This window comes from Chenopodium album, chromosome 9, assembly GCF_948465745.1.
Source record: "Chenopodium album chromosome 9, dcCheAlbu1.1, whole genome shotgun sequence".
In the NCBI taxonomy this organism is placed as follows: domain Eukaryota; kingdom Viridiplantae; phylum Streptophyta; class Magnoliopsida; order Caryophyllales; family Amaranthaceae; genus Chenopodium; species Chenopodium album.
The window spans coordinates 2,412,906-2,484,994 of NC_137842.1; the positions used below are offsets into that span (position 1 = coordinate 2,412,906).

The 72,089-nt window shown below is 38.0% G+C and overlaps 3 protein-coding genes and 2 long non-coding RNA genes across 5 annotated transcripts in view; 4 read left to right on the plus strand and 1 right to left on the minus strand.

The window, feature by feature from the left end:
* The window catches only part of LOC145559370 (uncharacterized), a 19,396-nt gene extending 4,491 nt beyond the window's left edge, over nt 1–14,905 (plus strand). The window contains exons 2-5 of the mRNA XM_081620795.1: nt 814–1,397; nt 3,119–3,725; nt 7,973–8,451; nt 14,080–14,905. Coding sequence (XP_081476921.1) covers nt 814–1,397; nt 3,119–3,725; nt 7,973–8,451; nt 14,080–14,619 — 2,210 coding nt within the window. The 3' untranslated portion in view covers nt 14,620–14,905. The remainder of the gene's footprint in view (nt 1–813; nt 1,398–3,118; nt 3,726–7,972; nt 8,452–14,079) is intronic.
* Nucleotides 14,906–21,404: 6,499 nt separating this feature from the next.
* LOC145559277 (uncharacterized) lies at nt 21,405–22,097 on the plus strand. Its single transcript, XM_081620707.1, has one exon. It carries the CDS (start codon nt 21,405–21,407, stop codon nt 22,095–22,097), a length of 693 nt encoding a protein of 230 aa, XP_081476833.1.
* A 12,769-nt stretch (nt 22,098–34,866) lies between these two features.
* Nucleotides 34,867–35,619, plus strand: LOC145559373 (uncharacterized). Its single transcript, XR_014092702.1, has 2 exons — nt 34,867–35,079; nt 35,383–35,619. It is a non-coding gene; the product is annotated as an uncharacterized LOC145559373 (long non-coding RNA).
* Nucleotides 35,620–35,927: 308 nt separating this feature from the next.
* On the plus strand, nt 35,928–39,105 carry LOC145559372 (uncharacterized). The gene is made up of 2 exons (XR_014092701.1): nt 35,928–36,122; nt 38,917–39,105. It is a non-coding gene; the product is annotated as an uncharacterized LOC145559372 (long non-coding RNA).
* Nucleotides 39,106–46,077: 6,972 nt separating this feature from the next.
* On the minus strand, nt 46,078–46,653 carry LOC145559278 (uncharacterized). Its single transcript, XM_081620708.1, has one exon. The coding sequence runs from the start codon at nt 46,651–46,653 to the stop codon at nt 46,078–46,080; it is 576 nt and encodes a 191-aa protein (XP_081476834.1).
* Between the last annotated feature and the right edge of the window lie 25,436 nt (nt 46,654–72,089).

The window sequence follows — 72,089 nt, forward strand, 5'->3', positions numbered from 1 at the left end:
GACATGCCACCAGCAGTCCAGCACCATTCACCATAACCGGTTAACCACCACATCACCACCTATCCCCACCGCCACCTCTAAACCAAACTGACCCTACACGGCCACACCCACACCCACAACCCACACCCCCTCTCACTTGATCGCACCTTAACAGCCCCAAAGTTAGGATTATTCTAGAATAATCTAAATTTGGGATTATTAAAAGAAAATGGAGCAAAGTTTTACAAAATTTCCTTTTTAATATTGGAAAATTTGGTCGAAGAATTAAACTTATACAGAGTAATGATTTATCTTAATTGATGTTTTCATGGATTTACCTTTAACGTCAAAAGATTGGTTTCTTGAAGATTAGAGACAAATCTCACAGTTTTTATATCTTTACCTTCATCTTTTTTTTTTTCTCCCTTTTTTCTTATTTTCGACGAAGTATTATGGAGGCAGATTCAATTTTTTTATAAATTTGATGCAAAGTTATTGTTAATAAACTAAAATCAGATGTTAATGGAGATTGGAGAATCGTCAATGGCAAGGGGCAAAGTTTCAGTTTTTTGGTTTTAGAAACTGTAAAACAGTTTGTTTTAATCATAACCAAGAAGACTTTATTTTTATTTTTTATTTTTTTCCATATCTTGGTCAAATTTGAAGTCAATTAGATGAATGGGCAAGATTGATCATTGAAAATATAGGGTCAAGAGTAAAACTAATACAATAGCCACAATTTTATTGTAGCCATTGAATAGTTTTCAATTTTAATTGTAATTGCCATTCTTTACTTTTACTGAAAAAAAATATGGTCCTTCGTATTTATTATAGGTACTGAAATGTTGACCATAAAGATGATAAACACGCTTAACAGCCAAAGGGGAGCACTGTCCAGTACGAATAGTCATTTTGTACATGAGGATGAAGACATCTCGCCCTCGTTGGTCAGGTCATTGTTAGAGAAAAACAGTGAGGTATGTTGTTTGTGTGATGCAGATGGGATGACCCCTCTACTTAGAGCAGCAGTCAGCTCTAATTTACCTGTTGTTGATGCCATAATTCACTATTGTCCTGAATCAATAGAGGTATGCGATCCCAAGGGCAAAAACATGTTGCATTACATAAAGTTTCCGACTTTCTTAGAGGCAAGAAATTTTTTGGAAAAGCCAGAAATTCCTGCGCTGCTGATCAATCAACAAGATCATGACGGGAACACACCTATGCATATAGCTGTGATGAACCATGATTTTGGAACGGTGAAAGCCATGGTTGAATATAATGCTAACTTTTCCCTAAAAAATAAGGAGGGTGATTCTGTACAGACCCTTCTTGATCTATTTGCCACCAACAACAAGCTGGATGTTTTAGCTGAAACTCAAATTCAGTCTAAATCAAACAAGCTCTGTGACTTAATGGTATGCAAAACTTATACCTCTTCCGTTCTTTTTTATTTGATTAATTTTTTTAAAAAAAAAAAAATTGTAAACGGCTATCTTTAAATTAGCACTTTTGCGAACAAATACCTTTTATTTTAAAATTTATGAATAACTACCTTAAATTGAGTATTTGTTTAGGTATATTACCAATTGACGGATTTCGTCGAAATTTCTATATGTGGGACCCATATTCAACGATTTCAAAAAAAAAAAAAAAAAAAAAAAAAAAAAAAAAAAAACTCTAATTACACATATCTATTAACTATTACTAAAACAAAACATTATTGCTGACATCATCAATTCTTAAATTAGCCTACGTGTCATTATAACATTAAAAATTTTCCCTCCATTTTCTCTATGAGTGATGTCATCATTTATTTTATTTTTTTAATCTCTACACTATACATTTTTCTAACCTAAAAAATCACCTCTTTTTTTACACAAATTATAAAACTTTATTTTATGCATAATAATAAAAATTAATTAAATCGTGCAACGCACGAGTCTAATCTAGTTAAACCATTAAAAACCATTTAAACACCTAAATGCTATAACTAGCTAATTAATTTAAAATTTATATTAATGTTTTATTCAAGAATTTGTGATCCCAAATATGAAGTTTATAATTACCCCCAATGTATATATATGAAACCATAAATTCTCTCACCAAAAATTGATTTTTTTCCTAAATTTGGAATCTAAAAATCCAACCTTTGTGAGGTCTGACAAAAAAAATCCAATCTTTAATTAATCTCACAAAAATCCAACCTTTGCACCCCACCTTCTTCCACAGATCCATTACCTGTTGATGACCGATTTTTGTAAGTTATGTGCCACATGTCAGTCATTAATTGGTCAATTATTTTTTTAATTATTAAACGAAAAAAATTAAAAGAAAAAAAAACAGAAAAAAAAAAACCAACACCAGCCACCCACCCACCCACCTCCCCCACCCCCACCCCCCGGAAACTTCCCCCACCCCCAACCAACACCAGCCACCTCCTCCAGCCCTCGTACCACCCCAGCCACCTTCCCCACTCCCCGTAAACTTCCCCCCACCCCCAACCAGCCCCACCATTGGGGTCGTCGGATTCCGACGATCTCCCCCCACCTCTTGCCGCAACCTCCCTAACACCCAAAACCCCCTACAATCTAAACCCTAACCACCACACCAAACACCCTATTCGACCCTCCCAAACCAGCCCGACCCCTCGCCGAACCTCCCCGACCCGTTTCCACCCCTCCCCACCCAAAACCCGACCCAAATTAGCCCCCTTCCACCCAAATCCGACAACCCCCGGTTTTGTGGATCGAGTTTCGTGGGTGGATGGGGTTCTGGGGTGGTCGAGGTTTAGCCGTTTAGGGTGGTTGGTGTTAGGGGTGGGTTCTGGGGTGGTCGGCCGTTTAGGGTGGTGTGAGGCGGAGTAATAGAGTATGAAATATTTTCCTAAGTCTCAACTATCAGCTTAAGCTTTTGGTCCACTAACAAATCCTAATAAAAGGAAAAATGTTGTTAAAAAAAAACCCGTTATTCCTTGGCAAAATTTAGTTGCACTACATAAAAATTAATTAATTTTGTTGTAATCGCTAAACATAATGCCAGTTATTAGATCATATATAGATGGATCTTAGAAACTAATGTGGTTGTTGATTAATAATTACCAAACTAAAGTGTAAAATGTACAATATTGTTGTTGCAGGCGAAGGAAAACGAGAAAGAGGTAATAAAAGATGATGAGCTTATGAGTAATGATTTCTATAAAGCAGTTGGTAATGGGGAGTGGGATAACTTAAGACGAATAATGGTAAATGATGAAAAACAATTTCTTTCTCGACTACACGAAGGAAGCAACATCATCCATTTAGCAATTCAGGGTCTCAAACAATATGTGCATGATGAAAAATATATTGAAGCTAAAGAAGGGGCGATACCAGAAGAAGAGTTCATAGTGGATGCATTGAAAAAGTACCCAGTCCTATTTTGTCAAACAAACCACCTTGGCAAAACACCTCTTCATCTTAAGATGTTTCACCGGATAGGGGTACTCCGTCACGGGAAGTTCCGTGGGACGACGCAATTTTATAATAATATAAAAGAACAATTGATGAATAAAAAAGAGCTAAGAGAACTACCACTACCTCTGTGGAAGCTAAAAGACATACATGGCAACACCACCCTTCACTATGCAGCTAAATATGCCAACCTTGAATTTGCGAAGCACTTGATTGAGATAGATGCAAACTTAGCGGGAGAGGTCAATCATTCCAAACAAACTCCTTTGCACTTGCTATGTCAGCAACGCTACAGTAAGTTTAATACTCCTTACATATATATAATCCGATTTTAAATGTTATTTTGAGTTTTTTTTTGCTGAAATTAAAGCTTCCAATTAAATAATTAAGAGCTGAATTAGAGTGGCTAAGAATATGATTATTAGGTTTAAATTTTAAATTGATAGGTAGCTTAGGTTATTGGGGAGTTAAGCAAAAATTGAAACATTAAAATGTTGATGAGTTAATATTTAATTACCTAAATGACTAAATCTATATCTATACTATATATTAAAAGACGTTCATAAATGTGTGTATGTGTCACGTGTTTCCTCTCTTACACCCGTAACCTCATCGAATGGAAACCAAATGCATTACCATCTTAGCTAGAATTAATTCATACTTTATTAATCCAAATTTATATATAAATACATACATGTATTAGAATGTAGAATAAAAATTTTAAATTTTAAATTGATAGGTCGCCGCGCAGTGTAGGATCGTGGAGGATATGGACAGTGGGTCCGGTGGGGGAGGGATTGACATGATGCCATGGGAGGAGGAAGGGGAGGGGTGGTGGTTAATTTTTTATATATATATTAATTAAATCTAATTATTTAGTAATTTGGTGGGTTAGAGGTTAATTAGAAGTAATGAGAAAACATTAGAGTCTGATTAAGTTAAATAGAGGGTAATAAGTTTCCTCTCGCAAAAAAAAAATGAACGTGGTGGTTTTTTTTAACCAAAAAGCTTTTAAAAGGATTTTTCGCAAAATGGTGCTTTTAAAAGGTTTTTTATTTTTATTTTTTTTTACGAATTTCCTTTCTTGTAACACGAGTATGAGAATATTTTTATTCAAGTGTTTTTTTTTTTAAAAAAAAAAATTTAGTAGTAAGTTGGTACATTGATTGATTTATCAACTAACTTTGTGTTGATGTATTGTTTCTGGTTTCTGGTTTCTGGTTTCTGGTTTTGGTTTTGTTTTTTTTTTTTTTTCATTTATTTTTTTTTTTTTTTTATTTTTTTTTGTGTATTTTTTATTTTTTTTATATCTTATTGAATATCTAATAAGATATTTCTTTTATGATAAAATATGTTTTTATTATGTTAATAAAACATTATAGTCAAAGTTAATATATATGAATCGTGAAAAAAGTCCAAGGTGTTAGTTATTTTGAGACGAAGGGAGTATAAGTATGTAGACTGTTGACTATAATTCAGCCAAAACTTGCTCAAACTCAAAATTCTCTAATATATTAAAAAAAAACAACTTAATTATATTTATATATCTTTTACTTGTACATTTTTGTAAATATTACAAATTATTTTTTCTAATATAAAACTTTGGCATGGTTTACCTTTTTCTATAGAAAGAATGGAAACTTCTTATATAAAAGTAAGTTGCAATCAAATGAAAATATCTTATATAAAATTAAGTGGATGTATTAAAACTTACAAATAAGTAACTATTTTTAATGATAAATTTTGTCTCGTTTAATTTATTTAATTAAACTCGAAATATAAGTCACCCCTCAAGATTAAGATCTTAAGTCCCTCACATCATCACACTTCAACTTCGACGAATTTCCGGAAGAGTTGCTAATGGCGGCTACAATGATATCCCAACTTCTAGGCAACAATGACAACAAAATCAAGGCCCTCACCTCATCATCAAACTTGATCTTAACCGAAGCTAGTTGAGAGATTGTCGAATTGTATTCATTTATACGCTCGAGATCGAGAGGAACCGCTATCATCCATCTCAATTTCAAACAAACGACGTATCAAGAACACCTTGTTCATAGTCGATGGCTTCCCATACATATTAGACAACGCTTTACTAATTAGTAATTGCGACCGTCAACGGTCGTAAGGGTGTGGTCGTTAAGATTTTTTGCGACCGTTTTTATTATTTTCAACGACTGTTTAGAAAACGGTCGCAAAAATTAAAAATTGCGACGCGTTATGTCAGCGGTCTCAATTTTTGGAATTAGCGACCGCCATAAGCCGTTGCTAAAATTTAAAAAAAAAAACAAAAAAAAAGAAAAATCGCACTACTGTTTTTCGCATCCAGCCTCACCAACCACCGAAACCACCTTTACCCACCACCACCAACCCAAACCCCACCTTTACCCACCTCTTTTGCCCACCCTAACCACGAAAACCCACCGCCGCTCACCTGAAACCACCTAACCCACCACCACCGCCAACCCAAACCACCTTGACCCATCACAACTCCTCACCCTAACCAATAAACCAACTACCGCTCATCTGAAACCACCTCAACCCAACGCCGCTCACCTAAAACCACCTCAACCCAACGCCGCTCAGTCGAAACCACCTCAACACCACTCACCCGAAACCACGTCAACCCAACGCCGCCCACAAAAATTATAAAAAATTAAGAAAATTACCCACAAAATCAGAAATAAAATTATACAAATTACAGAAATTTACCCAAAAATCAGAAATAAAACAATTATATAGATCTTTCAAAAATTATAAACTAAAATTACAATAAACAACACAAATCAGAAATAAAACAATAATATAGATCTTTTAAAATTAAAAACTAAAATTACAATTAAACAATTATACATAATCAGAAATAAGAAACAATAATAAATCTAGATCAACAATATAACCTAAATTAATTATCAGATCTAGAAAACCTTGACTTCTCTTAGGCTTGTTCTTGTGACGGTGGAGGTCTTGTTACAGTGTGTGGTCGTGACGGTGGCAAGCAGCGTGGAGGAGAAGGAAATCGCCGGCGAAGCTTCCGATTTGAGCCAAATCTTGAATGAGCAGCGATTTCCGGCTTCTTATTCTTCAATTATCAAGTGCCTTGCTTCATTTTCGGAAGTGAAAGAGTAGAATTAGGAGGTGAGAGTGAAAGAGGAGGGGCGTGAGAAGGATAGAGTGGAGATAAGGAAAATGGAGAAAGAGGGTCAGCTGAGAAGAGAGAGAGAGAGAGAGAGAGAGAAGGGGAGGGGGAGCGGTTGTTAACCCAAAAAAAATTAGGGTTAGTTTGGTGGGAATCTTAAGCCCATTACATACCCTATTTTAAAAATTAATAAATAAATAATTACGACCGCTGAAACGGTCGCAAATTGCTATAATCTGCGACCGCCTTATAAACGGTTGCAAATATTATAATCTGCGACCGCCTTATAAACGGTCGCAAATATTATAATCTGCGACCGCCTTAAGAACGGTCGCAAATATTATAATCTGCGACCGCCTTAAGAACGGTCGCAAATATTATAATCTGCGCCCGCCTTAAGAACGGTCGCAAATGGTTGCAAATTGCGACCGTTTCTATAACGGTCGTAATGTTCGCAATTTGTGACCGTTTTTGGCGGTCGTAATAGAATTGTTTTTATTTAGAATTATTTTTAACATGTATATTATTTTAAAGAAATTTTTAAATACCTTTGCGACTGTTAAATAGCCTAAAAACGGTCGCAAATATTATAATTTGCGACCGTTTTAATGACGGTCGCAATTTGACCGAATTTTAGTAGTGAAATAGTCTTCTATTTGGATCTTCCAAAACTCATCCTTCCCATCGAGCTTCTCAATTTTCAACTTGTCTTCCTCCATTGTAAATCAAACACACAAAGTTCACAAAAGGTTTTGAACAACAAAGAATGCAACTTGACACCCCAGATTCAAACTTAAAGACCCAAACATTGTAACTCAATCACAAATTCATGTTTCACACAAACCCTAAATCATGTTTCATAAGTCTGTATATGTAGCTTCTATATACACCATATGGCCAAGGGTACTTATTCAAAGGTTACTTATTCAATGATTACTTATTCAGGGGTTAATTGGTCGGTCATGGGTTACTTTCTCATAAAAAACGCGCTAATTGACCGAACAACCTCATAATAAGTAACCATTCACCAACTGAGTAACCTCTAAATAAATAACCCCGGCCACACGATGTAGACAGCCCACAAAAAATACATTGTTTAAGTTTTGATTTATTTCAATAGTATAATATAATTTTCTTTTTCTTTTATAATTACAAATTTTCATCTTATTAACAATTAGATATAAATTTTTATAATTAAACATGTTGTTAAATTAATGAAGAACAGTGAAAATACCATATATATCACAGGATAACCTAGTAGCCTCTAAAACATAGAACATGATGCCACGCACTTGCCCCAATTCCCCACTTAGGATTTAATGTTATTTGCATGCAACAATCAACAACTATAACAACATTAATTACATTTTTATTAATAGTATTTAAAAATTGCATGCAGTTTTTGACAAATTTGACAAACAAATGGAGATGGCAAAGTGGTTTATTGAAAAAGATGCATCAACATTGTATTCGCGAGATGTTGAGGGTTTCACTCCTTTGTTAAGAGCAGCTCAACAAAAAGAGTCTCAAGACATAGCAATAGAAATAGTAAAGCAGCATCCACAATCACTAAGACAGATTGATCCTCATGCTCGCAATTTTTTTCATCACTTAGCCTTAAATAGAAAAATAAAAAAGAAGACAAAAAAGGAGTTGTGCGAAACAGTACCTCAAAAGGAGATGGATGTTCTTATTACACAGAAAGATGACCAAAGTAACACTCCTTTTGATTTGGCTATCGAGAACGATTACTTTTGGAACGCTGAATGTTTAATTGAATGTTGTGGCGATATCCAAGGGGAAGGCCTGAACGCTTGGCTTCATCAACACAAGAGAAGTACTGTTAGAAAAATTAAATATGACCCAATTACTCACAAGGTAAGTACCAAATTTATTTTATTTTTTTGATATCAAGGTAAGTACCAAATTCATTATGTAAATATGTAGTAATTTTGTTTTGTTTTGTTTTTGTTTTTTTTTTTTTTGAAGAAGAAATTACGTTTTTTTTTTTTTTTGAAGGATTATTAATATTATAAAAATAACAAAAACCTATAAAGTCAATTAATTTGCAAAGAAATTACATCCCTTCATATTATTTATGGATCCCCACAATCCTAAAAATAAACTACTCGTGCATAATTAAATCTAAAATAGCAAAGCATATAAAGAAGACATGACAATAATAATAATAATAATAATAATAATAATAATAATAATAATAATAATAATAATAATAATAATAATAATAATAATAATAATAATAATAATAATAATAATAATATAAAAAGATAAAAAAAATAAAAAAATAAAAAATAAAAAAACTAAAAGTGAAATAATAACATATAACTCATATAAAGATTAACGAATTTAATTCATGAAAACTAAAGGAATCTGACTAATGAAAAACTAAAGCCAATCTAAACTGTAAAGAAAGGAAAGAAAAGCTGCGTAAAAAACTAAAAACTAACCGAAAAGTTAACCATGAATTGGGTTTATATAGCAAACAAAACCCAATCCTACTCAAATACCTAGGGGTTCATTTGACATCACTTTAGTTTTCTGTTTTTTGGTTTTTTATTTTTTAAAAGTATATTATATATATCACATAATGAATCAAAAATTATTTAGACTTATTAAAATCATGATAATTTTGAAAACTGACAATAGAAAAGTGAAAATACCTTTTTCTTGTTTCCTATTTTTGGTTTTTAGTTTTCAAAAAAAAAAAAAAACTGAAAACCAAAATGGTGCCAAACTAACTAATCATAATCAGCAACCCAAATACCAAGTAAGAGTCTCACGCCCAGATCAGCAATGGGTCGCCCAATCGCGCCCTTTACCTCTCGCCCAGTAGCTCCACAAGTTGGATCTTTTCACTTGCAAGTGGGCTGATTCAAACCTTGAGCCCAATCTCTTCTTATGGACTTAACTTGATTATTACTTGGTCCGTGATACTAGTTTGTAAAACTTGGATTTCGTCATCAATTGAGCCCTTAATCACCGAACCAAATTTAATTTAACTCGACCTTGGACTTCAAATATATGGTCATAAATATACGATCAAACTTCAATATCTTCGTAGTGGCTCAATAAGCTTGGGAATTATCATAAATCTGCAAATTCCTACAAAATAATATCAACTCTACAAAAGCACTAGAAATCATATATTAGTAATAAAAATAGCTCCGCATAGCTCAAATAAGCACAAAGATGACCGTGGGACGAGGAATAAAAAAATATATAAAATAGATTCATCAACGCGCCCCATACTCCCGCTTCCGCTGATCTGCGACCAACACAACACGACCAGGAACAAAGTCAGACAACCCAGACAAGGAGAAGACCCCATCAAGTCAATACATACATCAAGGCCTCTATCCCAAGAATAAAGTAACACATCAGCAGGTCGAAGAGTCCCATCATTCCTTCCAGTCAACCCAACGTTTACCTTCTTTCTTGCGGAAATCTCAGACCGGAAGCAAATAGCAACAAAGGGTATCACAAACAACGTTATATATGCCGATGTCTAATATCCACCATTCCAGTACAAGACACTACATGATCCTCATAAATGTCCCCATCAAAAACCCTTGAGCAAGTAGCAGAACACGGTGTTGAAGTGGAGAACAAAGGAACACTCAAGCGGTAGCAAAGAACACAACAATAAGTCTTACCATTCATAGTCTGACCCAAACCTAATACCGAGACCGCTCGTAACCATGCCAAAGTGTGATCCCCCTGTTGGGACTTCCATAAGGCCACCAAACGCGGAGATAAGGAGAAAGTGGATTCTACAAATGCAATGACCTTCGTGGAATATATATCTCTCAATTTCTTCATGAGTTTGGAGGCAGCGATCTCACTAGGTTTACTCATAAGGTTAGTCTTCACAGCCCTATTAAAAAGACTAAGAGCACCACTGAAGGTCGGTCCTAGACCAACAATACCAGAATTGAGAATAAGCGTAACCTGACCACCAGAAGACGGCAAACGCGACACAAGGAAAGCATAGTGTCGGACATCACCCGTTGAATAGACATTCATTCCAATCACCAAAGCCAGGCCCCGAAGCAATTACAATACGCTCAAAAGAAGCCCATAGGGCCACATGGGCCTCTTAAAAAAGACGAGGGGGACAAGTGCTCATAGCAAAGTAGAGTTTTGAAACCCCAATACACGCACGAAGAAGTAACAACTCACATTGGGGATCATCGAGATTAGCAACATCATCCTTTAGCACAATGGTCTTCGACACTCTATGCGAAACAAGCTCACCACACAAAAATGAATCCGCACTGACAAGACCACCGAGAAATTTAATACCATATATGCATAGGACGAGCAATATCTTGAGGAAAGACACCCACGAGGCGGCTACAAGGGTCCTTAGAGGGCTAGAAAACTTCCGTTTTCTCAACATTGACATGGAGGCCGAGACGAGGACCCTCCGCTAAAATCAACTCTACAACATTTCCTTCCACCAAAGTGTCATAACCAATAATAGTGATGTCATCCAAATACCAAGCCTGCAAACTTAAATCAATAGAATCTCTAATTCGGCACAGCAATGGATGAAGAACCAAAGCTACAAGCAAAGGGCCAAGAGGATCTCCCTGTTGCACTCCTTGACATGACCATAATAATATTATTATTATTATTAAAGAAATTTGTCAGGATGGACCTTTTAAAATTTCCACTCTATGGTAAAGGTCCTTGTATATAAAGTGGCAAAGAAGGTCATTTTCTCTTACTTGGGTTGCGAGAAGGGTTCTTTTACCAGATTCAGATAATTGACTTTTTTCCAAAAAAAAAAAAAAAAAAAAAAAAATGTGTCATGCACATGACCTTATAAAAACCTTGTTTTAATTTCTTTTTCCCTTTTTCACCCTTTTTCTTTCATCTGGAACCCTAATTTCTTCTTCCTCCCTCCTCTATACTAACCCTAATACCCAAGAAGCATAAAAAAAAATCGATTATTATAGTCCCTCTAATTAAAATTGAAGGCATTCGAATCAAACCTTGTGAGAACCTCTTTGTTAATTATATGAATTTAATTGTTATTGTTGATTTATTGCATTTAAATTTTGGATTTTTAATAGGAAAATTGTCTTAAAACAATACCAACTCTTAACGGTGTGTGTAAAATAATACGAACTCAATTTGCTATTAGCGGTAATACATTCTATACTATATGTGCAAAATACTTTGCCTGAAAAAAGTATTTCAAGGAATATTTCATCTATATTTATTATTACTTTATTTAAATATTTTTTTTAATTAATTTTCTATCTTTCTTTCAAAATACATATCATTTAACAATTTCCTTTACAATCCAAATTAATAATGCCCCACCCCCTCTTTTTTTTTTCTTTTCAAAATACCTGTGATAATCTATATATTATACTAAAAGACAAGCGCCTCAATGTGAGGATGACAAATGTCACTCTCTCATTGGCTTATCTTATGTATAAAATATATCTATATAATTATTGTTTACATATTCAAGCATAGTTATTTTTGTTAAACTTCAAACAATAAAAGTAAGTTTCTATACATGCATAAGATTTTCATGATTTCCTAACATAAATATTGATTTAATTTTTTTTTTATAATAAATATATATTTTCCAATACTACAAATAATCCATAAAATCTTTCCAATATTTATTTATAGTTAAGTTAAAGAATAGTAACTAATTTGAAGCAATATGATTAAAGTGGCATAATTCAGGAAACAAATATTTCGTATTTTGAAAGGCTAATATAGTTTTTTTTTTTTTATGAAAATTAAATAAAATCGATAATATTTAGTTTGACGTCAATTATGGAATCAATACAAACATTAAAAAAAAAATCAGATGTACAATAAAATATTGTGCACCTATTATAAAAGCTACCCTGTAATGAATGAAAGTTATTTATGCTTTATTGATAAAAGTTATTTAGTGATTGTACGGTAAAAAGATATTGACTTCGATCTTGAAACCTAATAGTCTAATAAATTCTAAATAGAAAAATTAAAACAAAAGGAAATGAAAATAGTAAATGGGTTTAAATATTGAAATAAACATAACCTTTTAAATCAATTTAGCGAATTCAAGAGACAATTTTAAGGCATTTAAAATTAAATGGGGGAAAATATATGTAAAAAGAACAATTTTAGATATATAAATGTCCATGCACTATTATAAGAGTTTTGTTAACCTTTTTATAATTAATGTAGGGATAAATCTTAGTAATATATATTCCGTATATTTTATTTATATAAAATTATCAGTATCCATACCTATATACGAAGTATTTGTGTCGTTACTATATTTAATCAGCTGTTGGTTATATATATGACTATTATATAATATATAGTTTTTGGCACAATGCTTAACTTAGGAAAATATATGTTCTGGTAGGTCAAATATAGGGTTATTATTGTGTCTAAGATTTGATGAGTGCGACGGGTAAATAAAACATGTATATATTAGATTGATTGTAGCTACTGATGCGGATGATATGATAAGAAAATTTTAGTTTTTTCTCAACGGCAGATATAAATAAATTAGTCCACTTCTTATATAGCTATGTGGAGTATTATTCAATTATTTTTCAATTAATAAAATAACATAATAAAAAATTAAAAGAAATTCAAATAACATAAAATACTATTCAAATAACGTTCCTTTAATTATATTTTTTTATTAACCATTAGTACAAGTCCTTTAATAGTAAATGAATTACCTTTGTTTTTATTTTTATTTTTCCTACGGGTTTAATAATTTGATTTATAAACCGTGCATCGCACGGGGACTATGCTAGTTTCTACTAAGACACAATAATAAATGGAGTATTTATTTAAATGCATTATTATGTTGATATGATTAGTTTAAGAAATTGTTTCAAAAATTCAAAATTTCCCCACATTCACCAACCAAAATAATGATGGGAAATTTTTGGAATTTATATTGTGTCGTAGTAGAAATTTGTACAAGTATTTTTTGTAAAAAAAAAATTAAATACATATTGACAATTCAAAAAAAAAAAAAAAAAAAAAGGATCGGCAATTGTTGAAATCATGTGTTTTGAGAAGAAAACAAAAATATTTAATGCCAAAAAAAATAATAATATTGCATATAGACGGAATATACGTCGCGATACTTTTCTGGTGACCAACTTACGATTTTCTACATATAATACAAAAGGTATAGCAAATAGTTGAGTTTGTACTACTTTGTATTATTTTGCATATACCATTGATAGTTATATACTTTGTATCTTAGCCAACTAGTTCGTATATAATTATTATTATTTAATTTGCACTATCTTAAAAATATTGTGTATGTTCTACTATACTTTTAAGTTATTTGTTTAAAAAAGTTATCAGCTTATACTTTTGGTTGAGATGGTTCACTAACACTTTTATTAATTTAATTAATTAATATATTTTTTTCAAATCGTTTCTGAGAAATTTAAATCACGTATCTTAATAGTTTTGTTTTTCAATATACATTTTCAGTTTCAAAATTTCCTTAGATCACGAAGCAGAATTCTAATGGATGTCCAGTATTTTGCAAGTAGAAGTAAGTATGGAGTACGCAGAGAGGATATAAAGGAGTACATGAACCCAATGGGAGTGGTGGCGGCGTTGTTAGCAACTGTAACATTCACTGCAGCATTTACTGTTCCTGGCGGATACAAAGGTGACAGTGGATTTCCAATATTAGGGAAAGAGGCAGCATTCCAGGTGTTTATGGTTGCAGATGTGGTGGGAATGTGCAGCTCCATGATGGTACTTTTCTGCCACCTTTGGTTTTTGTCAGGAAAGAATGAGATGCAGGTGATACTGGTAGATATGACCATCAATTTGCTGCTGACATCATTTTACGCAACTCTAGTAGCTTTTATGACAGGAGTATATGTAACCACAATCTCCCAAACTCGTTGGATAGCCATCTTCACCTGCGTCATCTGCTCCTTACTTATCTTGCTCATGAGAAAGCCTTATATCAAGATTCTCAGTTTGATGATGTGTATCTGCCCTTTTTCTGTTATTTGATACCCATTCTTGTTTCTGATGAGGTAAAAAGATCAAGAAGAATGAAAAAAAAACTTCGTGCCGCCGAACACAATAAGGACCAGCAACAATCTGCAAGAGAATCCAGTTAATCTTCCCGATCAAACTACTACAATGAGTAATACTACGATGTGTGTGATGTGTGTATGCTTGTAATTATCAAAATTCATGCCATTTGTCATTTTGATAATTGATACCAACCCTACCTTGTGCGTGTCATGTGAGTTGAGAACATGTTTTAAGTTTGATTGCGGTGTCTCATGTAATTTAAAACCATGTATATGTTGCTCCTACTATAAATAAACAACGATTTACAATTTAATCATGTTTATTTATAATGTTGTAGATATTGTGGTTGAAATCAGTCTCAGATCAGCTTTCACGGAAACTAGTTATTCATGTATCGAAGCTTCTAGTATAGTTGTCGGCTACAAACGACTATGGGTGACTACGGTAGGATATTAAACCTGAACTGTTGATTTTGATGATTGCTTAATCTTTACGTTTATTATTATAATTTTTAAAAAATGAAAAATCTAATCTTTACTACATAAAATGTTATGACCAGTCAGCAAAGTTTTATTTGTTTTACATTCTTTTATGGGATAAATATTTTTTTTTCTTCAAATAATAACAATATAAACATTTATCCATATAAATTCTAACACTATATCAACATTCGCCCAAAATATATTTAAAAAAACAAAAAGTATTTAAAAAGCTTCAATATAGGTTTTGATTGCATAATTTAGAGGTTTGTTTGCATAATTATATTTGGATTTGCAATTAAGAAATCGAAGAACAATATTAGATAAAGAGGAATAAAATTGAAAAAAATACTTAGATATGGCCCACAATGATGTCAAGTAGGAACCATTTAATTTCTTCTCAATTCTAATACCCATATCCCATATCATTAACAGTCAAATTTTTTGTTTTTAATATATTATGACTAAATGAAGTATTAATATCTTTCAATACCACAAAAATTTACAATCTAAAATTTCTTTTATTAGTTAATTATACGAAAAATTACTTTAAATTTGTCTCATTCTCCCAAAACACTATAAGAAATAAGCTATTTTGCGACAGCCAAATTTGTCGCAAAAAATAGTTGTGATAGTCAACTATATCGTAAATTGTTTGTCGCAGTTAGAATCGTCGTAAAATTTTATTTTTGCGACAATTTGACGACTGTTGTAAAAAATTATTACGACGATTTTACTAATTTCAGCGACAATTTTTTATTTTTTTGCTGTAACTATTTTACAGAAAACAAAACTATCGTAAAAGATAGTTTTACCGACGGCTGGACGTCACAAATAGCCGTCGCAAAAATAAAAAAATGAAAAAGTTAACGCCCTCCCCATACCCCCCCAACTTACCCAGGCCTCTTGCCCCATTGCTCCTACAACAACCTTTTTCACCACCATTAACTCCCCCTTCTGAGCGCGGGATAATTAGGTCAACTACAAGAAATTAATAGTTTTGCAACTGCCAAATTTCGTCGCTGAAATACCTAAAACTGATCAGTTTGAATTAATAAATAAAATCCGTAGTAAAAAAATAAAAATTAAAAATCCGTAGATTCAGTTTGAATTAATAAACTGATCAGCAAAAATCAATTTCAATCAATTGAAAAAAATTCCAATTAGTTTTCGCTGTAAGAATTAGGGTACAACACAAATGAGTTGTCTGAAAAATGAGCGAATATCGGTTTTTAATTAGGGAAATCATTTATAATTTATAAAGAATAAGGAGTAGTTGTTATCAGTAAATTACTGGAGTATAATAGTCAATTGGGTTTTTGATAATTTTTTTCTTCTTGTAATCTAGGTGGAGTTTTAACAAACAAAAAAAATTTGTTTATAGATTTGTTGGTAGATTGGTGGGTCGTTACTATGACTTTCGCGGGATACCTACCAAATATTTGAAGAATGCAGAAGCAAAGGCAGCTAGGGGTGCCCAGTTGCTGGAAAAGCAAAAAAAAAAAAAAGAAAAGATTCCAAATTGCAATTCAAAGTGGAGTCAGCATGAGGGTGGAGAGGTAAGAAATTTCGAATAATATTTTCAAGTTTCAAAGTACGATCGTTGCTCAAAACCTTGAATAGGATTTTTTTTTTTCTAGAGAAATGCTTCCACCTTCCACCTCCCTAGGGCCTACTAGAGAAAAGAACACAGAAATAAGATGGAAAAATGCAGCTTGATATATGCTCACTCATGTTAAAATTGGAAAATATTTTGGAAAAATTGATTTAAATAATCCAACTCTTGTCCTATTTAAATCTAAGATTACAACCTTTTGATTCTTTAGGAATAATACAAGTTTTGAGGGGTCTTCAATTTTATTAGAAACATGTATTTTTTTTAGCAAAAAAATAAAAAATAATAAATAATCCAATCTCTCTCCTCCTCCTCCTTCCCTAGGCCCTAGCCATCGTCCCTCTCCCCGGTGCAGCCTCAGCTCCCCCTCTTCTTCCCGGTTTACCCCCTGCCACCTCCACTCCCCTTCCCCCAGCCACCCAATCCTACCCCTGGAACCAGCCACCCCTGAAAAACCTCTCTGAAACCTCAACCCCCAGCCAAACTGCCCCTTGCCATCCGTCACTCCCTTGCCTCAATCGCCCAACACACCCCCAATACCAGCTGCAGCCTCCTCACTGCCGGCTGCTGGCCTCCTCACTGCCGGCTGCTGGCCTCGTCACCGCTGCACCACCTAGTAGCAAAACAGCACAAAACTGCCTACATCAGCCACCGTCAATAGCCCCCCGAAAACCCCATAACAATCCTCAATATGATATAAAGGTCTTGGGATTGTCGGTTTAGGGGTCGCGGGTTTCGGGGTTGCCGATTTCATGTGGGTCTTGGGGTTGCCAGTTTCAAATTGGGGGTTTCATTGTGGGGTGGTCAGAAAATGAAGTTGAAAGGGAGGGGATGGTCGAAAATGGGAGGGGAAGGGGGAAGGGAGTGGTGGCCGGAAAGGGAAGGGATGGCTGGAAAAGGGAGGGGAGGGTGGCTGAAATGGGAGAGGGAATGGTGGCCGAAAACCCGTATCAATGGAGGTGGAGGGTAATGGGTTGCATTTCTTAAAAAAAGTTTTAATAACTATTTTTTCTACTAATATATAAAAATAAAAAAATTATTTGGACGAATCAAAATGTGACATGTGGCATGGTGACTTGATATTCTAGGTTGGTGACCAGTGTGGCCTATTAAAATTGAAGACCCCTAAGGCTTGGATTATTCATGAATAATCGAAAGCTTGAATTATTAGATTTAAATAGGGTTAGAATTTGCTTGTCGTGTCCTTAATTAATCCCTCCATATTTTATTACTTGCTCTACTTTACTTTTGTGGCTTTATTTAATTACTTGCTCTATTTCCTTTTTTGGAAGCTTTTAACAATATTTTACTATTACGTATTTTTCTTCCCACTAGTTATCCCTTTACATCATGTTTGGTTTAATATTTTTCATATTCACTCTCATCCCCACTTTTACTCCCTTTTGTATTTTTAGATTTTTTTTTTCTAACCAAATCCCACTTCCATCATATTATATTACTTTATACTATTCCTCCTAAAACTCCGCGCATGATAAAATGGAGCAAGTAATAAAATACGGAGGAAGTAGTTGACATTTTATAGTGTAAGGGCCTGTTCTCATACGTTGAAATTCACTTCACCTCAGTTCATGTCTAATGATATTGCTAATGATATAAATCTAAATTTCATTCTTATAAACTCTTATTACAATGACTATAATAATAATAATAATAATAATAATAATAATAATAATAATAATAATAATAATAATAATAATAATAATAATAATAATAATAATAATAATAATAATAATAATAAGGATGCTATTGCGTTGCTGAAGCGGGTTCAGGAGTTCGCTAAGACTCAGGATATTAGTGCTCGTGCAGCTGCTCACATCTTCAGCAGGATCGGGTTCGCTATAGCTAGAGGGGTGGGGGCCCAGATTGTATCTCGGCTTCCCACTAATTTCTTGTAAATTGATTGACTTTGTAGGTTTTTTTATATTTTTTTATAATAATAATAATAATAATAATAATAATAAATAATATAATTAATAACAATAATAATAATAAATAAATAAATAATAATAATCAATAAATAATAATAATAATCAATAAATAATAATAATAATAATAATAATCAATAAATAATAATAATAATAATAATAATAATCAACAAATAATAATAATAATAATTATTATTTTAATAATAATAATAATAATAATCAATAAATAATAATAATAGTATATTTTTCTTAGATATTTTAATATGTATATTTATATATACACATATGTATAATGATAAACAATCAATAAATAATCAAAGATCACTAATCCGTAGTTAAAAATCACTAATTAATAAGTTCAGCTCATCTCAGCTCAGCTCAACTGAGTTCAGCCAATGAGAACAGGCCCTAAGTGGCTGTATATAAGTGAGTGTTTTAGTCTCATCAAGCTTAAGAATAATCAAGGATCAATCTTTTGGAGTGTGAGTGAGATTAGTTGTATGCTAGGCCATTTTGTGATTACTGCTCAAAATCATTTGAATTACTAAATTGTTATTTTGAGACTGTCTCATCAGGTTTGGTGTGACGATGGCTATCCTAGACTCATGCAGAGACCTTTAGAGATCGCATTGACAGGGAAAATGAGCAAGCGTTGTGTATGTTTGAAAGAAGAAGAGTTGCAACAATCAGGTTTAGAAGTCTATGAAGGATGTGACTATCATGCCAAAGCATGCAAAGTGTAGATGAAAGACGAACTATGGTTGCAGCAACAGTAGTCCTGTATTTCTTTTACAGCAGTTGCTGCAAGGTTGGTGCTGCAAAATATAGACAAAAATCACGCCTCCGTATTTTGTACTTTCTTCTGATGATGGAACATTATGTTCAACCTTTTTCACAAGTATGTAGTATTAGAAATTACTGGTTTACTAAAGCTATGTATGGGGATTAGGGAATGGGGCAGGTATGTACCAGCATTATTCGTGACGTGGAAATGGCTTGTGGACTTGTGGTAAAGCTTCAATCGACACTATTACTACCACGGTTACTAATCTCCATGTATATGCAATAATGAAATGACTAGTTTCCATGACAGCTCTATCAGTCAAAGCCTTAATCCCATAAGTGGGGTCGGCTAACATGAACCAAATTTGATTATTCCGTGTAATCATCGACATAAATCTTTCTCCTCCATCTCTTACGGTCCAATGCTTCATCATCATACAAATCCATATACCTCATATTCTTCCTAACTCATTCCAACCAAGTCATTTTCGGTCCCCCTTTTCCTCGTTTAAGCCCTTCATGGTCTCACTCTTCAAATCAGTGCACCCTCGGGTCTTCGTCTTACATGCCTAAACCAACACATGCGATTTTCTCTTAGTTTATCTACAATGTCTGCCACGCCTACTTTCTTGCAAATAAACATGATTCTATAGTTAAATACAGTTGATAGCCTAAAATAATTTTCAACCATAAAAATAAACATGATTCTATAGTAAAATACTTGGTAGTTGTTTATAATAGGAGAAACATACATGATTTTAAGTTACATGAAAGAACATTGCAATCAAACTAAAACAGTTTCATAACACACATGACTGCACATACAAGTCATTTTGATAATTACAACCACCCACACACCACACGTAGTCTTAGTACTCATTGTAGCAGTTTGAAAAAAGTTTGATGAGGAAGGTGAAATGGATTCTGTTGCAAGTTGTTGCTGCTCCCTATCATCTCCGGAGGCATCAAGACTTTGTGGCTGACTGGTTTTGTTTTCTGATTTTAATTCTTTGAAAATGTAGGGTAAGAGAGAGCACATAAACTAGGGTAGTATACGCAATATGATACTGAGATAATTGATATGAGGCCTTGTCATGAGCAAGATAAGGAAGGAGCAGAGGACGCAAGTGAAGATGGCTATCCAACGAGTTTGGGAGATTGTGGTTACATAAACTCCTGTCATAAATTCCTCAAAAAAAAAAAAAAAAAAAAAAAAAAAAACTCCTGTCATAAAAGCTACTAGAGTTGTGTAAAACGATATAAGCAGCAATTTAATTTGATGGTCATATCTACTAGCATCACCTGTTTTGCCTCGTCCCACCTTTCACTATTATATCATGATCATAGTCCTTTGATAATAACCAAAGGAGGCACTGTTTGATGGGATTCCTGACTGATGAAAAGCAGTATGCACCCGGGTTATTACTTTGTTTCCATCTACGTACTCCGTTCATTCTAATTTCTCTGAAACTGTAATAACCCGGGTTAATACCTTATATTTCAGCTTTATGTCCTCATATTGAAAATCATGTGCTGCTCCGCCCATATTTTGCTCTGTTTATTTTGCTTGCTGTGTGCTGTAAATATTTGTTACTGTATGTATTTGTAACATGTGATTTGTTCACATGATTTTTTCTTCCTTTTTGTCTCTTTGTACAGCTATGTTGGTTTTCTTAGAATACATGTATATAAGCCCTTTGGGCCTTGTTCCCGCCAGGGGTTTTTTTTGATGTATTTCAATTTTCAATAGCAGAGCATATCAATGAAAACTCTCTGGTTCTAAATTGGAAAACCAGATAAACAAAGCTTGAGTCTTTGAAAACTTCTTTATGGTATCAGAGTCAGGCTGTAAGATCCTCGGTGATTAAGAGTTTTCATAGGCTCTTGAATCGTTTTAAACGAAAAAAAAAAACAAAAAATTAGTCTTTCAACAAAATGGGTGACCCAAACACAACCAACAATTTGAATCCATACAAGGATCCTCTTTTTATTGCTGTAAATGAAAGCGCTTCAACACCGCTTGGGAACATCATGCTTGATGGCAATAACTTCTTAAAGTGGAGTAGAAGTGTGAGAATTGCTCTAGGAGCTAAGAACAAACTGGCCTTTCTTGATGGTAAGCACCCTAAGCCTTCACAGGGACCAGATGAAATCCAGAAATGGACGAGATGTGATTACATGGTAAGTTCATGGTTGTTGGCTACCATGAAACCTGAAATTGCGAGTAGCCTAGTGACGATGCAGTCCACCAAGCAGCTGTGGGAAGAAATAGTTGAGAGATATGGGCAAACAAACGCTCCACAGCTATTTCAACTCAAAAAGGAACTCTGGGAACTCGAACAAAACAATCTTCCAGTGGGAGATTATTATTGCAAACTGAAAGATCTGTGGGACCAGATTGAGGAACTGGAGGAATTACCAGAGTGTGCATGTGGTGCAATGAGCAAATGCACATGTAATGTAGTGAAGAAAGTATTCGAAATGCAGCAGAACAACAAACTCATGAAGTTTCTTATGGGACTCAATTCTGGATATGACCAGATGAAGAGCAATTTCTTGAGCGTTGAACCTCTCATCCCAGTGAACAAAGCCTACAATTTGGTACTTCAGGTGGAGAGGCAAAAGTAGCTTACCGGGGAGATGAACAATGTAGGTTCTAATTTTAGTGCATTGGCTGCAAACAGACATAACCAAAGCTTTGGGGCCATTGAGAACTTCCAAAAGAAGGATTACAAGAAAATGAGGCTTGAGAAGCAAGCCAAGAAATGTGAGCATTGTGGAATGAGAGGACATGTGAAGGATGAATGTTTTAAATTGTTGGGATATCCGGAATGGTTCAAGAGTGGCAAGGGAAAATCGACTCAAAGGCTAGCATCAAATATCCTTGCAGACGTAAATGTTGTTGTGAATGACAATCCATCACTTGAATCCAGAGAGTCAAATGGAATGAAGTCAGACAATACCTTCATTGCTGACGTGGTTCAAGAAGTGATGAAAGCATTGGAAGAGAAGAAGAAAGGAGTTGAGGTATGAGCAGGCAGAGCAATTTTGCTGGTAAGATTACAGTTATTAATGTAGTAAATAATGAAAAAAATTCATCTGAGAATACTTGGTTGATAGATTCAGGTGCTAGTGACCACATGACATGGAACAAAAATATTTTGCACAATTTAAAAACTCTAGATAAAAGAATTAGGGTAGGCCTTCCTGATGGCACCATTAAAGTTGTCTCTGAAATTGGAAGTGTGAGGATAAATCCTAATGTGGTCTTTAATGATGTGTTGTATGTCGATGACTTCAAACATAACTTGTTGTCTGTCGGAAAATTGGTTGAAAAGACAGATTTAAGACTGTTATTTGATAGATATGGATGCTTGTTCGTTACAGGACCCTTCCACTGATCAGAATGTAAAGTTTGGGAAGAATGAGAATGACCTGTATAAGCTAGTGATGAATGAAGAGAAGACAGGAATGCAGGAAGTTAGCATGAAGAAAGAAGAGATGAAGAAATGTAATAAAGTAGTAAATTTAGACTTGATGCATGCTAGACTTGGACATGTTTCTGCGTCTAAGATCCAACATTTGAATTTTTGCAAATGTAGTGATTTAAAGGAGTACTTTTGTGACACTTGTTCTGTAGCGAAGCATCATAAGCTTCCTTTTGCTCCCAGCAAATCAATAGCTGCAAGCATATTTGATTTAATACATGTTGATTTGTGGGGTCCTTATAGGACTAAATCTATTACAGGAGCAAGTTATTTTCTAATGATTGTAGATTATTACAGTAGGGCAACATGGACACATTTGCTGTCAAATAAAGAACAGGTGAAATATGTCATTTGCAATTTCCTAGCTCATGTAGAGAATCAATTTAAAACCTCAGTTAAGATTTTGAGGAGCGATAATGGAACCGAAATTTTTCAGAATGAATGTGGGAAGATTCTAGCTGATAAAGGAATCATACATCAAAGAAGTGTTGAAGGAGTGCCTCAACAGAACGTAAGGGTTGAGAGAAAGCACAGATTCTTGCTTGAAACAGCTATAGCATTGAAATTACATGCAGGCCTACCTACATATTTATGGGGTGAATGCATTCTGGCAGCTACTCACCTAATTAATTTACTGCCAAGTGCAGTGATTAAATGGGAAACACCATATTACAGGCTCATGAAGAAAGAACCAGAGTATGCCCATTTGAGAGTCGTTGGAAGTTTGTGCTATGCAAGCCCGCATAGGAAGCCGGGAGACAAGTTTGCTCCAAGAGGATTAAGGTGTATTATGTTGGGATACCCTTACAATCAAAAGGGGTATAAGTTACTGGAACTTGAAAGCAGAAAAATATTCGTGAGTAGAGATGTTGTTTTTAAAGAAAATATATTTCCCTTTTTAATTACAAATGAAGATAATGGTGTTGTGAGAGGTCTCAGAAAAAATCTATTAGAGATTGAAGATGAGATCGATTTTTTGGAGCGGGAGGAGATTGACAATAATTTGAATGCTGATAATGATGATGATCCAGAGCTTACAGCAGAGCTAACAGAAGAGGTTCCCATGGAGCAAGTAAATCAAGAAGAAGGAGGTGAGAGAAGGTCAAGTAGAAATTCTATTTTACCAAGGAAATTCATTGATTATATAACAGACATACCAGGGAAAAGAAATCGTGATCTGTCCGCAAACTTGATCTCAGCGAAGTTAACAGATTCGAAAATGTATTCACAAGATTACATTGCTTCTTTAAACAATGTTCTCTTAGTGAAGGAACCAGCGCACTATGGCGAGGCATCCAAGGATCCCGAATGGGTAAAGGCAATGGAACAAGAACTAAAGGCAATGGAGAACAATCATACGTGGGATTTGGAAAAGTTACCACCAGGAAAAACAGTAATCGATTCAAAATGGGTATATAAAATCAAATTTAAACCAAATGGTGAAATTGAAAGGTTGAAAGCTAGATTAGTAGCTAGAGGAGATAAGCAGGTAAAAGGAAAGGATTACAAGCACACCTTTTCACCTGTAGCCAAGCTCAGTACAGTGAGAACTCTTGTGGCTCTTGCTACAAAGCTTAATTGGAAGTTACACCATTTTGACATAAACAATGCTTTTTTGCACGGTTATCTAGATGAAGAAGTATACATGAAGCCGCCTAGAGGTTATACAGAGGCAAAAGAAGGTGAGGTATGTAGATTAAAGAAGAGCATCTATGGCCTTAAACAAGCATCAAGGCAATGGAATATTGAGCTTACAAAATATTTCTTAGAGAAAGGATACAAGCAAAGCAAGAAAGATTATTCATTATTCTCAAAGAAGGAAAATGGGAACAAACCTTGATCTTGGTGTATGTAGATGATCTTCTAATTAGTGGAGATGATGAAGATGAGATAATGAGAGTGAAGAAGGGATTGAATGAAGCTTTCACCATTAAGGATTTAGGTGAAATGAGATATTTTCTTGGAATAGAAGTTTCGAGGAACGCAAAAGGAACAGTCATGAACCAAAGAAAATACATTTTAGACATTTTGAAATCTACTGGAATGGAAGGATGTAAACCTACAAAATTTCCATTTCCAAAGGGAATCAAATTGTCTATTGAGCAAGGAAAATTGATTGAAGATCCAGAAATTTATAGACGAATTGTTGTAAAACTATTGTATCTGAATATTACGAGACCAGATATATCATATAGCGTACAACAATTAAGTCAATATATGCAATCGCCAAGAAAGCCACATTTGAAAGCAGCAATTCATGTAATCAAATATCTTGCTGGGACAATGAATTGGGGTCTATATTATCCTGCAGAAACAAACATGAAAGTGTCAGCCTTTTGCGACTCAGATTGGGGTGCTTGTGCTTATAGTGCTAAGTCCTTAACCGGGTACTGTGCATTTTTAGGAGGATGCTTGGTTTCTTGGAAGACAAAGAAGCAAAAGACAGTGTCTAAATCGTCTACTGAAGCGGAGTACAGATGTATGTCTCAGACAACTAGTGAGATTGAATGGTTAATACATTTATTGGAGGAGATTGGGTTTGATGTAGAGAAACCAATTGACATGTTCTGCGATAATCGATCAGCCCTTCATCTTGCTCACAATCCTATCTTTCATGAAAGAACTAAACATCTTGATGTGGATTGCCATTATGTCAGGGATCGCATACAGGGTGGAACTCTCAAGGTTTTACATGTGAGATCCTTTCTTCAATTAGCAGATTTGATGACCAAGTCACTTAGTGAACAGCAGCACAAACACTTATCCTTCAAGTTGGGCCTCGTTCCCTTGGATCCAACTTGAGGGGGGCATATTGAAAATCATGTGATGCTCCTCCCATATTTTGCTCTGTTTATTTTGCTTGCTGTGTGCTGTAAATATTTGTTACTATATGTATTTGTAACATGTGATTTGTTCACATGATTTTTTCTTCCTTTTTTTCTCTTTGTACAGCTATGTAGGTTTTCTTAGAATACATGTATATAAGCCCTTTGGGCCTTGTTGCCGCCAGGGTTTTTTTTTAATGTATTTCAATTTTCAATAGTAGAGCATATCAATGAAAACTCTCTGGTTCCAAATTGGAAAACCAGATAAACAAAGCTTGAGTCTTTGAAAACTTCTTTATGATAGAGTATAAAACATATTCCCGGGCCTCAACCATCAGCTTAAGCTTTTAGTTGAGTTGGTCCTTTAACATGGTATCAGAGCCAACGTGACACAAAGGTCACGGGTTCGAAACTCATCCACCCTCCACTTTCAAGTGGAATATTAAGCGCTGGGTATGAGGAGGGCCCATATTGCATCCACACTTCTAGTTCAAACGGGCTCTCGTGTGAGGGGGAGTGATAGAGTATAAAACATATTCCTGGGCCTCAACCATCAGCTTAAGATTTTGGTTGAGTTGGTCCTTTAACACCTCACCTTTCTCTGATACAGTAATAACTCGGGTTAATACTGCTTCTCATCAGTTAGGAATCACTTCAGCTTCATTTCTCCATTCTTCTCATCAGTTCACCCTCATGCAACTTCTTGGACATCAATTATGACACGGACTTGAGACATAAGTCCTTATAATTTTATATATATATATATAAAGTTAAGGAACATGATTCCATGACCATCAATCTGGCTAACATTAACCCACTAAATGCACTACTCGTAACTTTTATGACTCCACTAACACAAACTAATTACATAGGAGTTAACTAACCACTAACAATTTGAAGTATATATTCCAACAGCAAGATACTAGTATATGTAGATCTCATATAGAAGTTGAAATCAAACCTACGTACGCATTAATTATTGGAACTATTTATTGATACAAACACAATGATCAAATGGCTTGTCTTACAAATGGTTTTCCTTTGATGACTGTTAATTGATACAAACATAATTAAGGATCAAATGGCTTTAACTTGCGGATGGTTGTTGGCCTCCATTACATCTTATTATTCCTTTGATCCTAGATGCCAGGCTACGAGCAACCCATTTACTGCAAGCCGTCAGACAAATAGTGCACAAGTGTAAAAAAAAGTATACGACGCAAAACTATGGCACCAAGAAATCCAAGATTAAGCGTTTCCTCATCAATAGGAAAACTACACTGCACAGCACACAGGTGAAGATTGCTAAATGATGTATGTCGTCGATTGCTGTTGCATACACACCACTCATGAAAGCAATGAGAGTCGTGCTAAACGCTAGCTGGAGTAAACCAATACTTAGATCCACAAGCGTTGAGCCTTCGTTCTCAACTTGGCCAGAGTTCAAAAACCAAATAAGGCAGGATAATACCATGACAGAGCTGCACAGGCCTACTACATTTGCGAACATGAATACCTGAAATGCTACCCTCTTTGCCAAAATCGGAGTTCCATTATTACTATTGTAACCACCAGGGACTGTGAATGCTGCTGTAAATGTTATTGTTGTCAACAACGCAGCCACCAAGCCTAGTTTGCCCATATACTCCTTCAAATCCGAGTGATGAATACCATATATACTCCTACCAGTCCCAACTACTCCTGGTAGGTCTATCCATTTCGATGAGAGGAACTCTTGGAACTGCAACAAAATATAGAACCAAATCACCAATAATCTAATCTAATATATATAAATAAAGTAGGCATTTTCGGAGAGCATTTGGAACGCCACTTAAGAAAAGGTATTATTTTGACCAATGAAATTTTAGATTAATAATTTGTTTTAGAATTAAAAAATTCACTCGCCACCTAAGAAAAAGTGACGACGAATAAGATTTAAGAATTTTGCCACCTAGGTAAAAATAACGAATAGTGAACAATTAAAATTTAAATTATTTAAAAAACTAATAATTATCTTTTTTATATATATGAATGTAAATCTTTGATCGTAAATATCTTTAATCTCCCTAGCAAATATTATAAAAATTAGATATTAATAATGTAGTTATCGAAACGAATAAAACTAAATCTCATATCACTATATGTTTTTCCTTATATATAGAGAGAAATTTAGAAGATTCCCCCTAATTTTTTTAATAGTTAATCTAGATGAGACTAACATTTTTGGAACTGAACAAGTATATAAAAAAACGAATTTGCAAAGGACTTATTTTAACCAATAAATAAAATGATTTGCCATATATTTTTAAAAAAATTAAATTGTCACTTAAGCAAAATTAAAGAATGAGGTTTGAGATTTTAAATTCAAGCGCCACATAAAATAAATAAACCTACGAAAGATAACTTTAGTGTTAAAATAAAAAAAAAAATTATCTTATGATATTAGTAATTTTATCCAAATATCTAATGAATGATCTTGATATAAAAAAAAGCTTAAATTAATAAAAAAAATTTACTAGAACCGTGCATCGCCGGGCTTATATCTAATACTTAAATAACACGAAGAAAAATAAAGATAAATAGTGGGTTTCATTAAACGACCCAGCTAGTCTTTAGATTGTTACTGCCTTAGTGGAGCAGAGGAGGATAATTATCAAAAATTAATTGTACCTTCTAAAGTATAATCATCAAAAAGAAATTTTGTCTATTGTATCATGCTCAAGGTACAATAAGTTGTACAAATTGAAATAGAAGAACGCAAAATTTAATTGTCTTCTCATCCATTCTTATGTTCAAGGTACAATCCATATATTTCAATTCGCATGTTTCTTATCTATTTATTCTTCATCTCTAAACATATCTTTTTAAGCATTGTATCATAGGTTTAATTTGCTAATTAAAGTAAGATTAGAGAAATTTAATGGAATTTTGTGAAGAACCCCCAAAAAGTTGTGACTTTTTGAAAAATATCTCCATTAACTTAATAGTCTTAATTTTTAAAATTAAACCTTTAAGGTTTCTTAAAATTTTAAATAGCACCACCAAATTAACAAATCGGTTAAATTTTCCTTCTTTTATTAGGCCCCACTTCTACTTCAATTTAACTGTCTTCCTATCCATCCTTATGTTCTTCTATCTCTTCTATAATGGTCATATTTCGATCTCCAAAAATCAAGATTTGTCCTTTTTTTTTTTTTTTTTTTTTTTTCTGTTTTTTGGAGATTAAAACATGACCATTACAACTTTTAATTAAAAAAAAAAAAAAAAAAAGTTAATGAAAGTATTTTTTAGAAAGCTCCAACTTTTTGGGGTTCTTTATAAATTTCCAAATTTAATACATATGTCATATGTGTCAAGATTAAAAGTCATTGTCGAACCTTTAATTTATATAACTCCACTCTATGTGTTTTAAGAGGATAGGAGACTAACTAGACAAATTATTTGTTGAATAATAGAGCTCTCAAGTATCAACACATATAAGTGTAGTCTCGCATTAGTTGAAGAGAAGATAGTTAATCACTTAATAAGGCTAAAAAGCTACTCCTCTAAAATTTATTTGTCAAGATATAAATAAACTTTTATTTTCTCGTGATTTTGAATCAAATTCAAATTAAATACAGAATGATATGAATTATACTTACCCAACGAGGAGTGTTTTGTAGTGAGGCTAGCACATTGATAACTGTCTTGCCGTTTGCGTTTAGTGCTCTATAGTTTATAGTGTCATTAAGGTGTTCCATCAAAATCTTGATCGTGCCAAATCGACGTTGCTCTATAGCAAGATATGGTGTGTTGAAGTTATGATCACAGCATGTCATGAGATGTTTCTTTTGTGGAATTTCACAAAAATCTTGGATCATATCATCTTTTCGATTAAATGAGATGAAGTGAAATATGCCCCTACCAAATTGAGAGTCATACTGTTTTATCGACTGAGGACAATGGTGTAGTATTCTTGCAGCTATCTTTAGTCGATGACTCTGAACTGCCCTCAACAAAGGTGTGAAGCCATCAGCATCGCATAAATACACTGTTGAGACATCTTTTTTAATTAACAAGTCCACCATATCATCGTCTCTTTTTTCTACTTTTGCTGTTTTAAGAAGATTAATAAACCACAAAACAAAGCAACAAGTTAGGATATGATAAATTTTACTAACTATCTAGTATCTACTATAGTAGGAGTTAAAACACTATTGTACGTACAAATTCAAAACTACATACTACTACCAGCTCGAGATCATAAGTTCGAGCTTCATCATCTACATATAAATAGTACTGTATAAGTTTTTCTTACCTTCCAGCTCTAATGTCAAACATCTACTTGTATAAACCGACTCAAGTTCTATACATTTTAAAAGGCATATTGGATGGTTTTACCTACCCGAATAATGGACTCTTGGGATGTTTTAATTTAGGGTATATGGGAAGTATCTCTACAAATTTTTAGGGTCCATGAGTTAGAGGAGGGAGGAGAGAGAAAGTACTAAAAAAAGAGAAAAAAGGAAGGAAGAAGCTAAGCTAAACTATCGGACATTCCAGTAAATTTACAAACATATATCCCAATTAATTCTATGAAAGTGTCGACTTTACCCTTGTAATTAACATATTATGTCAATTATAAAGATTAACTTGTATTTCCTCCTTAATTAGGTGGAGTGCATACATACATATTTTAAACATCAAAACTAATGTCAATACATAGAAAAGAAAGATTAGACTTTAGACTTACTCTTGCGTGAACCGTAGCGACATAGCATATGAAGTGGAGTTTCCTTGGAATTGTTGATCTCAGCAACTAATTTTGCATCTAGCTCTTCTACTATGAATTTTGCAAATTCAAACCTGTTCCATTTTAGTGCTAGGTGAAGGAGGCTATTACCGTCGGTATCTTTTGCTTCCCAAGGAGGTAAGGGGTAACAACGTATTTGGTTTTTTATATGTTGGAGATGTTGCTTCAAGAGTGTAAAGGGCATCCCATCAGGCTTGAACATTCGTTTGCTCGTTGTAAGATGTATGGGTGTTTCGCCGTAAAAGTTTGTTTGACAAGAAAGAATGGGGAACTTATTTAGAGCTTCCAAAATGAACATTTCTTGTGATGATTCTTCATTTGAGTTATCACAAAATTCACCAAACCAATCATTGGGGCAATTCTCCACTGCTACATGAACAATGTTGTTGCCGTCTGGAAGTCTAGTTAGAAAATGCTTCTCTGTATCAGCCACTTTTAGTGTTCGTCTTAAGAGTTCCCACTTGCTACAACTGACGGCTTCATAGAGGTTTTTGGCCATGAGATCATCCTGGTTGGTACAACATTTCTTGAAGTCTACTTTCTGCAAGAAAAACAATGCAATATTAACCACATTATAACAAGGACTTTTTGTGAAGAACTACCGTATACAAGTCAGTTTTTGTGAAAAATCACCTTATTAAAAAAATATTGTAATGAACTACCTTTTAAACAGCAGATGCTGTAAGAAACTACCTTATAAAACAATTAATGTTGTAAAAATCTACCTTTTGTCGAATTATTGCATTTAATAAGAGACGTTTAATTTTAAAGACTCATTTTCAATTATTTTTTTCCCCCAATTTCTCCATAGCCCCCTTATAACCCTTAATTCCCCTTATTGCAAAAAGTGACTGTTTGTTGTGGTTCTTAGATTGAATCAAAGCGGTACAAATTATTTGCTCTAGCAAATTAAAAAAAAAAAACCGGAGCCAAAAATGTTTTTATGCTTCTTTTTTTTTCAAAATTATGTGCAAGATGTATTGTAATTACCAAAAGCAAAAGTCAAATATTGGAATTATAAGTAATTGAATATTAGGTGTTACATCTACATTATTTCTTACCACTTTATCGAGGAAGGAGCTTGATTCGGAATGAATTAGAGCTGCAGGCGAAGTACCCTCTTTATTTTTAATAGCAAAGTTGGCATTGCGCTCAATCATAGCTTTCACCGTATAGGAGTCGCAATTCATTATTGCTATATGCAATGGTGTGTAACCATCTTCGTCTTGTCGATCCATTAAAGCACAAATTTCAGGGGTACTCAGAAATTTCCTAGCATCTAAAAAAGTGGGCAATTTTACGTGGTGCAAGATAGATCTACCCTTTAAATCACATATCTCTACAGACTCCGGACAATAGTCGATTATGGCTTCAACTGCTCGTAAGTAAGAGTTGAGTGCCGCTCTAATAAGAGGGGTCATTCCACCTTCATCAGGTAAGCAGCATACTTCTGGTGCAGATTTTAATAGCAACACTATCAAGGAAAATGAGTCTTCTTCAAAATGGCTTTTTGTATAGTTTGTTGATGCCCCTAAGCCATTAAGTGTGTTCATCACTTTTGTCATTGATGCTTTAGAACCTACAACATAAAACTTTCGTTAAAGGGCCGCCAAAAACATCATGAATAGGATTTAGTTTGAAAGTATTGGCTGATTTGGCTCGATTTTTTAATCTTCCTACTTCGGTGGTATTTCTTTTATGATGAGAAAATTTTCTACTTTTATTAATTCATGCTTCCATTACATGAATACATGATTCACATAAAACTAAATGCTCCCCTTTTTTTTTTTTTTTAAAAAAAAAAAAAAAGATCCCTCGTTTCTTTTTAGTAACAAATGAATTTTTATATCTCACAAATAATACCCTTTTATTGATCATAACTAAAAATTAACCGAGTAGTACTTGTAACACTATATCGATGTTTTTAAACAACTTTAGAAAAAGACACGAGGAAATACAAGTCAATCAGGCTGATTTACAGTTTGTGCAAATCATGGGTCAATTTCGTCTTTTCAGTCATATTAGTAAGGGTAGTTTGGTCAGCTTGTGCAAACGTTGATATTAATTGTCATTACCTTCCGTCATGAGAAATCGTTCAGAGAACTTCATCACTTTCCCTAATTCGAAATCCTAAACAAAAACCCAAACATAGAAACTACTTCTTTCTCCATGGCACCACCACCTATGGAAGTTCAAAATGTTGCCGCAAATGATAGGCTTTCCCTAAAGGGTTGATATGGCCTTAATTTACAATCTATTCAAGTAGGGTGTCTTTTAGTTTCGCCGCAAAGCGGCCATTGTTGGGGAAGAAGAGGAGGGCGGCGGGAAGAAGAAGAGGACGATGGGAAGAAGAAGAAAAGGACGACAAGAGGAACTAAAGAATATGACGAAGAGGAAGGCAATCTGGGTTTGTTCGGCGGAAGGCGTACAGATGATGGTGGTGGTGGTGGCTGTGATGGGTTTCGGATGGTGGTCGGAGTGATGGTGAGATTGATGACTATGGTGGTGTCTTCGATGGAAGATTGGAGAAGATTTTTATAAATTTTTTTTTAAAAAAAAGAAATTTTAATAAACAGAAGTTAGTATCTTCAAAACCAAACTGTAATATAAAATTAATTTATTTGGCAAGGGGGCGCACAAAAGCCACTTATTGCCGAAAATTCATCAATCAAGTTGATTGCCTGGGTCTGCCTCAAAAGACACAATATCCACTTTATACTCTCTTTTTTTTTTTTTTTTTTTTTTTAATAGTACTACTAAATTTATATATATGAAAAAAAAAGAAGGATTACCTTAATAAATTATAAAAGAAATATTAAGACATTGTAAATGATTATATATCAAATGTTTGAGAAGGGCTATAAATTTTATTAAGGTATTGAAGTGGACTTAAATTGAAATGTTAGTTTGAGTACCATTAGTCCATTACCATTTAAGGACTTCTAATAGATTTTCTCTTTTATCTGATTTAACCTTCATATTTTTATTTAAAAGTGTTATTTAAATATGGTTTTCTCCTTGTATTATATTCCGGTCCTAGCTAAATACCTCATATGGGACGTTGTCTTCTATTGATTGAACTTTCATTTGTTAGAGCTTAAACTATATGAATTTTTATTAGGAAAAATACATTTTAATAATCTCAACTATTACTGATTTACTTCTAATAATCCCAGTTAAGGTTTATTTTATTAATAATCCTAACTATGAACTTTGTCTCCAATAGACCCAAAAACCGATTACCTGCTGAAATGGTTACAAAAAAAAAAATTAAATGCCACATGTCAACACATGATTGGCCTAATTTAAAAAAATTTTAAAATAATTAAAAAAAAAAAAAAACCAAAACTTATCCCAGCTAACCCCCACTGCGTGAAATTTTCAACCACCCACAGCCAACCAAAAACCGGCCGGCCACCACCATAACCCTCTGGAAATGGCGAACCAGATATGGGTATTAATATATGGTGGTTGTTGTGCGAGTTAGTACGAAATTATATTGATGCCAAAATTGCTGCGAAATTGGTGGGATTTTTGGGTTTCAATCGAAATTGATTGCCCCATTACGGTAGTTTTCAATCAAAATTAGTTGCGCCATTGCAATTCTAGTGGCTGCCGCTGCTTTGGTGCGTCATTGTGGTGGCTGACACTGCTTTGGTGCGCCATTGGGTGGTTGCCACTGCTTTGGTTGCGCCATTACGGTGGTTGCCGCTGCTTTGGTTGCGCCATTACGGTGGTTGCCGCTGCTTTGGTTTCGCCATTATGGTGGCTTCCGCTGCTTTGGTTGCTCTATTGCGGTGGCTGCTGCTACAATTGCGCCATTGCGGTGGTTGCTGTTGTTTTGGTTTCCCCATTGCGATGGCTGCCGCTGCTTTGGTTGCCACATTACGGTGGCTGCTGCTGTTTTTGAGGAGGATGGGTGGTTTGGGGTGAGTGTGGGCTAGCTAGGGTGGTTTTTGGGGTTGGGATGGGATGGCCGACTGCTTTCCGACGAGATGGGGGTTGGCTGTGACGTTTCGTAGTGGCTGGAGAGGAGGGGTGGTGGTTATTAGGGTTTAAAGTATATTTATTTCTTTTTATTTTTTAATTTTGGACTAATCACATGCTGACACGTGTATTGGTTACCTGTTACAACAAGTCATCACTACTACAAAATGCTTGTATTCTCGACGCTTTACCTTCGACACTATGGAAGACCGTCACAGTTAAATTAAGAGTTTCGTCTTTTTTCGACGCTTTTAAGCGTCCTTTGACTTTCTCGTCTATTTTCCGCGTCGAGAAACATAATCACATGCCCTGCACGTGATAATACGTTGCAGCTTAGGGTTATCGCTTTTCAATCTTACTATTTTCAACTGCCGCCCCTCTCATCTTCTCTATTCTCTCTCTCGCTCTAGTCACTACTCAACTTCTTCCCATTCTTTGCTTCAAAATTCAATATCTACTTACAAAAATTAATGAATTATTCTGTCTTCACAAGATTTCTACTTCTCAAGGAATTTCAAGCAAGTGCAATTTTTTTTCCACATCTAGATTTTCGATTCTAATTGTTGAAGTCGATCGACAATCCATTTTTGTTTGTCTTCTAATTTATGTAGTTTACTCTTAGCTTCACTCGTTTTGATTTGTTTTCTGGTGATTCTTTAATTTCATGTTTTGATTTTTCTATTTTAAAGGTTTTCTCTAATTTCTGTTTATATAGGTTTCATCGATTTTATATCAGTTTACAATGCCCATAAATAAATACATGTTTATTGTTCGAATTCAATTTTAAAGCCTAAGGTTTGTATAACCAATTTCGTTGTCAGAAATATTCTTCACAACTTTGAGCCTCTATTGCAGTTTAAGAGGTTGGACTATAGAGATAGGTAATTGAATTTCCGTTGCTTTTTTTTTTATCTATTGTATATTATTAGGTTTAGCTATTTGCAAATTATTGTAAATTTTGTGAATTATTGTTCTATTTAGTTTATCTTGTGCAAATCTGCTATATTGGTATCATACAAAGCAGTATTTATGGTGAATGGATGCTCTGCGATTGTATATTTCTGCTCTTGTAATTGTCTGTTGAAAACACTTATGATTTTTATGACCAAGTGTATTAATAATGTGATTGCTTGGAAGTTGTAACTATAAACAGGCCTAAATGTATAATATGTTGAGTTTTTCACTCTTGTCAAGCAAGCAATAGATGATTAAGATTTGCTAAGCAAATAGATGTCTCAGATTTAGTGTTGGTGTACTAGTTGAGGAAGTATTGTTAGTGTAGCATATGATGTATGGTTATTTTTTGGCATGTTTGCAAGCAAGTGCTATTATTGACTGATTCATGTTTTATTAACAATACAGGGGGTGTATTTTACGAGTTTGGGATCATGCATCAGCACTGCGACCATGCTTATGTCCTTTGTGTCGTCGTCCCATTAGTTTGTTAATACCTACTGAATCTTCCCGGGAGCAAAGGGCTAATCCAGAAGTTGCAAATATTATAGGGAGGATTGAATTATATAACCGTCAATATGGTGAACGATCTTGTGATCTCATGCAGGTACTTATTTTTATAAAGGTTACATTAGAGAACTTATAGTGAATCTTTAATTATGAAAGAGTATAATATATAAATTGACGTTTTGTACTCATTAGACAAGTCTTTAGGCTGGTTTGTTCATATTTTTGTATAGTGTTGAGCAGGAGCAGTAGGTATAATTGAGATGGTATGACCTACATTTGTTTGATAGATGGAGATTTTCTGGTTCATGTATCATTTTACATGATTCATTGCTTCTTTACAAGTTTGATGCAGATATAGTTTATTTGTTCTGTTTAAGACCTTATACCCTGAATTTTGAATTAAATCTCATGTTATTTCCTGCTGGAGTTTCATGATTGACGTTTATTGCTTTGCACTTAAGAGTGTTGCAATTTTGAGCTCAAAAACTGCTGAAATGTAGTTGTAGAACATGATTAATACTGTATGTTTGCAATTGGAGTATCCCTTGGTCCTCAATAATACTAGAATACCTGACTGTGATGTAACGTATGTATAAGCTTGCATGCTAATCTCAAATTTTTGTTCCCTTTTTAAACCACAACTACGTACAAAGGAATAAAATAAAATCTGACTCCTTGTCATGGATGAATGGTGGCTTCTACTTTGGTGTTGTTCTTAATTATTTGTGGTGATGGTAGATAGGATAAGGAGTAGGTGACTAGGTGGGGTGCGTGCGAGATATGATATCTTGTTGCTTTTATTATAAATTATTTATTCTTAGCTTTTATATACCTTGCTATCAATATTAATGATCTGGTTTCTTTGTTTATGTATGATCTTTATCTAAAATTCCCTTCTGTTGGATCAGATTTGAGGCTAGACACCAGCTATTGGTGAAGCAATTGAATTAGGAGCAGCTATATATAGACCATCTATCTAGAATCGACCTGCAAAAAATCCACGATTACGAAGTAGATTATTGTCTTACACTTGATATATTCCTGGCCTATCGCTCATTAATTTCTAATATTCAGGCAGCTATGAATTTTGAAACTTTAAGCTCCAAAATTGGTTATCATAATCCTAGTAGTAGTACTACTAATACAATTATTACTTATTTGTTATTGTGTGATTGTGTGTATGGTTGATTAGATGTGCATGATTTTATGTATGTTAGAATAGGATAAAGTAAGATTTGTCTTTTATCTTTATTTCACAACATCTTTTAAACTTTTAATGCCTTTTTTTAATGGTTTGTAGCTTTTAATCTGTTATTAGATTAGATGTGCATGCTCTTATACTAGTGGTGTTGTAGGGATGATAAACTTAATGTTAGTGCTAATCTTTAATCTATTATTATAACCAGAGGTTGACATAGAAATTTAGTGACTTCTTGAATGCAGCTCTTTTCAGTCACATTCTTAGTTCTTAAGAAGGTAGGATATTTATCAATATTACTTCTGACCTTCTGAGCATGGAGTATTATAGTAACAATTATAGTATCAATATGACCTTCTGACCTTCTAACCTAGTCCTAGGGCAATTTTGGACTTTGGCTTCTTACATGTGAAAGGAATTTGGTAGTTAAAGTAGCAAGCAAGTCAAATTAACTTGGATTTAGGTGATTTATATGCGCTTTACTTTCACAATGGAAATAGTTCTTAATAGAAAATTCTGTCCCCAAACATCAGATTACTGATGTAGCACTCCGTATCTTTTAAATAAGATGTTCCCTAGAAGTTGAAGCACAGAACTCGTGTTTGCAACGCCTTGGGAATTATCTTGAATGACATTTTTTTCTCTTTATTGCTTGTTTACCAGCCTGGACTTCTCGTTTATGAGAAGAACAGGTAATAGAGTTGCACATTTGCTTGCAAACTCTAGTAGTGACTTTGAGGATGTGAGGGTGTGGACTGACGAGGTCCCCCCATGGTTTTTGCTGTTGTTGCTTTGGAGGCTTCCTAAATTATAATATCAGTTGCTTCCTGTCAAAAAAAAAAAAAAAAAAAAAAAAGAAGATGTTCTCCCCATAGCAGTCTCATGCTTAATTATGTGAGCGGGTTTTATCAATATAAACCTGATAGAAGTATCCTTTGTTAAATTGGTCTCTTCTTTTTTTTTTTTTTTGGTTTGTTGAAATTAGTCTATTGTTGCTCTCATTGCACACCTTGGGTTGGTTGTTTCCACTGGCAGGGTGGACTAAATCCCTGTTCCATGGACTTTGCCTAAGATACTTAGAAAGACTAAAGATTGCTCGTGTAATCTTGAATATACTTGATTTGAAACTTGTTGGATTTCTATTATGCCCGAGATTTGCTTCAGATTTCTGATTTATTCACTAAGGTTTTTTTTTACTCTTTACCTGTGAATTGTAGTACATTTTAGTCAAGAATGATGCAGTGTTCATGTTCAGAAAATTGAAAAAAAATGTCAAATATTCCGAGGAATCTTTTATGTTGCAAATGTGTCCTGTAACTCTGTAAGAGTTGCCTATGAAATTGAAGAGGTAGTTGGCGATGGCGGCGGCTGCTACTGCGGTGTGGTTAAGGAAGGAGCAAGAGGTGGAGAAGTGTCACCCTGAGAGTAAAATTTTATACCAACCTTGGGGAAATACAAGTATATCAGTACAAATCCCAATACGAGCATTAGTACCCTGTCCACCCTTTGGGTAATGTAACCTTAGTACTAGCGTAACATTAAAAAAAAAAAAAAAAGAAAAGAAAAAAAAATGTTCATTTACATTTCTATGTTTAACTTACAATTCTATGTTTAAATAATATACAACATGTTGAATCTTGAGCCTATATTGTGTAATGTACTAATTTATACTTTGTATTTTTTTTTTTTGAAGATTGGAAAAGGCAATGTTGGTGCAACAAGAGAATAGGCCGGGATACTTGAGCATCAACAAGCGACTATATCGTCTATAAGGCCATCATCTATCTATTTTGGTTTTTAGTCTTATATTAGTGATGTATTTATTTAGGGACAAGCTACTATAATATGCGACATTTTTTTTTATATAAAAAATAATTGTGTTGATGTTTTCTTTTATAAATTTGGTAATTAACTACGTACTCTTATTATTGTTGATTAATTATTCTTTTTTTTTTAATCTAGTTATATAGAATATTTTTTTTATTTTAATGTTATTAATTTAATTTAATTTATGATAAATTTAAATAACTATAATGTATGTATGATGGTAATAATTTAATAAAAGGAAAAAAAAAGCTTAAAAAAATTCTGGACGCTTTTTAATGTCTACATATTTGCACATTTTCAAATTTCAAATAGTTTCCCGCCATACCATAGGCTGACACGAATAAACACAAGACAACAAAAGCGTCGCTAAATTTGAGTATGTGGACAGGTAAAAGCGTCGCTAAAAAACTACACACATTTGGGATAATGCGCGAAATACGTAATTTTCGACGCTTCGTATATTAATTAGGACACAAAAAAGCGTCGATATTCTCGACGCTTTTTTGGGTCCCCGAAAATTTTCGACTCACGTATTTTCGACGCTTTTTAGCAGCGTCGAGAAATAAATTTTCGACGCTTTTTAGCGTCGAAAAAAGGCCTAAAAAGCGTCCAGAAAACACGCTTTTTGTAGTAGTGCATTGACTTGGTGTTGATCGGCTGGGTCTAATGGAAGCAAATTCATAGCATAGTTAGGATTATTAAAAAATAAACCTTAGTTGAGATTATTAAAAGTAAATCGGCAATAGTTGGGATTATTAAAGTGTATTTTTCTTTTTTATTTTATAATTCAAGTTATTATCGCCAGTTGAACATTTTTATAAAATAACACTTTTCACCAAAATGTTGGACGTTACATTATTTACATACAATACTCTGATCAATGTGTTTAATTTATACACAAAGTAAACATAATCATGCACGTTTTTAAGTTTTATAATGATAATTGTTAAATATATACATCCTCGAGTTTTTTTTATTGCAACATTATTTCTCTTTTCACGCTTACCAATGAATTATTTTAATTGCTACTATCTTTAATTACTAATATGTAAAAATTATGAATAATATATGGATATTAATACAGTATCAATCGAGACGAAATTAATAAAATCTCACATGACTATATTTTTACTTAAACATAAATCATCAAAGTTAGTCAAAGTGAAACAAGTGAATAGCGTGAAAGGTACTACCTCCGCTTTTATTTAGTTGATACCATTCTATTATCATATTTGCAAAGGCATTATTTATATATTTTTTTTTTAAAAAAAATGCCAACGCATTATGTTTATGATTAATATCTCTAATTCTTGACATTGTAAATTTATAAAAGGGGATATATATTGATAAAATCTATTAACTTATACTAAAACAAAACATTGCTGAAATCATCTCTTTTCAAAATTGTATATGTGTCGCTTTCTTAAGAAATTTTTTCTTGCCTAAAACCACTGATGATGTCATTTTTTTGTATAACTTTTTTTTTGGGAAATTATCAATGGTACACCCAAGGTTCGAGCGTTTATCAATGGTACACATATTAACTATTGTTTATCAGTGGTACACCCAAGGTTTCACACTCTTTTCTACAATACCTATTCCGTTAAAAAAAACATTAATCCTAGGTTAATTTTGGATATTTTTGATTTTTGTTAACTCAAAAACTCCCTCCTTTTTTTCCTCTTTACTTTCCTTCTTTTTTTTTTAAACTAACCCACCCACCTACTCTAACTGTATATATAAGTTTCCCCCCTCTTTTGCAGCTTACTCTTCTCCTTCATCTCGAATTTCCCTTTTCCCTTTCTTCTTCGTCTTCTTCTTTTTTTTTTTTTTTTTTTTTGCTTCTGAATGTCTACTTCTAGTAGCTTTTGATAATCAATTTTCATTTCAGCATGGGTTTCCTCTCTAGTAGCTTTTGACAATGAATTTTCATTTCAGCATTTTAAATTAGAATTATGTTGTTGACAATCAATGCAATGAACCACAAACCCCTTCCAATCCTATTTCTTTTTACTCGCAACAATTACCATATTTAGCCGGTACACATTACTTGCAACAATTTTTTTTTTATTTCCTTTTATGGTAGGTTTTTAATGGTAAAATGACAGTTTTACCCTTTTTTTAAAACCTTTTCTAATTTTTCCTAATCTCTACTTATTAAACTCTTAATCTAACTAACTAAATCTAAACTAATCTAACCATTCCCACCAAAAATTACCCACCCCATTCTGATTTCATTAGAAATCATCCACCCTCTCAACTACCAGAATTGAACGAAGATCATTCAATTCTCTTCGACTATGGTGCCCAGACTCTCCTTCTTCTGGAGAATTCTCCAGATGAACACCATAAACCCTAGATCTACTCCATTTTCCTCGTTTCTCTCTCATCTTCGTTCTCTGTTCTCTCTCTTCCTTCTTCTCTGTGAAACCCTAACTGCAATTTCTTTGCGATTTCTGAGAAAATGAGTTCCAAAAAAGCAGCAAAAGAGTCCCCTGAGCTTTCTAAGAAAGATTAGAGCACTTTCACTCGTTATCACTCTCAACGAAGAACTGGAATCATGAAACCAGTTCGTCGTTGCTCTGCGTCATTTTCAAAGTACTCGGGAGGTAAGATCGGGGCAAAGTTGGTGGAGTACATCTCCTGCGACGACGAGTGAGAAAAAGGCTGTGGAGACAGATCCAGTGGAGACTGTAGAAGTTCCGGTGTCGGTGGTTGTTGTTCTCCCTGCTGCTAGTGGAGAAGTGGTGGATGCTGATGATGGGTTTAAGGGAAGCCCAAAAAAAGCTGAATCGGAGAAGGACATCCCTGAGAAGGCTTCAGGCAGTGGTGCTTCACCTCGTGGAAAGAAGAGGCGTAGATCTGTCTGGAGGGATGACTACAGTGACTGGGATCCCTGCTACTTGGCTTATCTGAGGGACAAGTACCCTCATGACTTCTCACCAAATCTCTGATCTTGCAGCGTAACTATTACTAAACCCTAATTGCTTGATTTTTGCTTAGATTTGAGTCCCTTTTAGTGATTTATGCTTCTGTTTTTGGGTATAAGTTTGATGTTGTTCACTAAAGTTGATTGTGTTGCTTGCTGTGGTTTTGTTGGATAAATTTGTTGCTTTTGGTTGCTCTGATTGAGCCTGATTCATGTTGTTACTGTTGGTTGTTGCTTATGGTTGTCCCTGTTTAATGATTTTGAGCATGGTGGGTGATGTTATTTATGTTGGTTGCTGTGATTATGTTTGTTCTCTGTCTTTAATTGATTAAGCTTGCTATGAGTCCCTCACTGCTGGTTGGTATGAGTTGTAGTTGATGTGTTGGATGTGTGTTGGATGCTTGTTGATTTGAGTGTATACTCATGCAACTTGGAAGTGTTGTGATGTATGGATGATGACCCTAAAGTTTGTGGAATAGGCCTAGGGGTACTCTGGTTTGATGTATGCTTGTATTGTTGGCTGATTGTTAAATGGAGTCCCCTTTGCTGATTGTATTGTTGGCTAGTAGTTAAATGGAGTACCTTTTTGATGCATTGAGTCCCCCCCACCTACCTTACATCATATTTGTATCAATTTCCAAATGATGAATTGAAAGGACTCTTATGACTTAAGCCCATTATGGAAGGATGCTCCAACATTTTTTTTAAAAGATGTTGTTGAGGTGCCTTCTAGTGGTTGCTAATATGGTTAATCCATTCCCATCTGATGGAAATTAGACACACTGACCCAGCCATAAATGCACACCTTGAAATCATGTTAACTCTTTCACTTCATTTGGCCAAAAAATTGATGAGTGTACATAAGCACTAATCCATATTCACTACATTGTCATGACTACCTACCTACTCTATTTAACAAAAGACACCTAACCATTACAAAAACAAACAAAAAAACTCAAGTTTTAGTGTTAATGGTTATGTGTGGCAGTCTCTGATCTTGAATATCTTGTCACTTGTGTCCTCCTCTGCAAAAAGTTGTTAGTCACTTACAAAAAGTTGTGTCTTCTCCCCACTTCTGTCTTCAACACCTACTTACTTGTATCATCATCAATCTACATCCACTTCCATCTCTTCATTCTGTGGTTGAGGGGCTGTGGTTGGGACAAAAAGGGTGTTCAGGTACTCCACTGTGTCAGCAATAAGCTTCTTGTCTACCTTCAAAATATCTTCCAAAGTCCCCTTTTTGACTTACCTTGCCTTTTCCATCTGTGGTAGGTTAAATTTGTTCCCACCTTGTTTTTCCAACACCTTAATCATGGAAGACTGTAATGTGATCCAAGTATACATGTTAAGTGTTGGATCAAACATCTCAAATGCCTCTGCCGCCTTCTCAATTATTAGTTCATCCAAGTTTGTTGGGAATGACTAGTACTGTATGGACTGTATAGCCTTGAATAAACCAAGGTCCAACACATTAAGGTCTGGGGATTGTGCAGGTTGGAAAACAAATTAAATGTTAAACCCATTAGCTTGAGTGGCAGCCAAAAACTCTTCATCTGTAGGAACTTGATGTGGCCTAGCATTGTCCCATTGTATGATTATATTCTTTGATAATTGTGGTGGCCATTCTGCATGTATTGTTGGAATGATTTTGTCTACAATCATGTCCATAATTGCATCTTTGTTGACACTTTGAATGGCCTTATTTTCCATTGTGTCTGCCTCTCTGTTTTTGCTTTTCTTTTTAGCCCTTTCTTGCTTTACAAAGGGGAAGAGACCATACTGCCTTGAGTGTAACAGAGTCCCATCTTGTGCATTTAAGGGTTTTCCAACCATTCCCATGAACATAGCCTTCAATTTAAACCTTTTTTTTACTGCAGTGCTCTGTATGGAACCTCCTCATTTGGTGTGAGATAAACAGTCCTTGTCTTTGGGTTCAAGTAGAACCACTTCTCATCAATGTGGATATGATGTTGCATATCCATGAATGAAGGGTCTCCCTCACTTGGAACTGGATGTATGTGTTGTAGAACCCACTTGAGCCCTGTAATCTTGTGATTATCTTTTAGTGTTGGGTGGTTGGTAGCTGACACTGCCCTGAGTGTGCCCTTTTTTCAACCTATGTATCACCACATGGCTCATATTCAGAGCTGCACCATAGCTTCTGTTTGTTGTTCACTTGTACAGTGGCACAGACATAAGCCACGCATTAGAGTACTCAATAGGCTTCCTTCCTGTTTTGCCTAACTTCTTGGTTCTGACACCCACTGCTTCTCCCAGTTGCATGTGTTTTTTGATTTCTTTAAGCCACCTGCTTTTAGTAGATTTGTGTACATGATGTTTGTTTGCTAAAGAGGTTGGCATTCCTCTTGGGAGTGAGTCCCCTTCCATATTTAGCATAATATCATCAACAATCTGTCTTTTCTGTTGAATGCTTAGTTCTCTGCTTTGCCTCCCATTGTTGACAGCATGATTGTCCTGCTCTTCCTCTATTTCTGAGTCCCCTGTCTGAGTTTCTTGACTCTGTTCCTGTTGAGATGATTCTTGAGAATCTGACCGTGGCCTAGATTGTGAATTAATGGAAAATTCTTCCATCTCTATGTCCTGCTCCATGAGCAGTTGGTTGATATTGAAAAAATTATCATCAATTTCTTCCATGAGTCCCTTTTTTCTTTTTTTTTTCTTTTTTTTTTTTTTTTTTTTTTTTTTTTTTTTTTGCAGATTTGATGGTAGGTGATGAAGTGGAGGTGACTTGCCTTTTTTTGGGGAGCTTTCAGTGGAGCCTAATTCTGTACAAATTCACTAATGCTGCTACTACTAACTCAGCAATTAGGAATTAGGACTAATTCTAGATAATGATGGTTTTTTGTAATTTATGTGAACAATTCGAATTCCCACCACCCCCCCTCCCCAATACCTTTTGAAACGTTGATGAAAAATGGTGGAGAATGAAACAGGTTGCTCCTTTTAAAGGGAGCTTATGGTTTAAATTTTTTGTTTGAATTTGATTTGAAAAGCTTTTGAAATTTTCATGAAATTTTTGGTGGCAAAACAAAATTTGGAGCCTAAAAGAATTAGCCTCCAAAATTTTAGTCACATGCACCCACTTGCTAGTGGGTCCACTCCTTTTCCCTCCCTTTTTATCTCTCCTAATCACATGCCCCTCCCTTTAATCTATCCCCTTAAAATCTTTTGCCTAGGATTTCGTCCTTCCCCTCTTTGATGCGAGTAAAAAGAAACGAAGAGAGTATATTGTTAGAGTTTTTTAAGTTTAAAAAAATTGAAAATAGCCAAAATTAACCTAGGATTAGTGTTTGTTTAACGGAGTGGGTACTGTAAAAGAGTGTGTGAAACCTTGGGTGTACCGCTGATAAACAATACTTAAGTAGGTGTGCAATTGATAAACACTCGAAACTTAGGTGTACCATTGATAATTTCCCTTTTTTTTTTTTGTGTGTGATACTTCGTAAACAAGCTAAGTAAAATCTTTCAATAACTTTTATCTTAGAAATCGGAGTATAGTTTATTGAATAGCAACTGTATTCCTTTCTTTTGATCTAAAAATCTATCATTCCCTCTCCTCTATTCCTTAACATTAATATTCCAACGTCCATAAATTCCTGAAATATTCAAACTGTATTCCTTTCAAGAAATCTTCATTCAATGAATTTAGAACAAAATTGAAAAGATTCATTGTATATACAAGTTTTACACTATTTGTTTTTGTTAAATCGTGCATCGTACGAGGGATAATCTAGTATATATTAAAACGATTTTAAATAAGATCTTAATTTTTTTTTTTTTTTTTTGGAAAGAAAACAATATTTCGATTGACTATGTTTTATAATAGCTATAAATCACAAATTCTAATCAAAGTGTAATATGTGAAGAACGTAAAAGTGAACGTAATATGGAGTAAATAAGTTCAGATTTTGTTTCAAAATAAAAAAGTTCAAAATTCAAAACAGATCCTCAAAATTTACGGAGCCAAGTACGGCGTAAATAATTCAAAATTTACAGAGCCAAGTACGGATTAAATAATTTAAAATTTGCGGAGCAAGAAAGTTACGTTTTTATTGAAAAAAAAAAAGGATTAATTTAAAAAAGTAACGCACCTTCGTTATTATATTGGACTGCAACATGAAGTGGTGTTTGTTTTCGTTTGTTACTGTAAGAGGCGACTTCAGAGTCAACCCCAAGCAAGTAAGCCGCAACTTGAATACTTTTGCCTCCATTCATCAATGCCACATGAAGTGGGGTGTTACCCTGCTTATTCTGAGCCCTCCAGGGTGACTTTGTTGTCGACGCCACCACCCTTTCATCATCATCACCTTCCAGACAAGGAATCTGATTGTAGGAGATAATTAGGTACTCAGCTATTGTTTGAGTATCTTGCTTGGCGGCCATATGAAGAGGTGTATCTTGATCGGAGTTTGTCCCGCATATAAGCTTTCTTCGATCAGCGGCTGCTGGAAAGCATTCCAGAGCCGCCTTGATGAAATCAAGCTGCCCGTGTTCGGCAGCTACATGGATGATATTATTTTTATGGTGTGTCAGCCCAAGGAGATCATCGTCGTAGTAGACAGCCGCCGCGGCTTCCACGTCTTTGGCCTTGGCTTCGTTGAGGAACTTTACGTCTCCTCTTACTGCTGCCTTGTAGATTTCCTTCTTCATCTTCGGACGATGCGACCACTTTTGGATTTTGTGTTTTTGATTATTTGATGTATGCTGCGTTGAATGGGCACAACTCCCTCTTAACCTTTACAAAGTCAACTTTTTTAACGTTAAGTTTTGGATATGTACTGTGTTCACATTGTTTAATTAATTTATTGGATTTAAGAAAATAACACATAGCTATATTTTCAAAATGTGGTTGTCTGAATCAATAATTGTTCCTGTCTTCAACGACAATAATAAGGTATCGATCATTACTATATCAATACGAGGATTAAATATATCAACATGATTGTTGGTATTTTTAGACTTTATGTTGGTACACTCATTATGCCAACATAAAGTATAAATGTACCATCAACACTTATTATTGTCATTCATGACAATAATAATTATTGGCATTGATTTCCTCAAAACTAGTTTAGTCATGTTGTTGCACGAATTAAATAACTATTATTTGTGTAAAATAATAATCAATTCTTTATTCAAAAAAAGGTAATCTTAATCTCATTAATTAATTTTGAAAGAACTACTGTATTTAGGACTTGTTCACATTTACTTAATTTCATTTCAGTTCAGTTCAGTTCAGCTCCAATCAGTTCAGTCAGTTCAGCTCCTAATTTCCCTCATAAAATATCCATTTTAGCTCATTTCAGTTCAGTTCAGCTCCAAATTTTCCTCTCTCATAAAATATTCATTTAAGCTCAATTCAGTTTAGTTCAGCTCCAATCAATTCAGCTCAGTTCAGTTCAGCTCAGTTCTGTAAATGTAAACAGACTCTTATTTAGTCTTGGGATTTAAGCGAATTAAAACTAGAAGGAAAATGTCAAAAATAGTTTAGGCGGAAAATTTCAATTAAAATTAGGATTTTTTGACATTTGCTACCACTAAAAACACCTCTCTTCAGATTCGGTACCAATTTTTTTAAAAATTTTTCTTTGCTACCTGCCAAAACAAAGTTTGTTAAAAATCACTACCACTTGTCTTCAACCGTTAGTATTTTCGTTACCACCACCCAACCACCGTCCAGCCACCACTCCTTCCCACCCACTGCCTAATTCACCGCCACTATTCAACATCAAACCCACCGCAACCACCACCCAACCACCAGCCCTTCCTCACCCACGAACCCACCAGCTACCCAAGCCACCTCCATCGTCGCCTGGGAGCCCAATCCCCTGTTCGCGAATCCGGCCACCTAGCCCCCGTGTCGGCGCCGGCGTCGCGACCCTCCTCTAAAAACGCCTTTCCAGCCCCGATCCCAACCTCGTTCCCAGCCCCCCCTACCCTTGAAAACTCGATCCAAGCCCCTTCCCCTCGATACCCGATCCCACGATCTGGGTTTAGTGGTTTCGGTGGGTAGTCGTGGTCTGGGTTCATGGAAATAGGGTTCGCGTGGGTATAGGGTTGTCGGTGGTGGTGGTCTGGGTTTGTGGGTATAGGGTTGTCGGTGGTGGTGGTTTGGGTTTGGGGGTTAGGGTGGTGTCGTGGTGGTGGTGAGATCTGGGTTCGTGGGTTTTGGGTAAAGGGTTGTCGGTGGTGGTGGTCTAGGTGGTGGGTCCTGGGTGAGGTCGTTGGCGCCAACCGACTCTTTTGGTGCCGGCTGTCGGCAGGTGGGAGGGGGAGGGGTGGGTGGCAGTTTAGGGGAGGGGGTGGCAATGGGGTGGCTGGGTTTTTTTTTTTTTTTTTTAAATATTTTAATTAATGTTTTTTTTTTCAATAAACTTAACGGAAATTCTAACGGATTACGTTAAGTGGTAGTTATTTTTAACAAAATCTGATTTTGGTGGTAGCAAAGTAAAAAAATTTTTAAAATTGGTACCGAATCTGAAGAGAGGCGTTTTTAGTGGTAGGGAATGTCAAAAAATCCTTAAAATTACTCCCTCCATTATTTTTTTTTATTTGCATCACTTTCTTTTTATGGTTGTGTTTTTTTTTTAAATACATCAATTCTATATTTGGTAACTTTAAACTATTTTTTATCATTTCTCCCTTACATTAAATCCCACTCAAATTATTTTATCATTTCTCTCCCTTTCATGTTCTCCACTTGAATAATAAAAATATATCCTCTCTCACATACTTTCTCTTTTATGGTCTCCATCTTATTTTTAATATATACCCTCTCTCACATACTTTCTCTCTCTTATTCACTCACTCACTCACAATATTACACTACTCTCTTTAAACTCCATGCATTCTCAAGTGATGCAAATAAAAAAAACGGAGGGAGTAAAAAGCTGACATGTATCCCTTATTGATATCAGCATCTTTTGTTTTAGTACGGAGTATTAATTAATAGTATAGATATGTATTAAGATAACAAACCTTGAGACCTTCACCGCACAACAAAAAAAAAAAAAAGTTGCAACCATAATTTACGGAAAATATAATTAGTACTAGTTTTGTACCCGTGCGATGCCCGGGTTAGTTGTTTATTGAATTTTAAGATAAATTTTTAATGTATATGTCAAATTTTAAAACATATCATTGATACAAAATTACTTAGGAATTGATGTGTTTTTGTGGTGATTTAAACTATATAGTAGGCATGTAATGACTAATAATAACATTGGTGAAAAACATTTCTTGACCCGTAACCTAAAATATTGACCCTGTCCGAAATGACTCTAGATTGTAAAGTATATTGTCTTAATTGATTAGAATACATTATAAATAATGGATGTGGTGCATTTTGAGCTAATTCCTTCGCTCCAAAAAAATAATATGATACAAAAAATAAATTTATATGATAATTTATGATTGTAATAATTTTTTTTAATAAAATTATAATTTAATTTGTACATATGAAATATTTATACTTTATCGAAAATAAAACTCTAAATTAACAATTTTATCCTAAAATTTTATCCAAATTTGATTGAAAATAAAATTCTAAATTAATTTTTTTATCATACAAATTGAATTCTATATAACTCTATCCTACGTGGCGCGACACTTGGCAAAAAGTTGGAGCGCCAAGTGTCGCTATCTCGTCGCCTGGCTAAAAGTTTAGCTTTATATATTAGTTATATGATTTTTGCTCTTCATTGGAAGTTATTTCAAAAGCCAAACAAATTAGGCGGAGAGTAGGGGTTCTTTGCAAAGTGCCAATAATGAGATTTAATTTTATAATCATTGAGTAATACGGAGTAGTTAATTCCATTTCTTAAAAAAAGGGTTTTAATTAATTATTACCCCAAAAGTCATTTTTATCGACTACATAGCAAAAAAAAAAACAAGTTACTAAAGTCTTTGTCTGCTCCATTAAAATAATTCATAGTTTCATGCAAAACTCCAAAACTTGAAAGCTGTAAAAATCTTAAGTTCAATCCTCAAGTTGGATTTGTGATAGACATTTAAATTTAAATAATACGGAGTGTGGAGTATGGATTACCAACAACTTTACGACTTATTGTTAATTATTTTATATTAATGTCTCATTATTCAATTTTTTTGTAACAAGTTTTCAAGATAATGCCTAGTGGAGGTAAACATAACGCTTATATAGTTAGGGCATGTTCTCATACGATTATTTTTAGTTCAATTCAGTTCAATTCAGCTCTGATAAGTTCAATTCAGTTCAGCTCCTAATTTCCTTCTTTTACAATAAATTCAGTTCACTTCAGCTCTAATAAGTTCAGTTCAGTTCAGTCAATGAGAACATGCCCTAATATTCTCTTTCACATCCGTTCATCTTAATATTGAATAGCAACTTCTTAAAATTGAAAAATTCATTCAAGCTACATACATTTGTTTATTAGTAATAAGGTACTTCTTGATTGTTAAATTTCGAAACAATATGAAATGAGTCTGGGCAACCCGAACAAGGAGGAGGAGAGTTTGCTCCACAAACAAGGTTTTTGGAGCTTCCATACTAAAACCAATTGGCAATAGTAGGAGTTACTCCTCTACCTTATAAAGTGGATCCACCTCTCCTCTTTCTCCAATGTGGAACACTCACAAGTAATACACATTGATTGGGTTCCAACACTCCTCCTCCCTTGTGAGTGTCTTTAACTCAAGGATCACTTGATCCAATTTAATTTGGCCCAGAATACTTAATGCCATTAAAGGTCCCAAACTTTGGGCCTGGCAATATACTCAAACCATTAGAGGTGGGCCTGGGCCACACCCGCAAACCAAGAGAGAGAGTTCACTTCACAAGTCCAATGAGATTCCATCCCAAAACCATATGGCAATAGGAGGAGTAGCCCTTTAGCCTTATAAAGTGTTTAATTCTCTTTTTTTTTTAACCAATGTGGGACACTTACATGTGGTGACACTTGAGAGGTTTATTCTTCAACACTCCCCCTCACATGCAAGGTCCCTTCAACTCAAGGATTACTTGATCCAATTTAATTTGGCCCAGAATACTTAATGCCATTAAAGGTCCCAAACTTTGGGCTTGGCAATATACTCAAACCATTAGAGGTTCCATACCGTGGGCCTGGCTCTGATACCATGTTAAATTTCGAAACAATATGAAATGGGCCTGGGCAACCCGAACAAAGAGGAGGAGAGTTAGGTCCACAAACAAGGCTTTGGAGCTTCCATACTAAAACCAATTGGCAATAGTAGGAGTTACTCCTCTACCTTATAAAGTGAAATCACCTCTCCTCTTTCTCCAATGTAGGACACTCACAAGTGATACACATTGGGTTTCAACATTGATTTCACCAAGATTTCACGAGCCCAACTACTAGTGGACTTATAGGTAGTTGTGGATTTTTAAGAACCCACAAATAATATTGTTAATTAATGACAAATTACACAACAATGGGGGTAAATGGTTGGCATTAATTCCACATAAATCCATTTTGATGATTTAACTCGAATGGTTTATAGTTTTCTTTTCCTCAACAATGTGGGTTATGATGCTAATTCTATGTTAAGTGTCACTTCCTTTTATCTTCTTATATACCTACAAGATTTGTTTTCATTTTCTCATCACCATATCCCTTATCATTCAATAAATTACCTGATATGTAAAATACAAACTATTGGGTCAGTCAAGCCTGACCAAGTAGTTTGTGCGGCGAAGGAGATGACGATGACGTACGATAAAGACAATGATAACGATGATGACAACAATGGTGGATCTCCTTCTCCCCTTGTTGGTGACGACAATGATGATGACATCAATGGCGAAGGAGAGAAGCGGAATCATTCATGGTGGAAGAGAGAAAGTTTAATTCTCGGATTTTTCGAGAAATGCCCAAAAAATCGAATTGGGGCTTTCTTATATGATGTATAATTGTTGAAATTGATTGTCCCATATGATTGTATGTTGAATTGTGAGCATTTTCACAACATATGCATGTTTTTTGGTAGAGAAATGAGCAAGTTATGCTATACCCATGACCTTAGTACGAGATCTTCAATGGATGTTCCACCATTGTTATACATATTATCAAACAAATTATACATATCCCCAAACAAGTTATACATATTGTTGAGGGTAAAAATACATCGTATACATGGACCAATCCCATAGTGACACGTGGCCCAGTTATAGGGTGACACGTGTCACCACGGGAAGATGCCACGAAATCCAGAGTCCTTAAGGTCTCAGGCCAATCCCATAGTGACACGTGGCCCAGTTATAGGGTGACACGTGTCACCACGGGAAGATGCCATGTGTTTAGGCAATGTGTTCCCTCTTTAAATTAGCACGCCAGAAAGCCCTAACAACGTCAGGGCCCAAATCCCGAGAGATATCAATGAAAGCCGCAAAACGGCGCCCCCAGAGTGGCACGTGACATTCGCTGATTGCGCAGCCAATCACGTCACGTAAATCTAGGGTATAAACCCTAGAGAGGGGCACGAGTCCCACCCCTATAAATACCCCAATCATTTATGATGGGGGGGGGAATTCAGACAAAAAGAAAACAACAGAGCATTAAATAGCTCCAACTTCTCTCTACTTTCTCTCTCTAGCCTTTTCCGTTCTGATCACTGACTTGATCGTCGGAGGCAAATATTCCGTTGATCGGAATATTCGTTGTTTTGCAGGTTGGACCGACTCGTTGCCAGAAGAGCGTGACCAGTATCCCAGGAAATCCAAAAATCACCCGAAACATTCGAATGCCACGTGCCACTCTGGGGGCGCCGTTTTGCGGCTTTCATTGATATCTCTCGGGATTTGGGCCCTGACGTTGTTAGGGCTTTCTGGCGTGCTAATTTAAAGAGGGAACACATTGCCTAAACACATGGCATCTTCCCGTGGTGACACGTGTCACCCTATAACTGGGCCACGCGTCACTATGGGATTCGCCTGAGACCTTAAGGACTCTGAATTGCGTGGCATCTTCCCGTGGTGACACGTGTCACCCTATAACTGGGCCACGTGTCACTATGGGATTGGCCTGAGACCTTAAGGACTCTGGATTGCGTGGCATCTTCCCGTGGTGACACGTGTCACCCTATAACTGGGTCACGTGTCACTATGGGATTGGTCCATGTATACGAGGTATTTTTACCCTCAACATTTTCCCCTCAGAGGGGATGGCTCGTACGCATACAGACCGGCTCCTCTGACCTCGAATAGCCTTGGTGCGTACAAGTGTATTAGAGTTTTGTCAGTTTTCTGTCCGCCTGACAATTTTAGGGCGAACGCCTGTCTATTCAAATGGCGCGGACGAAGGTAGGCCGTCTTGATTTTAGCGGTCGTCTTGCCATTACGGAGAGAGCTTTAGTTCTGACAACTTCCCTTTGGACGCGCCGTTTATTAGGTCATCTTTTCCGCCTAATTTAACGGAGTTACTCCTTGTCCCTCCAAATTCTAGGTCACTTTTTCAAATTGTAACCGTTCAGCTAAGTTAGGCGGGAAAGATGAATTTACTATCTTACCCCCCATAAATTTTCCCTATATATACAAGGGGTTTGACTTCATTTTGGCACTTTGGAACTTTACATTTTCTAGAGAGAAGTCAGAGCTTCTAGAGAGAGAAAGTGTGTTTTCCTTTGAATCTTCAAGAGCTCCGCCGTGCACTTGAGTTTTCCGGTGACATTTGTTGAATTTTCCGATCAATCTTCAAGGCTTCTAAGTTTTCAACACGTACAGAGGTAGGCCGCCTGTTTTTCTTTTCCTTGTATTTTTATTTCTTTGTTTATTTAAAAGCTGGCTCAACACTCGGCTTCGTCCGTTTCTCCTCATGAGGCCGGCCGTTCGCCTGGGACTGAGGAGTCTAGAGTGGACGGAGACGAGTTGTCTCCTTCATGGAGTGGGTCCATTTCTAGTGTGTACCGACTCACATCCACCCATTCTTCTCTGTCCCTGCAGTCAACCATGGCACGGACGATGCAAACGTACGATCGTCATGCGGCCAGAAATCCAGACGGAAGTCTGGTAAACCCTAGGCCTCCTTATGACCTAAATAATGTTAACATAGAGACCCCTTCTACCACTCCTACGACCGCTTCCACGGGCACTCACTGCTCGGTCGTGGAGGTAACTTCCTCGTTCGAGGAGCGCCAAAGAACCCAAGGCGCTTCTACTGCAGGGGGAACGTCCGAGCGAAGTCCAGGGTTGAGGTTCCCCCAATATGCCAGCTCGGTCATGGATGGGGCCGAGTTGCTACTCTGTGAAGGACCTCCTTCTTCTTCTCGGGCGGACGCTGATACGTCCATCCCCACTCCCTCAGAACTCTATCTCCGATATGGCAGGTCGGACAGACCGAGAACGGGGGCTTCAATTAACGAACCGTCCGACCTGCCCCCTCGCAGAGCAACTCCTACGGGGAGTCAGGCGACTGGTGCCAAAGATAAAGGCAAAAGACCGCTTGAAGATATTGTCTCTCCCCGAGGCGACCATAGTTCTAGGAGCCGCAGCTCAGCGGAGGCAGCCGACCTGGACAGGGTGCTGTCTTCCGAGTTTGGGAGCGCTCCTCAACGAGAGGAGGATGAAGCTGAGAATGCGGCCGAAGGTGGAGCGGCGGCCGTAGAGGGCGAAGAGGCGGCCGAGGAGGATGTTGCCAACGTGGTCAAATTCAAGGATCTGTACGCCTGCACGGTGGGTAGCACAGCCTTGGGCTACCTGAACTACAAATTTGAGGATTACAAGGCATTCCTTCACCTTGGGGAGGGATTCGAGATTCAGCCTCCACAGAAGTCCCGCGCCGTGGCCGCTTGGGAAGAAGAGAGGTCGCGCCAAAGATCCTTTAGCGTCTACAGGGCGACCTTAGACATTGGACTGCGCTTCCCCCTCCATCCTTTCGTCCACACAATCTTGGACGAGTATGACATAGCCCTCTTCCAGCTGATGCCCAACAGCTGGTTGAACATTTTTGGGTACTTGGTGACGTGCATCTGCAAAGGCTTCGAGCCAGACTTTGCAGTTTTCTGTGAGATGCATTCACTGACTAAGTTGGACGCGGATACGGACGGCTGGTTCATCTTGAGCACCACTAGAGATTACATGATGGTGGTGGACCGCGTCTCTAAGTGGCGTGACTGGAAGCACCGATTCTACCGCATCAAAACCAAGGACATTGAATTTAACTTGCGGATGAATCGGTTCAATGCTGAGCCAATTCAACTTGGACGTGGGGACCTCAAGCCCGATAAGCCACCCGTCCACCCCAGCCAGGAGTACCAGCTTGAATATTTCAAAGTCAAGCGGGTGAAAAGGGGCGGCAAAACTGAGCGCGTTCCAAGTAACTGGGTCCCTTTATCCAGCTGGCTGCGGGATCCCACATTTATGTCCGCCTATGGCCTGTACAAGAACCTGCCCCAAGGTGGACGCATGGACACATATTTTTACACATACACAGATTATTTGAACTTGAAGAATTTTCTAACACTTTTTCCTTTTCTCTTTCAGCTGAGGCGTACAAGATGCTTGACAAAGAGCAGAAAGGGGAGGTCAACATGATCGAGATTGACTTGGCTCGGTACAAGGCTCGCCAGAAGCTGTACGAGCAAACTAAAGGAGTAAGTAAACCTATCTAGCTTTCTTCCTCTCGTCCGTGTATGTATTACGGAAGAGATCTTCTTCCTAACTTAGCTCGGCCTATCAATTATATTATTTTGCTCTCTATTTACTAACTGTCACTACAAAAATTTGGCCTTTTAGTAACAGGTGAAATCCGTTGCTAATTGCTAAAAATCCGTCGCTGGACATAGCTAGCTACGGATTTATCAACGGAATCACTCCGTTGGTAAAAACCTTGTCGCTAAATGAATTTAGCAACGGAAAAAAAAATCCGTCGTTGGACTTAGAAACGGAAAAAATAAATCCGTCGCTGGATTTAGCAACGGAAAAAATAAATCCGTTGCTGGATTTAGCAACGGAAAAAATAAATCCGTTGCTAGATTCAGCAACGGAAAAAAAAAAATCCGTTGCTAGATTCAGCAATGGAAAAAATATTTTGAATCGAAAAAAAAGCTGCTATTTGGGTCGACCTCACTCGGGTCAACCCGACTCGGCTTTCCATGTAACGCTCCTTGAATCTCCAATCGCAATATTACTGTTAGTAGGAGTCGAACCCGTGACCTCAATGTCAAATATTGATACTCTTACCAACTATACCAAATATTATTTGTTTACTTTTACGCACATAATTGATAATAAATGAAAGAAATATTAGCAACGGAAAAAAAAATCCGTCTCTAAGTTTAGAAACGGAATTTAAAATCCATCTCTAATTTAGAAACGGATTTTCAAATCCGTCTCTAATTTAGAAACGGATTTTCAAATCCGTTTCTAAATTAGAGACGGATTTGAAAATCCGTTTCTAGTTTAGAGATGAATTTAACTTACATAATTCGTCTCTAATGTAATATTTTTAATAATTAGTTTAAAAAATTAGCTAGAGACGGAATAAAAAATCCGTTGCTCATATTAGCAACGGAAAAAAAATTCCGTCTCTAACTTAGCAACGGAAAAAAAAAATCCGTTGCTAACTTAGCAACGGAAAAAAAATCCGTCTCTAAATTTAGCAACGGAAAAAAATCCGTTGCTAGATTCATCAACGAAAAAAAAATCCGTTGCTAATTTAGCAACGGAAAAAAAAATCCGTTTCTAATTTAGAGACGGATTTTCAATTCCGTTGCTAATTTAGCGACGGAATTTTTAATTCCGTTTCTAAATTAGAAACGGATTTTTAAATTTCGTCGCTAAATTAATTTAGAGACGAATTTTTTGATTCCGTCTCTAATTTAGAAACGGATAAAATTCCGTCGCTAGAATTCTGTTTCTATATGGACATTTTTTTGTAGTGTGTTGTCTCTACAGCTGGCCACCCCAACCCCCCGGTCCAAACGGAAGCAGTCGTCCCCTGCGTCCAAGACGGACAAGGACGGCAAGGCGTCCAAACAAAGGAAGACGGTCGCGTCCAAGACCACTTCCACTTCTGCGGCTAAAACGACGTCGCGGACTGCCTCTAAGCAGTCCAAAGGAGAACAACCCCGGCTGAGTGATAGCGGGGCCTCTAAGTCCATAGATCCCACCGCCATGCCGGGTCATGTTAGGTCCGAGAAATCGGATGATAGGGGTAAGTCGACCCCGGCAAAACCGACCGGGCCTGAATTGACTCCGCCCGTTCAAAGAGTCAAGAAAGCTGATTGGCTGGAGGTCACTCAGTCGGTCGGCGACCAGCCTGGCCAGACAGGAGAAGAGGGTGACGAGTCTGCGCCGCCTCCGCCCTTCACTTTCAACCTTCCTACCCCTCCAAGCTTCTCTGACGGTCAGTCCAAGTAACTTTGGACTTTCTATTTCGTTTCTTCTCTTTTGTTTACTGAGCTTACATTAAATTCTTTGCGTCCGCATACAGATATTGCAGAGGAGCTACACATGAAGACGCCCGGCCAGTCCCTTACCGGGGCGGACAGAAAGGCTATGCGGGAAGCCATGGCCCGGGCCGTCCCTGCTGAGCAGCGAGATAAGCTGCGGGGGATACATGAGAGCTTCCTCGGCCCCATGATCAATTGCAGCGCTGAGGTAACTTTTACCCTCAAATACACTTAGTCAATTTTTCGCTCTTACTTTGCTGACACATTTACCCTGTACGCAGCTCTTCCTGCGGCTGAATGCCTTCCTGGAATGGAAGGACAAGGAGAATGAGCGGCTGAAGCATGCCTGCGCCCAGATTCAGAAGACCCAGGATGCCATTACTGGGGAGGTGGTCGTCCAGCGCCGGTATTTTGAAACCCAAATCAACGCGCTGTTCGACAAGGCGGTGCGGCAGGCGGAATATTTGGTGAAGCTGGGCGAGGCCCTTTAGCAAGAGTCCTTGGCAAGAGATGCCATGATACAGGAGAGGGATCAGGCCCTGCTGGACGGCCAACGCTGGAGGGAAGGGTTCGAGGCCTCCGAGAAGCTTCAAAGTGATGTGGCCTTGGCCCAAAAACACTTGAAGGAGGCCTTGAACGAGTCGGACGCTCTAAGAGCCGAGGTGGAAAGTTTAAAGAAGTCCGTTGAGGACTTAACTCTCCAATTGTAAACACCTCGGGCCCCAATTGTGGATGAGGTGGTCCTCATTGAGCAGAATGCTGAAGACAGGCTGAAGAGCCACTTCTTTGAGGCTTTTGAGCTTATGGTGGACGAGGGAGAGGCGGCCTTTTATCAGGAACGCTTCACCAAGCGTCTTAACTTTGTCTGCCTTAGAGAAGAGGCTAAGAAGGCCGGGCAGCCTTCACCTGAGCTAGACGTCACGCCAACTACCTCAAAGGATGAGGAAATCAAAGAAGTTGCGGCCAGCAAAGACGGTGAGGCTGAGAGCAAGGAGACGCCTGCTGATGACGCGTCCCCTGCCATCGTTCAAGAGCTTGGCCCAGACCAGAGTCCAGCTTCTACTCCAGCCGCCCCGTGATTTCAGCTTTTTTTCTGCCTTTATTAATTATTTATGTATATTTTTCTTGACTTTTTCAACCGCCTTTTAGAGCGGTTTTATGTAAGATATTTTACCGCCTTTTGAGCAGTCCTTTTATTAATTCAGCTTCCAAATTTTGCTTCATACTTTGCACATTTTATACTTAACAAGTTTTTGCATTTTCGTACGCGTACTTTTTCACGTTTTTGTATCTTCGTACAATTGGGGGGTATGCCCCTTTATTCGGCGTTCGCCTAGTCCATATTTTGGGTGGTTTGATTGACTTGGTAGAATTTATACCTTAGGTGGTATGACTTCTAACAAGTTAATCAAATCATAGTAATGATTGCCCTTGGACTAGGTGGTACGCCGAATCAACACATTGTTTGGCCGTTTAATTGACTTTATGTGAGTTTGTCCGTTGAAACTATCGCTCGGACGCACTCAGAAAATTCCAAGTATGATCTCAACTTAAAATTTTCATGTTTGGCTGGGCTGGAATGCCTAGGTATGCCCTTGCCCCATTATGTGGGTTTCACAGGGTACCTTACCTTTTCCGTCCGCCTTAATTAAGGGCGGACGGATTCATATGAATCGGGATCAAGTTTCCCGTTCTTATTTTATTTAATTTACTTTTGTTCTGCGACCGGGTTGCTATGTTGCAAGCAACCTACTCGCAAATTTCACGCGGTCTATCCGTATAAGTTATGACTGTGCAAATAAGCATAAATTAAATGGAAAAATAATTATAACAATGTTTGACTTTTCATTAATTTGTCAACATTACATTATTGTGGCCGTACGACTTACATTGCTCGGTCAATAGACCTAGCTGTATACACAGCTTTTTGGCTAAGTACTTAAACATAATATCTCTTTAGATTGTCGGTGTTCCATGTACGCGGGATGGGTCGGCCGTTTATGGCTTCAAGACGGTAAGTCCCATCTCGGACCTCTTCCCTGACTCGATACGACCCTTCCCAATTTGGGGTCAACTTCCCATCCTCATTTGCTCGTCCCACAGCCTCCATCTTTCTTAGGACCAGGTCTCCCAACTTTATCGGTCGCTTCGACACTCGGCGATTGTACGCCCTTGTCATCCGTAGACGATAGATTTCGTGTCTAAGTGCCGCGTTGCCCCTAGCTTCAGGAAGGAAATCTAGGGCGGTCTTCATGGCTTCCCAATTGGCCGCTTCATCATATAGCATCACCCTAAGGGTTGGCTCATACATTTCTATTGGAAGGACTGCCTCGGTACCATAGACTAAGAAGAAGGGAGTTTCTCCGGTGGAACTCTTGGCCGTGGTTCGTATGGACCACAACACATTGACTAACTCATCAGCCCATAAGCCGCCTGCTCTTTCAAGCTTGTGCTTAATTCCATTGGAGATCAATTTGTTGTATGCCTCTACTTGACCATTTGCTTGTGGACGGCCAACTGAAGCAAAGCAGTGAGCTATGCCTTGGTCTTCCAACCATTCTTTGAGTTGAGGCGTTTCGAACTGGGGTCCGTTGTCAAACACCATAGACTGTGGAACGCCAAAGCGTGTAATGATACTCTTCCATATGAAAGCGGAAACATCCGTCCATTTGATACCCCGGACAGCCTCGGCCTCTACCCATTTTGTGAAGTAGTCTACTGCTACAAACACATACCGCCTCTGGCCGGACGCTGGTGTGTATGGTCCTAAAATGTCCATCCCCCATTTGGAAAAGGGGAGCAGACTACTGATGGCCGAGAGACTGTTGGCGGGTCTGTGAATTAATGTTGCAAACCTCTGGCACTTGTCACACTTCTTTATCATTTCCATTGCGTCCGACCTTAAGCTCAGCCAGTAGTAGCCCAGGCGGGCAGCCTTTTCAGCCAAAGCTCGTCCTCCAATGTGAGATCCACACTGCCCCTGGTGAAGATCAACGGATCAATGGAGCCTCTACCTCTAGGCAGTCGCCCAGGAGAGAGGAACAGAGGGCTCCAAAGAAGACACACAGTAAAGCAGTCCATTCAACGGACACTGGAAACACTCCTTTTAGAAGGCCGACTGTAGACACCCATTTGTGTCTCCCCAAAACCAAACCCGGTGATGAGTGCCTTTCACGTCGAATCATAATCGAAGGAAACGAAAGTGTGGAAAGGTCTAGCGTTGCGGAAAGTTTTATTTCTTTTCTCTTCTCCCTGTTTTTGAAAACTTTATTTTAAGAAAACAGCCAATCCAGTTTGGTTAGTCCATGATATGGGTCCAATAGTGGTGTAGTTGGATGGGGCTTGCAAAGACCTTTCCAACGATATATTATAAGCCCAATTCCGATGAATATTGAGGAAGTTATGGCCAATTTACTAAACTGGGCCCAGTTTGAGCTTTAAGTACGGCCCTATGATCTAGGGGAGGGCCTAATATAATTTATCATTCCTAATGCAATTAGGAATGGTTTTAGTCTTCTAGAACATTCTAGAAGGTTCTCATCATTTCTAATTCAATTAGGACTCTTCAGAGTTTTAATCAAGATCAAATAGCATTTTCGATGGAATTATATTATTTTATCTTCCAGTACGGGAAATTTATCAGATTTTCGAAAACGCGTTGAAAACCACTTTGGCGTCCAACCCCAGGCCTTGGCGCCTGGAACTAGGCTTGGCGCCAGACGCTAGCCATTGGCGCCTGGCGCTAGCCACTGGTGCTTGGCGCCAACTAGCCAGGGCTGGCGCCAATGTGTTTTTGCGATTTTCAGACTCTGTTTTGTTAAATTATCTTTTTTGGATGATTTTCTCTATAAATATCGTATCAAAAACTCCGTTTTCATTCACCAACTATCTTCATCATTCATCAACAAGCATCATCGATAACGAACTCTCATCAAGATTTTCTTGATTATTCTCTCTCTCTCTCTTTTCTAAACTAGCCTTTTCTCAAATACAAAATTCCGCATTCATAAGACTTAGAAACACTTAGCCATATTCGAAGTTGCCTTCGCCCTAGACGTGAAAGGTTTTAATTTCTGAGGGTTTGGTCTGAAATCTCTATTTAAATTATTTAATTTAATTGTTTATTTTTCCTTGAAGTTACTAACGTGTGTATTTTGTTATTAGAAAGAGGTACGAGGCATCCAAGTAAGTACTTTAATTGATTAATTGATTTATGATGTAGAAATCATGTTTACATTGTTGTTATGATATTCCTAGTATCATGTCTAGGGTAACTTTAATATTAAATATGATTGCTATGATACCTTTTATTCTCTTCCTAATATTTATGATTGTTAGTATCATGTTAGGGCTAAAGCTTTGATTTTTATTGCTTAGTGACATGCTAGGGTTTGTTATTAATCTTGTTAGTATCATGCCTAGGATCTTGCTATTATTATTATGCTTTAATATTAACATGAACATGATTATGATTATAATTGTTATAATTTATGATGATTGTGAATATTATTATTATTATTATTTTGATAATGATTATTTTATTTATGATTATTATTGTTTTGATTATGATTATATTTTTATGATGATTATTATTATTATCATGATTATTATTATGTTGCTTGATGCTTATTATTGTTATTGCTTGATCACACCTTTCATGCATGTTTAAAGGGAATTGGTACTTGTAATCACGCTTAATAAGATAATTAATAATCTTGTTAGGGTTAATATGATTATAATTCAAGTGATCGTCAATAATAGTTTATTTGTGCATTAATATTCAACCAACATAGATTAAACAGGTTTAGGGTTAATCCTATTGATTGTATGTTAATCAGAAAGCGCACATGAATACGAGCAGAATAAAGTAGAGGCCTATTATTAGGGCAGGTTCAATCTCTTTTAGGTTGGATTTGTACCATCATCCCCGAACCCTATTTTGGTTCATGACCTTATGGAGTTGACGATCTCTTGGATCGTTAAGGGGTGTAACCTTCACCTCGTGATGGTTTACAAGTTCCTTAAAAACTTGTTGGCGACTCTTTTGCTCTATCTTCTTCCCTTTTGGATGCCACCGTACTTTAGTGTATGATCACAGTGGGGTTCAAGCTACTGGGATTTTAAAGGCTTGAAATTATTCCCTACACCGACTGGAAGGTCCCCGAGAGTACCGCGAACTAATTTCTCTGACTTGCTGGCGAAAACGCAGCCGGCTGGAGGGAGGGGTAGGCAGCCTCGAAGAGAGGAGCCCGAGCCGTCCAGACGATGGAAGGACGCAAGAGATTACCTTCGGCATAAGCAGCGGGAACGCGTCGCCTACTCGGACACGGCTTCAACCCCAACTATGCCGGATGATTTTTCACATCATTCTCTTTCCCAACATACCAACACGGCCATCTCCAGTGGAAGTCAGACTGTCCGCACCCCAACTCCTATTCCAGTCTTCCATGCCCCAACTCCTGTTCTAGCACAATCATTGCAATATCAGCCTTCTCAGGGGTTCAATGGCTTGATGCAGCCGAACCCCCAGGCGTACGGACAATACGGGCCATATGGGCAGGTGTACGGACAGGCTCCCTATCTGGTTGGACCGTCCGCGCAACCGCAACCCATCGATTGGCAGATGCGCCTACTTACTCTGGGAGATAAGCCGCCCCTGTTTTTGCAAGATATCTTAAGTGCCCCTCAGCCACCAAAGGTGAAGAGTGTACTTGTGGGAGCTTATGATGGCACGGGCAACCCAGAAGAGAACATCACCTCGTACAGGAACCTGATGTACTTGCAAAGCGTAGATGATGCTACTTGGTGCAAATGTTTCCCGGCCACTCTGAAAGGTGTGGCGCAGGATTGGTTCAACAGTTTGCCGGCTGGATGTATCAAGTGTTTTACTACTCTTAGTTTGCTGTTCGTGGGAAATTTTTCATACAACATACCGCCTCGAAAGACTAGCCTTAACTTGGCGACAATTGTCCAAGAAAAAAATGAGGGCTTACGCTCGTACGTCCAGCGATTTAACCAAGAAAAAGCCCAAATTCATAATTTGCCGGACGAAATGGCTTACTCTGAATTTCTCCAGGGATTAAGGCACAATGGTTTTAAATTTGACTTGGTAAGGAAAAAGATTCGGACATACGCAGGTGTTCTGCGGGAAGCCGAAGCTTATATTGAGGCGACGGACTTTTGTTCGCTCACCAAAGGGGAAGCGTCGGCCAAGAAGGCTGAGAAAAAACCTTCTCAGCAAGACTCGGCCGGCCAAAAGAAAGAAAGAAAAAAGAGAAAGGAAGTCTGGGTGGCTGATGCCCAGCCACAGAAGTCCAAGAAGGTCAAGGTGTACGAGCCTCAGTATGAATTCAACAAGGATTGCTATTCTATCCTGATGGAAATCAAGTATAAGTTTGAATTTGAGAAGCCACAGCCGCTGAGAGGCCCGGCTAAGTATAGGAACAAGAACAAGTATTGTCATTACCACAAGGACGTGGGACATGACACGAACGATTGCATCAACTTAAAGAAACTGCTGGACAAGCTAGCCGAGAAGGGCATGCTGAATTCGTATGTGATGAAGTCCAAATTCACTTACACACGGACAAACAACACGTTCGAACAAAGACAGAAGAATGATAAGAACAAAGATAAAGAAGATGATGGCAACAACACTGATTCAGGCTTTGTGGCCGTGATATCAGGAGGATTTGCCTCAGGCGGTCCCACTATGAAAGGGATCAAGAAGGACGCCCGGAACCTAGGGAAGGTGATGCAGATGGACTCGGTGAAGGCTGAACCCTTCCCCGAAGTAGTCATCAGTGAGGCCGATCGGGGGGAGGTCAAAGCCTTGCACAATGATCCCATGGTATTCATTATGAAAATAGCCAATTTGAAGGTCGGACGAATATTGATAGACACGGGTAGCGCGACTTATATCATCACTCACCCGCTGGTCGGATTTGGGGGGAATGTCATCCACCCAGTGGGGCGGATAGACTTACCTGTCCGATTCGGGCAAAAAGGGGAAGGAAGAGATATGGTTGTCCGCTTCTTGGTCGTGAAAGAACTTACTGGATATAATGTCATACTCGGTCGTCCTACGCTGAATGCAGCAAAAACAGTCATTGTGCCTCACCTAATGCTGCTAAAGTTTGAAAGGACGGACGGGAAAATAGGTACAATCCAAGGAAGTCAGAAGATGGCTAAGGAATGCAATCAGTTGGCGGTTAAGCCTACGGCGCGCGGACCAAAATCGTCCGAGCCAAAAGAAGAAGGAACCTCACTCCCAACACACTAGGTCAGCCAGAAGCGTAAGGCGACCAAGATAGAGCAAGCATAGCAGCTAATGACTGTCGGACGGCCAGAAGAGCTACGCCCCCAGTCGACCGGCAGTCACAAGGATATAGTGCTTAACCCCGATCAACCAGGTCGGACGGTCAGTGTGGGCACTATAGCTTTGGGTGTGCTTGGGGATGAGTTAATTCAATTATTGAGAGAGTTCAAGGATGTATTTGCATTTGATGTCGGCGAGATGCCAGGTATAAGTCCAGACCTGGCCGTGCATAAATTGGCTGTAAACCCGGTCGTTAAACCTGTCCGTCAAAAGAAAAGAAATCATGGAGAAGAGAGAAATCAGGCGGCCGCAGCAGAAGTCAAGAAGCTTCTGGACGCCGGTTTCATTTGGCAATGTTATTACCCAGAATGGGTGGCCAATGTGGTCCTTGTCAAGAAGCCGAATGGAACTTGGAGAATGTGTGTGGATTACACCGATCTAAACAAGGCATGCCCTAAGGATAGCTTTCCCCTGCCCAAAATCGACCGCCTGGTTGATTCGACGGCCGGGTATGCCCTGATGAGTTTTATGGACGCATACTCCGGATTCCATAAAATTCCGTTATGGGAAGAAGACCAGGAGAAAACAACGTTCATGACTGAGCAAGGGTTGTATTGTTACAAAGTTATGCCATTCGGCCTTAAGAATGCCCCAGCTACCTTTCAGCGACTTGTTAACACAGTCTTCAGAGATCAGCTCGGCCGGAATATGGAGGCGTATATTGATGACATGATTGTCAAGTCAAAAGAGCCGGCCGACCATTTGAAGGATCTACGAGAAACTTTCACCGAACTCAGGCGGCATAAGATGATGTTAAATCCAAAGAAATGTGTCTTTGGTGTTGAGTCCGGTAAATTTCTCGGATTTTTAATTGATCAACGTGGAATCGAGGCCAACCCTGAAAAAATCCAAGCTGTCATGGACATGAAGTCACCAAGGACAATTAAAGAAGTCCAAAGATTGACCGGCTGTTTAGCTGCACTTGGTAGATTTCTGTCAAGATCAGGGGATAAGTGCCGCTATTTCTTTCAAACCATAAAAAAGAAAGCCATGTTTGAGTGGACAGAGGAGGCCGAGGAAGCATTCATACAGCTAAAAGGCCATCTACATACATTGCCTCAGCTTGTTAGTCCACTTAAGAGCGAGAAGCTATTCATCTATCTCGTTATCTCAAAACACTCCTTAAGTGCCGTCCTACTTGCTGAACGGGACGGCGGCCAGATCCCTGTCTACTTTATTAGCCACGTACTTCATAACGCCGAGCTAAGGTATCCCCCCATTGAAAAATTTGGCTTGGCATTATACATGGCATCGAAAAAGCTGCGGCCATACTTCTTGGCACATTCAATTGTGGTCTACACAGACCAGCCTTTGAAGAAGCCATTTACAACTCTAGAGGCAAGCGACCGTATGCTTAATTGGGCCTTGGAAATGAGAGGCTTTGACATTGCATTTGAGCCAAGAAAATCAATTAAGGGGCAAGCCTTTGCTGATTTTTTAGCTGAAATGACTCGGCCGGATCTTCAGACGGCCGGAGACCAGATCTGGAAAGTGTTCGTGGATGGTAGTGCGACAGCTACTGGTTGTGGTGCAGGTGTTATATGTCAGTCTCCTGAGGGAGATAAATTTGAATATGCTCTGAGATTCCAGTTTCAAGCCTCTAATAACGAGGCCGAGTACGAAGCCCTCTTGGCCGGCCTTAGAATGTGTAAGGCGGCAGGAGCGACAAAAATTGATGTATCCTCGGACTCCCTACTTGTAGTCGGCCAGGTGAATGGCGACTTCGAGGCAAGGGAGCCGACCATGATAAAATACTTGAAGATTGTCAAAGAGGAGGCTAAGAGCCTAGATCACTTTACTCTACAGCAGGTCCCTCGTTCGTCCAATCATCAGGCGGACGCCCTCTCTAAGTTAGCATCCTCAGCATCATGTGATACTCCTAGGTCAGTGTTTTGGGAAGTGAAAGAAAAGAGGAGTATTGACGCTGAGCCAGTACACGCCATTGATAGAAGCTCCACTTGGATGGACGGGATCACATCTTACCTAAATGACGGATTACTCCCGGCCGATCCTAAAGAGAGCTGGTTGATGAAAAAGAGAACAGCCTGGTTTGAAATTAAGCAAGGAGAGTTGTTCAAAAAGGCATTTGTAAAGCCATACCTGAAATGCATCACTCCTGAGAGAGGGCATGATGTATTGGATGATCTTCACCAGGGGCAGTGTGGATCTCACATTGGAGGACGAGCTTTGGCTGAAAAGGCTGCCTACCTGGGCTACTACTGGCCGAGCTTAAGGTCGGACGCAATGGAAATGGTAAAGAAGTGTGACAAGTGCCAGAGGTTTGCAACTTTAATTCACAGATCCGCCAACAGTCTCTCGGCCATCAGTAGTCCGCTCCCCTTTGCCAAATGGGGGATAGACATTTTAGGACCATACACACTAGCGTCCGGCCAGAGGCGGTATGTGTTTATAGTAGTAGACTACTTCACAAAATGGGTGGACCCCGAGGCTGTCCGGGGTATCAAATGGACGGATGTTTCCGCTTTCATATGGAAGAGTATCATTACACGCTTTGGCGTTCCACAGTCTATGGTGTTTGACAACGAACCCCAGTTCGAAACGCCTCAACTCAAAGAATGGTTGGAAGACCAAGGCATAGCTCACTGCTTTGCTTCTGTTGGCTGTCCACAAGCAAATGGTCAAGTAGAGGCATACAACAAATTGATCTCCAATGGAATTAAGCGCAAGCTTGAAAGAGAAGGAAGCTTATGGGCTGATGAGTTAGTCAATGTGTTGTGGTCCATACGAACCACGACCAAGAGTTCCACCGGAGAAACTCCCTTCTTCTTAGTCTATGGTGCCGAGGCAGTCCTTCCAAAAGAAATGTATGAGGCAACCCTTAGGGTGATTCTATATGATGAAGCGGCCAATTGGGAAGCCATGAAGACCGCCCTAGATTTCCTTCCTGAAGCTAGGGGCAACGCGGCACTTAGACACGAAATCTATCGTCTACGGATGACAAGGGCATACAATCGCTGAGTGTCGAAGCGGCCGATAAAGTTGGGAGACCTGGTCCCAAGAAAAATGGAGGCTGTGGGACGAGCAAATGAGGATGGGAAGCTGACCCCAAATTGGTAAGGGCCGTATCGAGTCAGGGAAGAGGTCCGAGATGGGACTTACCGTCTTGAAGCCATAAATGGCCGACCCATCCCGCGTACATGGAACACCGACAATCTAAAGAGATATAATGTTTAAGTACTTAGCCAAAAAGCTGTGTATACAGCTAGGTCTATTAACCAAGCAATGTAAGCCGTACGGCCACAACAATGTAATGTTGACAAATTAATGAAAAGTCAAACATTGTTATAGTTATTTTTCCATTTAATTTATGCTTATTTGCACAGTCATAACTTATACGGATAGACCGCGTGAAATTTGCTAGTAGGTTGCTTGCAACATAGCAACCCAGTCGCAGAACAAAAGTAAATTAAATAAAATAAGAACGGGAAACTTGATCCCGAGTCATATGAATCCGTCCGCCCTTAATTAAGGCGGACGGAAAAGGTAAGGTACCCTGTGAAACCCATATAATGGGGCAAGGGCATACCTAGGCATTCCAGCCCAACTAAACATGAAAATTTTAAGTTGAGATCATACTTGGAATTTTATGAGTGCGTCCGGGTGATAGTTTCAACGGACTAACTCACATAAAGTCAATTAAACGGCCAAACAATGTGTTGATTCGGCGTACCACCTAGTCCAAGGGCAATCATTACTATAACTTGATTAACTTGTTAGAAGTCATACCACCTAAGGTATAAATTCTACCAAGTCAATCAAACCACCCAAAATATGGACTAGGCGAACGCCGAATAAAGGGGCATACCCCCCAATTGTACGAAGATACAAAAACGTGAAAAAGTACGCGTACGAAAATGCAAAAACTTGTTCAGTATAAAATGTGCAAAGTATGAAGCAAAATTTGGAAGTTGGATTAATAAAAGGACCGCTTATAAGGCGGTAAAATATCTTACATAAAACCGCTCGAAAAGGCGGTTGAAAAAGTCAAGAAAAATATACATAAATAATTAACAAACGCAGAAAAAAAAGCTAAAATCACGGGGCGGCTGGAGCAGAAGCTGGACTCTGGCCTGGGCCGAGCTCTTGAACGATGGCAGGGAACATGTCATCAGCAGGCGTCTCCTTGCTCTCAGCCTCACCGTCTTTGTTGGCCGCCACTTCTTCGATTTCCTCCTCCTCTGAGGTAGTTGGCGTAACGTCTAGCTCAGGTGAAGGCTGCCCGGCCTTCTTAGCCTCTTCTCTGAAGCAGACAAAGTTAACACGCTTGGTGAAGCGTTCCTGTTAAAAGGCCGCCTCTCCCTCGTCCACCATAAGCTCAAAAGCCTCAAAGAAATGGCTCTTCAGCCTGTCTTCAGCATTCTACTCAATGAGGACCACCTCATCCGCACTGGGGGCCTGAGGTGTTTAAAATTGGAGAGTTAAGTCCTCAACGGACTTCTTTAAACTTTCCACCTCGGCTCTCAGAGCGTTCGACTCGTCCAAGGCCTCCTTCAAGTGTTTTTGTGCCAAGGCCACATCACTTTGAAGCTTCTCGGAGGCCTCGAACCCTTCCGTCCAGCGCTGGCCGTCCAGCAGGGCCTGATCCCTCTCCTGTCTCATGGCATCTCTTGCCAAGGACTCTTGCTGAAGGGCCTCGCCCAGCTTCACCAAATCTTCCGTCTGTCGCGCCGCCTTGTCGGACAGGGCGTTGATTTGGGTTTCGAAATACCGGCGCTGGACGGCCACCTCCCCATTAATGGCATCCTGGGTCTTCTGAATCTGGGCCCAGGCATGCTTCAGCCGCTCATTCTCCTTGTCCTTCCATTCCAGGAAGGCATTCAGCCGCAGGAAGAGCTGCGTACAGGGTAAATGTGTTAGCAAAGTAAGAGCGAAAAATTGACTTAGTGCATTTGAGGGTAAAAGTTACCTCAGCGCTGCAATTGATCATGGGGCTGAGGAAGCCCTCATGTATCCCCCGCAGCTTATCTCGCTGCTCAGCAAGGACGGCCCGGGCCATGGCTTCCCGCATAGCCTTTCTGTCCGCCCCGGTAAGGGACTGGCCGGGCGTCTTCATGTGTAGCTCCTCTGCAATATCTGTATGCGGACGCAAAGAATTTAATGTAATCTTAGTAAACAAAAGAGAAGAAATGAAATAGAAAGTCCAAAGTTACTTGGGCTGACCGTCAGAGAAGCTTGGAGGGGTAGGAAGGTTGAAAGTGAAGGGCGGAGGCGGCGCAGGCTCGTCACCCTCTTCTCTCGTCTGGCCAGGCTGGTTGCCGGCCGACTGAGTGACCTCCAGCCAATCAGCTTTCTTGACTCTTTGAACCGGCGGAGTCAATTCAGGCCCGGTCGGTTTTGCCGGGGTCGACTTACCCCTATCGTCCGATTTCTCGGACCTAATATGACCCGGCATGGCGGCCGGATCTATGGACTTGGAGGCCTCGCTATCACTCAGCCGGGGTTGTTCTCCTTAGGACTGCTTAGAGGCAGTCCGCGACGTCGTCTTAGCCGCAGAAGTGGAAGTGGTATTGGACGCGACCGTCTTCCTTTGTTTGGACGCCTTTCCGTCCTGGTCCGTCTTGGACGTAGGGGACGACTGCTTCCGTTTGGACCGGGGGGTTGGGGTGGCCATCTATAAAGACAACAGTTAGTAAAAAGAGAGCAAGATTATATAATTGATAGGCCGAGCCAAGTTAGGAAGAAGATCTCTTCCGTAATACATACACGGACGAGAGGAAGAAAGCTAGATGGGTTTACTTACTCCTTTAGTTTGCTCGTACAGCTTCTGGCGAGCCTTGTACCGAGCCAAGTCAATCTCGGCCATGTTGACCTCCCCTTTCTGCTCTTTGTCAAGCATCTTGTACGCCTCAGCTGAAAGAGAAAAGGAAAAAGTGTTAGAAAATTCTTCAAGTTCAAATAATCTGTGTATGTGTAAGAATATGTGTCCATGCGTCCACCTTGGGGCAGGTTCTTGTACAGGCCATAGGCGGACATAAATGTGGGATCCCGCAGCCAGCTGGATAAAGGGACCCAGTTACTTGGAACGCGCTCAGTTTTGCCGCCCCTTTTCACCCGCTTGACTTTGAAATATTCAAGCTGGTACTCCTGGCTGGGGTGGACGGGTGGCTTATCGGGCTTGAGGTCCCCGCGTCCAAGTTGAATTGGTTCAGCATTGAACCAATTCATCCGCAAGTTAAATTCAACGTCCTTGGTTTTGATGCGGTAGAATCGGTGCTTCCAGTCACGCCACTTAGAGACGCGGTCCACCACCATCATGTAATCTCTAGTGTTGCTCAAGATGAACCAGCCGTCCGTATCCGCGTCCAGCTTAGTCAGTGAGTGCATCTCATAGAAAACTGCAAAGTCTGGCTTGAAGCCTTTGCAGATGCACGTCACTAAGTACCCAAAAATGTTCAACCAGCTGTTGGGCATCAGCTGGAAGAGGGCTATGTCATACTCGTCCAAGATTGTACGGACGAAAGGATGGAGGAGGAAGCGCAGTCCAACGTCTAAGGCCGCCCTGTAGACGCTAAAGGATCTTTGGCGCGGCTTCTCTTCTTCCCAAGCGGCCACGGCGCGGGACTTCCGTGGAGGCTGAATCTCGAATCCCTCCCCAAGGTGGAGGAATGCCTTGTAATCCTCAAATTTGTAGTTCAGGTAGCCCAAGGCTGTGCTACCCACCGTGCAGGCGTACGGATCCTTGAAGTTGTCCACGTTGGCAACATCCTCCTCGGCCTCCTCTTCGCCCTTTGCGGCCGCCGCTCCACCCTCGGCCGCATTCTCAGCTTCAACCTCCTCTCGTTGAGGAGCGCTCCCAAACTCGGAAGACAGCACCCTGTCCAGGTCGGCTGCCTCCGCTGAGCTGCGGCTCCTAGAACTATGGCCGCCTCTGGGAGAGACAATATCTTCAAGCGGCCTTTTGCCTTTATCTTTGGCACCGGCCGCCTGACTCCCCGTAGGAGTTGCTCTGCAAGGGGGCAGGTCGGACGGTTCGTTAATTGAAGCCCCCTTTCTCGGTCTGTCCGACCTGCCATATCGGAGATAGAGTTCTGAGGGAGTGGGAACGGACGTATCAGCGTCCGCCCGAGAAGAAGAAGGAGGTCCTTCACAGAGTAGAAACTCGGCCCCATCCATGACCGAGCTGGCATATTGGGGGAACCTCAACCCCGGAGTTCGCCCGGACGTTCCCCCTGCAGTAGAAGCGCCTTGGGTTCTTTGGCGCTCCTCGAACGAGGAAGTTACCTCCACGGCCGAGCAGTGAGTGCCCGTGGAAGCGGTCATAGGAGTGGTAGAAGGGGTTTCTATGTTAACATTATTTGGGTCA

Excerpts from the sequence above, each read along its gene's own strand:
- LOC145559277 (XM_081620707.1), top strand. The coding sequence starts at position 21,405 with ATGGGTGACCCAAACACAACCAACAATTTGAATCCATACAAGGATCCT.
- LOC145559278 (XM_081620708.1), bottom strand. The coding sequence starts at position 46,653 with ATGAAGAAGGAAATCTACAAGGCAGCAGTAAGAGGAGACGTAAAGTTC.